Here is a 60,948-nt window from a genome sequence, read left to right as displayed (position 1 = left end):
GTGATATTTCTATTAAATCACACTAAAGCAGGCCAGAGACCCCTACCCAGAAGATCCTTACCATAATTAAGCAGAAACCCCCAACATATTTGTGATATATAAGTTCCTCTTCTTGTCAGAAAGCTTTTTATTAACAAAAACTTATGCAGAGGGCCTTGGGTTGGTAGTTCCTCTTTTTGTTAATGCCAGGTTTGCAGAAAAAAACTTGTGAAACCTCTGTCTAGTATAGAGGGTGGGTCAAAAAACACTTTCTGAGAACTCAAAGAAAAAGAAATACTGTTACATAAACCTCCAAGCCCCTCCTCCCACTGGGTACAAAGCTCAAACCAGTTTCTTCATGCAAGGGAGAATTTTTTAGCTGATAGCTCCTCTGGATCCTATAGTCAATAAACCTACTTTCTTGAAAATTCCTTGGTGTCCAGCCTCTTCTGTCCTACTTCAACACTGCTTCTCGTATACTCTGGTCAATACTTTTTCAAAGTGCAGGTTGTCACTCATTGAAGAGTAAATTCATGAGGTAGGGACCTGAATAAGGAAGGGGGGACAAAAAAGTACAGGTTAATTTACATATAGTAAGGATGAACAGAGTTCGCTGATTCTTCGTTGTAATGTAAAATGTATTTCTCACTATGGATCCAGATTTTTTAAAGGTATGAAAGCCCTTGCAGTAGCATAATGCCCGGTTCTAAATAACATTTATTAGATTGAATTAACACTTTAATTTTGTGTTTATTTTTGTTTCCTTGAACTGTCTCCTCCATTGTCGCCACTGGAAAGCAGAGACCACATTATTTTTTCTGATTTCTAGCAGAGCGCTTATTATGAAGTCGAAGTACTTTATGTCAAATGTCAAATGAAAGCCTGAATGGATGCGAATAAAGAGATAATACAGCTCAGTAAATATGGTTGAAAATGACTACTGTTCTCTTTCAGAAATTGTTCCTGTTCTACAGCGACATTCGGAAAATGTTAACAGTTTCCAAGAGCTCGGTTTCCCTGCCTGGGGGAGACAAGGAAAAGGGGAAGGATAAATATGTACTCTTGAAACACTGCTTGCCCTTAGTCAACATGGCGTCCCAATGACTTCAGGAGAGCGCGCCGAGAAAACAAAACAAAACAAAACAAAACAAAACAAAGCAAAACAAAACAAAACAAACAACAACAAAAAAAAAAACCACAAAAAATTGTTGACCTTAGTTAAAATGGCTTTGGTTTCATTCTATCGGAATGCGCATGCGTAGGCCTGGTCCCGCCCCCGTGATCCTTACGCGTGCGTCCTAGCGCAGAGGGACGGCGTGGGAGGAATAAATTTCTCTGTGATTGGTTGGTTCAGGATTTCAAACCCGAGCTGGCGGCGCGGCGCCCCTCTGCCGTTGGGTGAGGCGCGGAGGTAAGCTGGGGCGGGTCTGGCCCGGCGGAGTGGTCTCCGGGCACTGCGAGACTAGGTGCGTCTGGCGCTGGATTGTGGTAGGAGGGAGAGCGTCCGACTTGGTAAGCCTTGGTCACCTCAGGAACCGGGGGAAAGGTTGGCAACTGTAATCCTTCCACTGGCGCTTCCTTGCGGCGGGGGCTGGCAGGGTGGGGGACTTCTTTCTTGGCGCCGGGTTATGTGGCAAGTCGGAGACGTCTTTTTGAGATGTGGCTTGAACAGGTCAGGTCAGAGGTTCACTTTAAAAAAGTGTCTCTCGAATAACAGTGTGGGAGTGGTCGGGGTAACATCCCTTATCCTTTACGAAGGCACAAGTTGTTTCTACGGGAAAAGACGTGCTATGGAGAAGCCCGAGCAGTCTGAAGTGGAGCCCCACTACCTTGTGGGTAGTGTGTCTGGTTAGGCTGCCGGAGGCTGTGATATCTTGCCCTTCCTATCCTAATTCTTAGCTTCACTAACAGCGAGGCCTTACTTTTACACTTACACGTACTTTTTCTTAACAGTATCTCATTCGTAGTTGGAGAGTGGGTAGAAAAGTGGGGCGGGTGGAAAGATAAGCCTTGAAAAATGTCATTATCTTACTCTTTAATAAGTCGGGTAAATAAGCCTTTTGAGTTATTCAAAGTGTTTAGAGAAGGCCCCTTTCCTGTAGCTTAATCATTCAACAGGTGTTTAAGTGCAAAGTATAGGTAGAAGACAATCCTGTTTGACTTTAAAGGAGTGTGCAGTTTATTTGGGGCAATAGAACTTAAAAAGAAAACTGTGGTGAATCTGGTAGGCCTAGACAGTGTTGGGGAGTATCACCCATTAGTACAGCCCAATTAGAAAATATTTTGGCAGTATTAAGAACTATAAAAGGTTTTTACACTCCAATATAGTAATTGGAAATCTATTTTGAGCAACACAGTCACCTAAAGAAAAATACCATCCATAGGGATGTTCAATTCATGCATTCAGCAAATATTTATTAATCATTTACCAAGTGCTGGATACAGTTCTAGGCACCAGTGACTCAGCAATGGACAGAACAGCCAAAAATCTTTGCCTTCTTGGAATTTTAACTTTTGGGGAGACCACAGACAATAAACAAAATAAGTGGATAAGTGTATTAGATGGAGATAAGTGCCTTGGAGCAAAATAAAGCAAGAAAGTGTTGGGGGAAAGTCTGAAATTTTATTTAGGGTGGTTAGGAAAGCCTTCACTGAAAAACAAAATGAGATGTTAATAAAGACTTAATAGAGGTGAGAGAGTGACCACGCAAGAGATTCAGGCAGAGAGGTAACTGAAATCTGGAAATTATCTCAATATCTAAGGAAGTGAATGATTAAGTAGTTGTTTATTAACTCTTTTGAACTTGATAATAAAAAGGAAAGCACAAAATTATATGTAATCTGTGATTGCAGCTCTTTGATATATGAATGTATAATGAGCAAAGGATATATATGCATATACATATAGTTGTTTAGATTGATGAGGTTTTTTATTATTTTAAAGATAATATTTTTGAACATAGAATATTTACACTATTAAGCAGTGTTTTGTTTTTCATGGTGCTGGGGTTTGAACCCAGGGCCTTGTGCATGGTAGGCAAACACTCTACCTCTGAGCTATAATTCCAGGCAGTATTCTTATACATGCCAAATGAGTTTGTAGATAATAAATGAATTCATTTTGTCATTTGGGACTGAAATGGTTAGGGAAGGCTTTAGTGAATTTGTAAGACTTAAGTCTAAACCTTGAAGAGTGGAATACTTCCGAATGGGAAGAATTCACAGAAGAAGGAGAAGGATAACAAGAAAGTATTCTGACCTGTGATATGTTGAACTGGCAATTTTGTGAGAAATCATAATTCAGTTGTACCCTTATTTTAGTCTTCATTCATGTTGGATTGAGGGCATTCTGTTTGCTTTTTCTGCAGTTGATTTGCTCATAATAACATTTGGTTTCAATATAATATCCCTTCTGCTTGCCAGTTGGGTTGAGGCTTTCAATATAGTGAAGCAGAAACTGTACATTTGCGGGGGAAAGAATTGTTCTGAAATGCTTTTGTATGAAAAAAATCTTAGTATTGAGATTCTTTGGGTATGGTTTTTCCTTGGCAGCCCCAAATCTATATTGTTGGTTTCTTAGGAATCTCCAGATCAGCCATGTTTGTGATGTTTTTCATTGAAACATTTTGATGGAAAACTCAAGTGATCTTCTATTGGTGTGTCTTACAATATCTAATACCCTTGTTGGAGCTAAAAAAAACCCCCGATATGTAGGTCTTTTTATAATGTTGTTTGTAGGGGGAGGTAGAAGAATATAGAGAGTTTTCCCAGGATACCCTGCAGTAAGATCTGTGATAGTCTGTTATTCTGAAGGACTGTCTGTCTCTTGCCTGGGTGATTGAAATTAAATTGGGGTCTCAGAGCAATCATGGAAAGCTGAGACTCTTTCATAGTGTTGCCAAATTGCTCCCTTAGGGATGCTCACAGATTGGGAATCTGTAACACAGTGACTTCTCCACCTCTGGGGATTGCCATCAATAACAGCTGAGATTCTCCAGCACCTTTTTGTTTAAAGTGCTCCACAAACTGATTTCCTTGCTACACACAGGAATCATTTTAGCTTTCCCAAAAGGCAGCAGTCTCTGTTGTGGAAAGTGACAGCTGTTTTACTGCTTCAAAGTAATGCAACTAGATATGACTTTGTTTTTTGTTTCCTTTCACAATAGTGCATCTCCTAGCTATGGAGCTAAATAATAAAGGGGGAGGAAATAAACAAGAGGGTAAAAATGTGACCCAACAGGAAAATTAAGAGCATTCTCATTTGACACATTGAATAGGTTGAGTAAATTTTAGCTTTTCGAGTTACAATTTGGCTTAGATATCAAGAGTTAGTGGTGATGCAGAAAGATATTTTTGTCACCTATAAATAATTCCTGAGAGTCACTTCTGTAGAATGGTAATAAAAATATATGGTCCCTCAGCATATAAAGAGAAGAGGATTATGTTTTGCTAGTGCCATATTTGGATTACCTTAAGTAAACCTATCTTAGAGGAAAAAAATTAACTCTTCAGAAGCAACAAGCCTCCTTGAACAGCTTGTTTAGAAGCCTTGACCTGGTAAAATTTTACTATGTCCTTGATTCTTTTGGTCTGGGATTTAGCTATGGTCTTTGTTTTTATATGTGTCATTCTTTGTCTGACATGTTTTACTTTGCAGGGAGGTGTCTGGCAATGTCTGCAACATAGTTTGATATTTTTGTAACATCATTTCTTTGATGTGTTGAGGTGGAAAACATTTTTTAAAAAATTATTTTGTTCTTTTTAGATATCCATGACAGTAGAATATATTTTGGCATATTATACATACATAGAATATAACTTATTCTAATTAGGATCCTATTCTTGTGGTTGTACATGATGCAGAATAACCCTGGTCATGTATTCAAATACAAGACTAGGAAAATTATGTCTACTTAATTCTACTGTTCTTCCTATTCCCCTCCCAGAACATAGATTTTGGACTTACAGTGGGGTTTCATTGTGAGCTTAGCATTTATTAGTGTTTTAAGGTCTTTAAACCTAAGTTGTGTTTGTCTTAAATTGAAGTTAATTAGATTCACTTAAAATATGTATGTGAAGTGTCAGTTTTGGTGCCCAGATCACTTCAAATGTACCTAGTAAATACTGATTTTTTTCCCCTAAATATATAGCACTATACTAAAAAACAGTGTAAAATTCTGAATTTAGTGATATTCTTATGTGGAGATAGCCTAGAAAAAATTATTAGATTTGGGAATCACTGTTCTAGGACATAATTAACAGGCATCAGACTCAAAACAAAATACCCACCTCATACTTTCATATAAATATATACTTTATATTTTAATAGTAAAGTTCAATTTATGCATTATAACATTTTTATCTATATTAATTTATAATTTTATGTGAGATAAATAGGACAAATACTGTTGTTTTCACTTTATAGATTAGTCTCAGAATTTAAGCAATTTACCAAAGTTTATGCTTTTGATAGATAGAGGAGCTAAAGCTTTATCCCAGGATTTCTACTCTACTCCTATTTTTGTTTTAATGTATGTTATACAATAATGTTGAGGTAGAATGGAAATTCTTTTGACAGAGGTATCATGAGTGTGTGTGTATTCTCTGACTTCCATTTATCAATTATGTTTGTTGTGTGTAAGCATCATGTTAAATACTTGTGTGTGTAATACAGTAGTGTCAAATACAAGGTTTCAGTCTTCAAATTTAGAGTCTACGTGGGATACAAGACAGAAGCATATGATAAAATTAAATTGAAGTGCAAGGTATGTGTGTCTGAGTGGCAATTGAGCAAAGCAGTAGGGGAAAGACTGGTGGCGGGAATGTTACTTGAGGCAGTGAGATCAGTTGAAGTGAAGGATTACAACCTGCGAGTGGTGAGGGGGTGGGTATAATACATAAATAAGGGAAGAGGCTATAGGGGTTGATATGAGCTTATGGGAAAGGGAGGAACCAAAGGCATTTCTGAAGTTTGAAAGCTAGCTTCTGGGAGAATGATAAAAATAGGGAGGTCAAGCTTGGAAGTCTGTAGGATAGGATAACAATGTAATAGTTAAAGTGGAATATTTGTTAAGTTTGAGTGTTTGGAAGATTGAACTTTATGGGATGTCTGGTGTTGAGGGAAAAACAAAAATTGATAATCAGACTATTTGTAAAACTCTAAATATGTAGACTATGAAGATCTGACAGTTAAGGATTGCCTCTTTGTTGTTTATAATACAGCATTAGGAATTTAGTAAATAACTACCTCCTCAGTACTTTTCCTAGGCATCATTTAGTAGACTAATGTTTATTGCCCTTGTTGTATGTATACCAGTTACTGTGGTGAGATGTTCCCCATATAGATTTTCAATGTGTTGTATTATTTTCAGGAATCAGGTTTGTGTTTCTTTTCTTCCTTCCTGAATGGAACCCAGTGGTGCTCTACCACTAAGCTACCCCCAGGCGCTCCATTTTTTTCTTTAAAAAAATTTTTTTTTTAGTCTGATACAGTGTCTTGCTAAATTCCTGAGGCTGGTCTCCAACTTGCAATCCTCCTGCCTCAGCCTCCAGAGTCATGGGATTATAGGCATGCACCATTATGCCCATCCATGTTTGTGTTTTCAAGAGACTACCTCACTCCAGGGAGTATGCACAAAGAACCTAGAGAATAATGGACTAAAGAAACTTGAGAAAATGTGAGGATTTTTTTTTTTTTTTTAATTTTAAGAGACTTGCCTCAGTCTGTTCCTGCTTCTATAACAAAATATCTTAAGAGTAGATAATTTGTAAATAATAGAAATTTATTCCTCAAAAGCAAGGTACTAGTAGGTTCTTTTTCTGGTAAAGACTTGCTTTCTGCTTCCAAGACAGTGCTTTACTGTGTACTCACATGGCAGAAGGGTGAGTCAAACAAGTTCTTTTAAGCCTTTTTATAAGAGCACTAATTCCATTCACATTCTAATCATCTCTTAATACTATCACATGAATTTTGGAGGGACACAAACATTCAAATCAGAAGGGATTAAAAAAAATCATGTTATTATCATTTAAAACATTAAAAACTCAATTTTTAAGCCAGTTTTCAGTATGTTAGTTGCATCATGAAAATTTTCTTTTCTGTGTTCTTGGAAAGAAGTTTACTGTTTAAAAATTTTAGGATAATTGACAAGTATTGATGAAAGAAATCAGTACCCTATATTAAAACTAATGCTTAGAGTCTTCCATTTATACTGGGAGCCAAAGGCAATCATCATTTGAATTGACTACTGAATACCCTGCCCTGCTTCTGTCCAGTAGTACTTGGTCTTGTTTGCTTATTTTTGTTAAGTCTATGAACATCTTCATGACTTCCAGATCTCTTCCTGCCAGCTTTAATGCTATTCTTTTAGGTTTTTTTTTCTTATTTTAGAGAAAGATCTTTGTAATAAATTTGTTGGTTCGGTTGCTTAGCAGTTTGCTGTGATTATGTAGCTTAGAACAGATAACGTTGCCATTTGAAGATCTTGGTTTTCAGCCCTGATTCAGGTATATATTGCATCCAAGACTGGAATTCAAAGTCTTTTTTTTTTTTTTTTTTTTTTTTTTTGCTATTAGAGCAATTGTCACATGAGTATAAGTTAATACATCTGCAATGTTTAATAGAAAATACCTTATGTTTCTATTCCTTTGTCCTTTGTGGGTTGTTTTTCCTTTTTTTTACCCTTCTTTTTCTTGCCCTTATAACTTATGGCACAATCTCACAAAAATTACAAAATCTCTAAACATTAATAAAAAAAACTCTAAAAAATTTTATTTAGATACATGAAATAATAGCCTAGACTAGAATGTTAAGGGTTGGTTAGAGAAACATACGAGGAGTCTTTTAATATTATTTTTGAGGACATTTGTTTTTCAAATCATATTTGACTTATTTCATTTCTTGATAATTTTCATAACATCCAGTAAATGTCTGTCTTTCTTGACTGCAGAATGAAGATCTTATTTCCTCAAAATGTTCCCAGTTGAAGTCTATTTAGAACAGAACTGCCTGCAAGGACTGCATTTTTAATGTAATATCAGCAGGTCTTTCGGGGGAAATAAGAAGCTGAAATTCACTATATAGAACACAGTAACAAATGATTTTTCCTTTGCCCTTCTAACTGTGAAGGTGGTGTATTGTCTCTCTGATGCCAGAATGTGGTACAACATAATCCTTTGCCTATACTTAGTATAAATTTATTAGACATAGTCCCTGCACACAGTCTAGCAGAGAATCCTGTATTACAGAAATAATTCTTGTGCTGCTGAACTGGCAATTTCCCCACTTAATCACTCGTGTGACGTCATCTATGCCATTGGTAGAAAATGTGCTGACCAAGTCCTGTGTTTTGAAAGGCAGTTGCAACAGGGCATTAGCTAAAAATGTAATAAAAAAATAAACCTTTAAAGTTACATTCTGGGACTTCAACTTTCAGACGAAGTAAAGTAGCAAAACTGTTATATTAGTCAATAGGTTTGACTAAAGAACTATAGTTTGAACTTGGACATCTTATAATCAACTGAGCTACTTGCTCCTAATTTTCTCCTTCTCAGCACCAGAATGATTACAATGTTAGGGGAGTTAGGCATGAGAGGAGATGTTATCTTTAGAAGTCTGAAAAGATTTTCTAGTTTTCAGATGAGTCTTAAACATTCCAACTTTGTTTTTATAATAAAGATCACACAAAACATGGGTTGTTGGTTTGAGATACTTAAAATGGTAGCTGCAAATGTTAAGAGTCCAGATGTTGGTTACTGATAGCTGTACTGGATTGCTATTGCATCTTTTGTCAGGGGAAGAAGGCAGGACCCCTAATGTATATTTGATTTCTTGGCAGAAAGATGGATACTACAATGCTGAATTTGCGGAATCTGTTTGAGCAGCTTGTGCGCCGGGTGGAGATTCTCAGTGAAGGAAATGAACTCCGTAAGTCATTCTGAGCTGATCTGTGCAAAAAGGAAAAAAAAAAAAAAAAAACACTTCAAATTTGGTTTTCTACAAAACTGAAGTATGTTCCAGTCTTAAAGTTGCTCTTTATTGGATTATCTAAAAAGAAAGTGATAGTCACTTATCCATGATCAAAGGTTAATGGGCACTCGTTCCAAATGGGCACTAAAATTTTTTCTACGGTTGCTCTTTTTTTCGGGGGTGCAGGGATACTGGAGATTGAACCCAGGGGTGCTTTACCACTGAGCTATATCCCCAGCCCTTTTAAAATTTATTTTGAGGTGGGTCTCACTAAGTTGCTAGGCTGGCCTTGAACTTGTGGGCCTCTTGCCGTAGCTGCCTTAGTTGCTGGGATTACAGGTGTGTATCACCACACATGGTTTCATATTTGCTCTTAAATGGATTTTATCCAGACTTTTTTCATTATCAAGGTTCTCTTTCCACTGAATTGTTGGCATTAGTTGCAAATTTCATTTTTGTATGAACTGAGAAAAATTTGGATTTCCAAGGATGTTGCTTTTTTCCTTAGAGTTATTGTCTATATATTAAAAAAAAATTTTTTTAAATGTTAGACCTTTATTTTATTCATTTTATTTTTATGTGGAGCTGAGAATCGAACCCAGTGCCTCACACATGCTAGGCAAGTTCTCTACCACCGAGCCACAACCTCAGCCCCTTGTCTATATTTTTTTCCTGACCATTTTCTGTTCTATGAAACATTTTCAGTTGAGAAAAAAAAAGTCTTATCTTCTTTTTGAAGGAGAAACTTGTCACTTACTTTTACCTACTCTGTATGTTTAATGTATAGTAATAAAGGATTGAGATAGGGTGGAGACCTGGAAAGAAAAAGGTATTAACCAGGTATGAGGTACACACCTATAATCCCAGAGATCCAGGAGGCAGGAGGATAACAAGTTCAAGGCCAGCCTCAGTAACTTAGATCCTTCTCAAAATAAAAAGGGTTGGGGATAGAGCTCACTGGTAGAGTGACCCTGAGGTTCAATCCCAGTATTTCCAAAAAGACACAAAAAAGTAGGTGTTGATAGAGGGAATAGTCTGGGAAGTTAGTAAGCAAGAAAGGAAAATGGGGCTAATGGCTTTGGTGTATGTAATATAAGGTAATTATTCTCTGCCAGCTTCTTATTTTGTTGCCATCTTCTCCTCTTTCAGATTTTCAGTAATTGCCAGTTTAGTAAGTATTGCTCTCAAGTCAGCCTTACTGGTATGAAAGTAATGCAAGATCTGTGTCTTGAACTTTTCTTTATCTCCATAGTACTTAGTACGGCATCTTGCTTATTCCATGCAATATTTTATTTAAATTGATTGATGCTTTTAATAGCTCTTTTCCACTCACAGGCCTCTCAGAACAATATTCTATTTTCTCTCTCTAATAGCTGCTGCATGACCCTGTCATCTGGTATCAACTCAGTAACCACAATGGCATACTAATCAGGCTTCTCTTTTGAGGTCACATCATCTCAGAAGATGGATTACTTTGAAGTCTAGTGGAGCAGATATGAAATAAGAGATCTTAAAACCCAAGTTCATTCAGCAAATATTTTGTGAGAACCTATCACATCTTCTAGCATATGTTGAGTTGAGGGAAAGGGACAACTAAATGGCTTAATGGAGGAAAGTAGGGTTTGAATTGAACCTTAGATAAGTGGTAGGATCCTGACAGGCAGAGATGAATGAGGACATTTCAGGTCAGGCAATAGCCTTGGTGGAGGCAGGAGGATTTGAGGAGAATCAGAGTAAGGTGTGGTAGCATAATCAGATTTGTGCTTTAGTAAGATTTACCCTGGCAGAGGTATAGACTACATCAGAGGTGCAGGCTAGGGGACTGGTAGAAAGGAGACAGTTGCCATAGCTCAGGAAGGAAGCAATAAGAGAAATTCCAATCCTGATTGGGATGGTGTTTGGAAAGATGGAAACAAGGGAAAATGTGTAGAAGAGATTGTGATGATAAGACCTGTAGGAAGAGACAACAGTTAGGATGTGGGGTTAGAGGGAAGAATTTGAGGTTTAGTGTCTCGGAAACTAGTGCTGACTTTTAACTGTTATTTCTCTGTTTCTCTAGCTATAACAGGAATTTTAAATATCTTTATCTTTGTTTTGGGAGTGCTGTGAGGATTTGGGGATACATTGATGCACTAGTTGTGAAAATACTTTTGGAAGTGATCATGCCAAAACCAAACAAACAAGCAAATTTCCATTTTCCTATTTATTTCCGTTTTATAATAGAAGAAAATTTTGCACCACCCCCCCCAACCCCGGCTCCCCCGCTGCCGATTTATAACTTGCAGTGTTGGCTTTTGAGAAACTAAAGTAATTCAGTGTTTTCTAGGCTCTAAAATATTTGTGCAAACACCCCAGTATCTGTCCTGTTCTTAGATCCCAGGAATTCCCCCCATGCCCACATATGCCTTGACTCCTTATTTTTGCCTTTCTTCACAATTTCTTTCTTTCTTTTTTTTGTCCAATTTTTCTAAAAACTAAACCCAAGGTTATTGAAAACTAAGAATGAAAGTTAATATTCCAATAAATAACTTAATAGTCTACATATTTTATTATCTTTGTTTTCCCCAGTCTACATGTTTTTTTACCTTCTATTTTTATTTTGTTATAAGTTTCCTGAACATTTTTGATATCATTGGTGTATAAATTAAGAATAGGTATATCTTGGGGCTGGGGTTGTAGCTCAGTGGTAGAGCACATGCCTAGCAAGTGTGAGGCACTGGGTTCAATCCTCAACACTACATATAAATAAATAAAATAAAGGTATAATGTCCATCTATGATTTAAAAAATTTAAAAAAAAAGAATAGGTATATCTTAATATTTAGCAGGTGCCTACTATGTGCCAGTGACATAGTAGATTTGTGCTATACTATGTATAATAGTAATTATACATTATACATGATGAGGTAAATGTGATATGGTGCTTGTCATCAAGAAAATTATGGTGCTGGGCGCGGTGATGCATGCCTGTAATCCTAGTGGCTCAGGAGGCTGAGGCAGGAGGATCATGAGTTCAAAGCCAGCCTCAGCAACTTTGAGGTGCTGAGCAACTCAGTGAGACCCTGTCTCTAAATAAAATACAAAATAGGACTGGGGATGTGGCTCAGTGGTCGAGTGCCCCTGAGTTCAAAAAAAAAAAAAAAAAAATTATGGTATTTTAGTTTCAGAGACAGGAGTTTTTTTCTTTTTTTTGATTCCATGGTTTTTTTTTTGTTGTTGTTATTTTTTTTTAATCTTTCACATTAGAAGCATCCCAAGTCAGAAAATCCACAAGGCAATACATACCATTTTGGGTGGAGGAAAAATCTGAGATAGATCTGATTGTCTTTTTGTTTTTTGGTACCAGGGATAGAACCCAAGGGTGCTTAATCACTGAGCCACATACCCAGCCCTTTAAAAAATTTTTTTTATTTTGAGACATTGTCTTGCTAGGTTCCTTACAGCCTTGATAAGTTGTTGAGGCTGGCTTTGAACCTGCAGTTCTCCCATCTCAGCCTCCTGAGCTGTTGGGATTTCAGGCATATGCCACCGTACCTGACCTAGATCTGGTTGTTAAGAATTAACACTTTATGAGTGGACCTGATCACCCATAGATGACAGAGAGGAGGAAACAATAGATAAAGGGCAGATATGATCAAAGTATGTTATACACACAATAAGAGCTCATCACTATGAATCCCATTTTTTTGTACAATGAACATGGGTGAATAGCTGGGTGCTGTGGCCCAGGCCTGTAATCCCAGCAACTCTAGAACCCAAGGCAGAAGAATCTCAAGTTTGAGGCAACTTAGTGAAATCTTGTTACAAAATAAAAAATAACAAATAGCTCTGTGGGAGAGCCAGTGTAAGAGCCACCAGGTTCAACCCCCTGTATTGCTAAAAAAACAAACAAAAAACTAATAATGAGAGGGCAAGCCAGGGGAGTGTGCCAACCACAGGAAACTCAGGTGTTTTTTTTTTTCCTAATGAAATAGCAGATAGTACAAATGCTTTTGGGAAGTCTAGAACAACTTAATATGGAGCAAACTAGGAAAGGGTTCACAGAGCAGATGGGATTTGAAAATGGGTATACAAAGAAGAGTAGGCAGGGTATTCCATTTGGAGTACCAAAAGCTTGCTCATAGAGGACAAAAATAAATATGCGTTTTGTGGGTAGGGACAGACCGGGTTAGTGAGGTAGAATATTGTGTAGTGTAGGAGGTAAATTTGATTAGATTGGTAAGATGAACTTTGGATGCCTAGAGTTTAGATTTGATCTGAATAGCAATTCTTTATTCACTCATGCAACAAATATTTAAGTGCCTACTATGTGTTAGGCAGGGTGTAAGCACTGGAGATAAAAAAGCAGAAGAGAGACAAGGTCCCTGCTCTTACGAATGTCAAAAGGAAGCTGGGGGGCTGGGGAGATGGCTCAGTTGGTAGAGTGCTTGCCTTGCAAGCACAAGGCCCTGCGTTCGATCCCCAGCACCCAAAAAAAAAAAAAAAAAAAAAGGAAGCTGGGTGCAGTCGCACATGACTTTAATCCCAGTGACTTGGGAGGCTGAGGCAGAAAGATTGCAAGTTCCAGGCCAACCTCAGCAGCTTAGTGAATCTCAGCATTTTAGTGAGGCCCTGTCTCAAAAAATAAAATAGATTAGGGATGTAACTCAATGGTAAAGCACTCCTTTGTTCAATCCCCAGTACTTCCCTCTCCCCCAGAAAAGTCAGCAGAAGCCAGGTGAGTCATGTACACCTGTAATCCCAGCTACTTTGGAGGCTGAAGCAGGAAGATCACAAGTTTGAGGCCAATCTCAACAACTCAGACCTTTAAAAACAAAGAATCTTGGGCTGTTGCTCCGTGGTAGAGCACCTACATATTCAATTCTCAGTGCCACTAAAAAAAAGAAAGAGAGAGAGAGAGAGAAATATCCTAAAGAACAAACTAGCCAAAATGAGGTTGCATGGTGATTTTTCATTATCAAATTGATTTTCAGTTCTGTAAATATTTAATCGTATATATATATATATATATCACCATATTTAGAAATACTATGTAATGAAACACAGTGTAGAGCTAGAAAAAATTTGATTATGAGGTTAAAACGTTATTTCTTGAAATTGAAATATTATATACATCACAGAAATGCACTAATGTGAGTGTCACGATTGACAAATTGTCAGTCAACATGGCCAAGTAAGAAATTTTTGTTTAAAAATTGTTACTTGTGAATCTATAATGTTTAAATTTACAGAGAGATATATATATGACTTTTAAAAACCTGTAATATGTTTCTGACTGTTTGCTAAACCAGCATGTTATTTAAGACTATTTGCATGGTAAAAACTTAATTTTTAATCCTTGCTATTTACGTTGTGATAACTAGGTCATAAATCCTATTTTGCTAAAATTTGTTATTTGCCAAAACCTAAGGTTTCCTTAATGACTTGGTTTCTTTAGAATGATTTGGTATCCTAATTTGTAAGTTTTGAAATTCAGTCAAGTTATAAAAGGATGCTATATTGTTTTTATACTCTCAGGTTAAGTTTAAATAGGAAAAGTGCCCTTACTGCCTCAGAATCGGTTAGCTTTGTTTTAGTGTGACCTAGTTTCAACTGTAAACTATGTTAATTTGACCAGCAGTAGATATATACCTTGGAACCTTCCTCCATGATGTTGATGGAGAGTGATGCTTCTAGATAGATTGAGGTTAACTAGAAAATTGTAAGACAGGGACTGGGACTGTAGCTCAGTGGTAGAGTGCTTGCCTCACACATGTGAGGCACTGGGTTCAATCCTTAGCACCACATAAAAATAAATAAATAAGTTATAAATTTTTAAAAAAATGTAAAGCAAATACATCGTAGGACAGTCTTTACCAATACCAGGTGATAAGAATGAATGCCATGAGGGTTATCTTGCTTGAGTTGCTAACTTGGAAGTGATGCTGTCTTTGCAGACTTTTTTTTTTTTTTTTTTTTTTTAGTATTTATTTATTTATTTAATTTGGTGCTGAGAATCGAACCCAGTGCCTCACACACCCAGGCAAGTGCTCTGCCACTGAACCACCACCTCAGCCCTCCTTGCAGAAATTTGAGGATAGTCCACATTTTGCTCTTAGTGACTTTTTAAGAACTTTTTATGATCTTCTCTTCTGTTTTTCCAACTAGAATGTTTACATAACCTCCAGGCAGTGTTAAACAGCAAAAGCAAATTGGCTCTTTACTTTCAAATCAATATTTGTATAATTATATAGCTGAATGGAATCGCAGGCCTAGACATCTATAATATTAATCTACATCTACTGGAGCATATTACAGCAGTTACATTTGAATTTGCTGTTTAGTGTCTCTGATGCAGCAATGCGTGACTGTAAAGGAGACTGTTTTTGTTTTATAGCTGTAACTGTCCTGGTGTGTGACAGCTGCCCCAAAGGTATCCCCCTTTGATTGCCTTCTGTTCAGTGTTGGTGTTACATCTGGAGCCAGGTGAATAATGGGTTACATATTCTATAGCAGATGCCACTGGCTAAGCCAAAAGTAAGTGGCCTATTGAATTAGGAATTTTTCCCCACAAAGCTCTCATCTATAGTAATAAACATATCCAGGATCTGCTTCTGGTTATTTTCAGCTGCGTTTGCCCATAGTTCAGTTGGTTCCTTAATTACATATTTATAGTTAAGCTAACCATAGGACCCATTCATTTGAGCAGTAAATTCTGCTTGATACTTGAATTATTCAAGTTTTTACCTTTCCTCAGAATTCATCCAATTGGCAAAGGACTTTGAGGATTTCCGGAAGAAATGGCAGAGAACAGACCATGAGCTGGGGAAATACAAGGATCTTTTGATGAAAGCAGAGACTGAGCGTAGTGCTCTGGATGTTAAGCTAAAGCACGCACGAAATCAAGTGGATGTAGAGATTAAACGGAGACAGCGAGCTGAGGCTGACTGTGAAAAACTGGTGTGTATTGTTTTCTGTGCTTGAACAGTGGTGGTTCAGGGGAAGCAGTATTTTAAGAATGTTTTCACTTGCCAAAGATACCAAGTTTCCTCCATGTTAAAGAACTGAAAGTGACCTGTCCTTTGACATCTTCTTGTGATTGGAACTGAAATTGTAGCCTATGACTCATGAAATTAAAAATTTTTTTATCCCTTAGACTTGAAGCTATTACTCAATGACAGATTACAAATGAGCACTTAGAGTTAAAATTAGGGGGAATGCAGGGAAATTCTAGTGTTCTCGATCTGTCACAAGTTATCCCACATTGTTTGTTTTAAGTGCTACCCACTGTTCCTTTTGTGAATAGTGGTCCTTTGTCATTGATACAGGCAAGGAAATTTGAACTCTTTCCTTCTTCACTGCTGTCTAATTTAGGGTAAAGGGCTAGATGTAGTCAACCAGTTGAGCAATGTGACTGACATAAAACACTATCATTTTGATGTGCCAGGGTGGGTCATGGTGCAAAGGAAAGCCTTTTCTTGGAGGGCCTAATCCATCTTAGTTCAGTGTTAGATGCCTCAGTAAACTCAAATTGTCTGGTTCCAGTGCATTATAGCTTTGTATCCGTTTTAATGCATTTTGCTCCACCATTTAGAAAAGTGGGTGACTGCTTTGATCCTTAGAAGAAGTCAATAGTTGTCCTGATAAAATGACACAAAAGTGTTTTTGCTATTTTGGGACTCTTCATTTTGCATTACTTTCCTCTTGGATTAGCAGTTTGATCGGAAAGTCTTATAGCAGAAACCCCACTATTCTAGATGGAGTTCATTTTAATAGTCAGAAATCAGAGCCACAATCTGGGCTTGATGTGAATTAATATGCTATTGGTGTAGCTGCCTTCCTGAAGGCCCATTTGCATAATGCTGTATTTTAATGTCTTCTGGTCTGCCTATTCCATAAATTTGAGGTGAAGCCTTCTTCCCTGGCTAGATATGATGTTTTACCCTGCTTTGGTCTGTAGGAACGACAGATTCAGCTGATTCGAGAGATGCTCATGTGTGACACATCTGGTAGCATTCAACTAAGCGAGGAGCAAAAATCAGCTTTGGCTTTTCTCAACAGAGGCCAACCATCCAGTGGCAATGCTGGGAACAAAAGGTGGGGGAACTGCATCTGTTGTTATCTGATCACAAGCAACCCAGCTGTCAGAAGTTCCTGTTATCTGAACTCTTAAATATACTGCTTCTGAAATGTGTGCTGAAGAAAGCAGAAAAAGACTGGGGGAAGGGTGGTAGGTAATAAAGGTACAAGGATCTGTTTCTTTTCTTTCTTTCTTTTCCTTTTTTTTTTTTTTTTTTAAATCTCTCCTTAGGATGTTGTTTCACCAGGGGTAAAATTTTGATGTTAGTGCTAAATTGCACATCAATAACTAATCCTGCACATTGCTAAGAAACCTAAAGGTGAAAGTGGCAGTTCAGCAATACTTTCAGTGTTTACTCTCCAGAGAACTCTTGTGGCTTTTCTGGTTTAGAAAGGCTGCTATGAGCCCAATACTAGCCAATAATTTTGTTTCACAGTATCACTATTTAAAATAGTCTTAGCCAAGTTTCAAATTGAACATCCCAATACAATAAGTAGGGAAAGGTCAGCATTCTTAGAGCTGTTTGTTTTGTTGCTTGGTTGTTTTATGGGGAATCTTTATAACTAAGAAGATATACGGACTTAATTTCTTAAAAAGCCAATGCTTGGTAGTATTGTCTTGTAGAAAGCAGCCACAATTGCCATCAAATGAAACTTCAACTCTTTTGCCTTGTGATTTTTTTTTTTTTTTTAGTAACCTATAGTATAGACTCAGCAGGGAATAGCAGCACCCATAGCCCTGGCTATAATTTTCACCTGCTGTTATAAACCCTCTGCTGAAAAAGCAACTATGATACACCTGTATTTATGCACGCATTCCCCATGAAAACATAAAAAGCAGCCATCAAAGCTAGGGTTCGAACTTGTATTTGTCTCCTTAGAGAAGAAATGCAATGAACTTGCTCATGTTACCTGACCAGTGGGACTTGTTCTGAATGTTGGTGGGTTTACTTTCCACAGTCTTGTATGTCTAACACTGTATTGTTCTGTTTCTCTAGACTGTCAACCATTGATGAATCTGGTTCCATTTTATCAGATATCAGCTTTGACAAAACTGATGAATCACTGGTAATAAACATTTAATCTCAGATGATAATTATTTACTTTTCTTAACCTTGCTCCCAGAGGAACATCTCTCCTGGACACCCTTTATTACTGCTTTATTAATTGATATGTTATAGATTCTGAGCTAGCAATTTACAAGTTGTAAGAGACTGTCTTACCTATATATTTAGTTTCTAGAAGTGAAAATGTAGAATTCAAAATTTGGCATGAGTTTGAGTTTATTTAAAGGATCTCTGTGAGCTGCATGTACTATGATATCTTGACTTATTAAACCCCTAGGTAACAATAAAAACTTTACAAGGCTGTATCTAGGCAGGGTTTATATGCTGCTCTTGGAGCTAACACATTGGTGTCTTCTTTCTTTTCTTTTTTTGTATACTGGGGATTGAATCCAGGGGTGTTCTACCACTGAGCTATGTCCCTACCCTTTTATTCATTTATTTATTTTTTAATTTTGAGACAGGCTCACTAAGAAGTTGTCTGTGCTGGCCACTTAGAATCCTTCACCTTCAGCCTCTTTGGTAACTGGGATTACAGGCGTATGCCACTGCACCCAAATGACGTGTGCCTTATTTCTGAATTAGTTTTCTAGAGGAAAGCTAACCATACTTTGCAATTAGAAGGAAACCAAGGTTGGTGACACATCTGCAGTCCCAGCTACATGGGAGGCTGAAGCAGAAAGGTCCCAAGTTTGAGGCCAACCTCACCAATTTAGTGAGAACTTGCCTTAAAATAAAATAAAAAGATAGAGGTATGACCCAGTGGTAAGAGTCCTCTAGGTTCAATCCCTAGTACTGTCCCCACCCACCGCTAAAAAGATTGAAGCCGAAGTGCTAGAACTTCAGCCAGAAGAATGTGATGAGAATTTCTAGATATCATATAGTGCTTTGATCAATGGATAACATGTTTAACTCTTTGTTACTCTGCTTTTATGAGGCAGCATTCTTCTCTTACTTTTTGATGGTGTTTCTGCATAAAAAATCATCTCCTAATATTCTATTCTTTGTTATTTAGGAGACTGGTAGTTCATTGATTGGTGTATCTTTTTTGTTACTGGCAGAAACTTAGCAAACCAAAGAATAAATCAGATGAAGTTATTAACTGTTGGTTTTCTGCCTTAGCAAAATAGTGACAAATACCTGTTACATGGCTAGGAGTTTTCTCTCCAAATTCAGTGTTTGATGAGAGGTGAAAAATGACCATTTTGTGGATGTAAATACTAGACAACCCCTTCTTGAAAAAAGGAATGATATATATACAATAGGTCCTGGCTATAAAATAAAAACAATAGCAGCTGATTTTTGAGCTAGATCTGTGTTATGCTATTTCTTATAACTGAAACGAATCAAACAACCAGAAGCTAAATTACTTGAGTATGAATTGAGGAAGTTGAATTTATTTAGCCTAGATACTATTTGCTATATGTGACTGTTTTAGACACTATGCTTTCAGGGACAATCAGGAATAAGGAAATCTGGTAGAAAACTTAAAGGAGGGCTGGGATTGTGGCTCTGTGGTAAGAGCCTAGCACATGTGAGGTACTGGGTTTGATCCCCAGCACCACACAAAAAAACTAAAAAACAAAGGTACTGTGTCCATCTACAACTAAAAATATTAAAAAAAAAAAAAAAAACTTAAACAAATGCACATGGTTAGAATAAGGTATTGAAACTAGACCACAGTAAAACAATTCTTCAGGGTAAACTTCTTTTTGTTGCAAGGTGGGGTGGGGGAGCTAAGGAAGAGGGATTACTGAGAGAGGTAAAACTAAACTCGAACTTTTTAAGTAACAGGATTATACAAAACATCTGATGAGACAGTAGCAATACCTTAAGGCAAAGAATCATACCTAATATCATCAGTATACTGCCTAGCATTCTGTAAGTTCTAAAACTAATTACAAAAATAATGAGAAATAAAGGACCAGACACTGGAAATAATCACGACAGAAGTTGATTCTTTAAACTTTTCTTGCCTCTGTGGTATTGATTCCTGATTTTATTAAAACAGCTTCCATTGTTAATAGACAACATGTTAATGTACTATATAGCTCTATAGCTACAACACTGGAGATCTTCCCTTCCCTCTCTACTCCAAATATAAGTTAGGCAAGAAGCCTTGAAAGTTCTGTAAATTTATTTGCATGGCTTTAGGAGAGCTCTAACCAAAGAAATAAATTAATACAGTGTAATTGTCAACAGGATTGGGATTCTTCTATGGTGAAGAATTTCAAACTGAAGAAGAGGGAAAAAAGGGTAGGTATTTTTTTGTTTTGTTTTGTTTTGTTTAATGAAGTAAAACTGAAGAGTTTTCTCTAGAAATTTTGCCTTGGTACTGCATTCCCGAAACTTACTCTAGTCATTGTGAGACACATATTATTGATGAATTCATCCTGTAGGGCTGGTATTGATAGTCTTCAAGGAAATGAGTCAGGACAGGATTCTGTCCTATTCACTGGTCTGGGCTGCATCTCATACAGTAGAAATGGAAATACTTAAGTTTGTTTTGAGTTGTCATAAGAATTTTTATGCGAGACTTTTGTGCTCTAATATAAGCTTTGGATGAAATGTGTGTATAATGGGATATAGAGATCTATCTGTGTGTGCTTGTTTAGGGTACCTAATATGTTTCCAAAGACTTCATGTACTTAGATAGGATTACAGCTGTACTTTTTCTGGCACTATCATCTAAATTTCTCCAAAGCTTGTTCCTTTTTTCTAGGGCACTGAGGGCATTTTTGTATTTGTACAAAAATGTACAATTTGTATTTGAATTGGGCAGTGAGAGAGAGAACATTGTTATTTACTGTAGCCCGAGGCCTTAGGACTTACATCCATTTGTTTGATAGAATAATTTTATCTTCTGTGCTTCAGATGTATGTGGCCCTAAAGTTTTTGGTCTTTGCCCCGTCTCTAGCGCTCCAATAGCCGACAGTTTGTTGATGGACCTCCTGGTCCTGTAAAGAAAACTCGTTCCATTGGCTCCACAGTAGACCAGGTAAGAAGAGTAAAGAACTGTGGTCTAGGGGCTGGGGTTGTGGCTCAGTGATAGAGTGCTTGCCTAGCTTGTGTGAGGCACTGGGTTTGATTCTCAGCACCACATATAAACAAATGAATAAATAAAGGGTCCATCAACATCTAAAAATGTACTAAAAAAGAGAGAGAGAACTGTGGTCTTGAACATAACCACAGATTAGCCCTGAGCACTGAAACACTGTAGTCAACATTACATTGTTATTTTGAGAGGTACTTGATGAGAGTTTTTCTATGTGATAAGATCCTTATCCTCCATATGAGTGTAATTACTCTGATTAAGTAAATAATTGTCAACTGTAAGTTTGATTCTTTGTTGCTTGCATATATGTGGATACATACATACACACACACTTATTCTTCTGACTGATATTTTTATTATTATTATTTTTTTTTTTTTTTGGGTGCTGGGGATCAAACCCAGGGCCTTGTGCTTACAAGGCAAGCACTCTACTGACTGAGCTATCTCCCCAGCCCCTGATATTTATATTTTGATGTATGAAATTTCAACTTCAGTGGAGAGAAAGTTAGAATCTTTATGTATTCCTATTATTTTTGTTGCAGGGGAATGAATCCATAGTTGCAAAAACTACAGTAACTGTTCCCAATGATGGTGGGCCCATTGAAGCTGTGTCCACTATTGAAACTGTGCCATATTTGATGAGGAGCCGAAGGAAAACAGGTCTGTTGGTTTGTGACTAAATTGCCTACTAAAACCACTGGTAACTGCCAGACATGGTGGTGCACACCTGTAATCCCAGCAACTTGAGAAGCTGAGGCAGGAGTATTCCAAGTTAAAGCCCACCTCAGCAACTTAAAAACAATTTAAAGAAAAGGCTGGGATTGTAGCTCAGTGGTAGAGTGCTGTTGGGTTCAATCCCCAATACCTCACCCTTACCCCAAATCTCTAAAACAACTGGTAAAAATTTGAGAGAGTTGGTTTCTTTTTTATTTTTTTATTAGTTCATTTTGGTTACGCATAATATTAGGATTCATTTTGTTATAATTATATAAGCATGGAATATAATTTTCTCTAATTCAGTCCCAGCACTTCTCCTTTTCCTTCCCTCCTCCTTCCTCCTGTTCCCATACCTCTGTACTCTACTGATCTTGAGAGAGTAGATTGCTTAGAACCCCCTGAGACAGGGGTTGGTTGTAGTGGGTAGTTTCTCTTCACTGTCTACTGAGGATCAAAGATATGTTTGTGTCATGCTTTACTTTCAGGTTGCTAGCTTCGTCTATGCCACTAGTATGTAATTTAGTTTTTCTTGAAACTTTTATTTTTGTTTTTTTGCATAGCTGTTGGGATTCCCTTTTGGTTATGGTTACAGATTACTGTTTATCATTTAAATTAAAAATGAGGCTAAAATTCAAAAGGAACAAAATTCTTAAGACAAAGCTTAAAGTTGCTTGTTTTCTAGGTACTTTACAACCTTGGAACAGTGACTCCACCCTGAACAGTAGACCGCTGGAGCCAAGAACTGAGAATGATAGTTCAGGCACACCACAGAGTAATGGAGGGATGCGCCTGCATGACTTTGTCTCTAAGACGGTAGATCTGTGATTGCTTCATTTTCTTTCAGGCATTCAGTATTTTAATGGAAAAAGTAATATGTACTGGAATAAGTGTAAACACTTTAGTGTTATAAAGTTAAATGTCAAATTCCTTTCCTCTTTCCAATCTCAATCTCCAGGGTTATGGAGGTTTGTATTAAAGAAAACATATCTCCTGGTTATGGAGGTTTGTATTAAAGAAAACAACTTGTCAGAAATAATTGTACTTTATAGTAATACATGCTTAAATTTTGCATTTGAATATGGCATCTTTTCTGTTTGAGGGATTGAACCCAGGGGTGCTTTACCACTGAGCTGTATCCCCAGTTCTTTTTATTTTGGGGGACAGGTTCTTACTAAATTACTTAGGGCTTCACTAAATTGCTGAGACTGGCCTCCAACTTGCAATCTCCTGTCTTAGCCTCCTGAGTCTGAGGTTACAGTCATGTGCCATCATACTCAGCAGGTTTTCAAAATGTTTTAACTTTATACCATTTGGTGTAAAAATCCAAGCAAACCAACCAAGGCTCAGAGGAGTTAATGGACTTGTTTGAGCCACATACAGTGGCAGATTTAGCACCCAGGTTTTCTGACAACTTGTCAAGAGATAAGTTCTTTCCACTACTATACATGCTGTCTTCCAGGTGGATAGCTTCAGGCAAGTTACTTAACCTCCTTTTGCCTCTGTTTGCTTATCTTAAAATGAAGAAAACAAACCTGCTTTATTGGATTTTTTTTAATTACATAAAAAATGTGTATAAGGACCTTGGAGGGTTGTTTGGTATATACTAAGTGTTCAATAGATATTGGTTGATGATGATGATAACTTTGTAATTTATACTGCTCTGTTCTTTTTGTTCTATTTTATCTTCAGGTTATTAAACCTGAATCCTGTGTTCCGTGTGGGAAACGGATAAAATTTGGCAAGCTGTCTCTGAAGTGTCGAGACTGTCGTGTGGTTTCTCATCCAGAATGTCGGGACCGCTGTCCTCTTCCCTGCATTCCTACTCTGATAGGAACACCTGTCAAGATTGGAGAGGTATGACTTGTGACTTCTTTAGCCTTTCAAAGACTTAATGTCAAATACATTTCCATTCATGAACAATGGATAAGAAATTGTAAAATGTTAGCTTGTAGCAAAGTCCTTATTTGGGTTTGTCTGTTTAATAACCTTTCTAAAACAAACTCCTCTTCCCTCCCCTCTACTACTCTTCCTTTACTCCCTCTCCTTTTTTCTTCCCTTCCCTTCCTTACTTTCTGCTTCCCTTCCATTCTATCCTATTCTGGAAAATTTCAGATATAAACAAAAGTATACAGATTAGTGCTGGGTGCAGTGGCATATGCCTGTTATCCCAGTGACTCGGACCTGAGGCAGGAGGATCACAAGTTCAAGGCCAGCCTCAGCAACTTAGGCTCTAACAACTTAGCAAAAAACCTGTCTCAAAATTAAAAAATAAATAAATAAAAAGGACCAGGAAAGTAGCTCAGTGGTAAATTGCTCCTGGGTTCATTCCCCAGTACTAACAAATAAAAAATAAAAAGGTATGCAGATTAATATAACTACTGGTTCCTATCATTTATCTTCCATGATTATTAACTCAGTTCCATTTTTCATTTTTTAACTTTTTGGTGCTCGGGATTGAACCCAGAGGTGCTTAACCAGTGAACCACATCCCCAGTCCTTTTTTCTATTTTATTTAGAGACATGGTCTCACTGAGTTGCTTAGGACCTTGCTAAGTTGCTGAGGCTTTGAATTTGCAATCCTCCTGCCTCAGCCTCCCAAGCCATTGGGATTATAGGCATGTGCCACTGTGCCCAGCAACTCAAGTCCATGCTTTTCTTATTTGTTCGTTTTAGTTGTAGGTGGCCACAATACCTTTATTTTATTTTTACATGCTGCTGAGGATTGAATCCAGGGCCTCACACATGCTAGGCGAGCACTCCACCACTGAGCCACAACCCCAGCCCTTAAGTCCATTCTTGATTTATCAATTCTCTTATCACCTCCTCCCAGCTTTTACCAGTAAATTATTTAGAAATCAATTAAGAAATTACTGATTGTATAACAATATTAGTAAGAATTAAAACAAAATAACTATAATGCTACCCACTCCCTGAAAGTCAAATGTTATTTTTTTCTTATCTTAGTAGTTCTTATCAGTGCATAAAAATTTTTTATGTATTTTCTATAATCATGGAGTTCTCTCCTATACAATGGTTTATGTCATGATCAACTGTGAAGTATGTTAAATAATTTTTTTGCTGAGAATAATTAAAATATAAAAAGATTTTCTTTTTCAAAATAATAAGACCATACTATAATCTCAATATTGCCCCTGAGAAGAGTAGGCAGTCATAGCTGGTGGTCTTACTACTTGTTCATGTAGGAGTATGGTATATATGATCATAAATCATTCTTAGTGTGGAGGCAGAAAAAATAACTGAGAATCTGTTTTAATATTTGTTTTTGAGAAAAGGAATTTAATAGCTGACATGTGTCCCAGCTTCAGCATTAGTTTAGAAATGGTTCTTAATGCGTAGTTCTCTGTCTAAATGGTGTAAATAATAATCGGAAGCTGTTTTCCAGGGAATGCTGGCTGATTTTGTGTCCCAAACTTCTCCAATGATCCCCTCCATTATTGTCCACTGTGTAAATGAAATTGAGCAGAGAGGTCTAACTGAGGTAAGAGTGAACCCTAGGACAGGGTGAATTTGTTGTTTGTGTTAATAATTAGGAGGTTCTTACATAAGATTTTCATCTTAATAATAGACAGGATTGTATAGGATCTCAGGCTGTGATCGGACAGTAAAAGAGCTGAAAGAGAAATTCCTCAGAGTGAAAACCGTACCCCTTCTCAGCAAAGTGGATGATATCCATGCCATCTGTAGCCTTCTAAAAGACTTCCTTCGAAACCTCAAAGAACCCCTTCTAACCTTTAGGCTAAACAAAGCCTTTATGGAAGCAGCAGGTAATTGCAGATCTTAATACTTGAATGTGAGTTCCACCAGAACTAGAATTTTTTACTTTTTTTTACTGCTTTATCCTCGATCTAGGACAGTGCCTGATCCTAGTGGGTACTCATACAGTTTGAATAACTAAGTACATATCCCCTATGACTGTCCCTTCTTCCTTTCTAAACTGTGTAGAGTATTAATAGTTTTTTTGGGTTGTTGTTTGTTTTGCCTTTGTCATTTTTATTTTTTGTTCAAGTTTCAGATTGTCCTTTAGAAGTTGGAACCACCTTTTGATTCCTTTTCCTCACATCCCACATCTAATCCATTGTTAAATCTTGTCAGCAATGTTGTAAATATATCTTAAAGTTGATACATGTCAGGAGTGGTAGTAGAAGTGCTCCTATGCCTTTTGCCATACTCTTCCCCTGCAATATGATAAGAACCTGCTAATTGATTGTTCTGTTTCTACTCTTGTCTGATATGGTATGATCGTTATTAAACATGAGCTAGAGTAGTCCTTTTTAAAATTTAAGTTAGATGATATCCCTTCTGTCCTCATTCTCCTCCATTGACTTCCCATCACTTAGTCCATAGTCTTTAACATAGCCCAAAAGACCCTCCATTGTTTGGCTCTTAGTTGTGTCCAACACCATTTTGGATGGTTGAATTTTTGCACTTCTTATGTACCAAGTTTACTCCCCACCTTGAGTCCATCGCATTTGTTGTTGTTTCAGCCTTGACCACTTCCCAGATAATTGTGTGGTTTGCTGCTTTGTTTCTTTCAGTTTTCTCTTCAAATATATTGTGTTTAAAGTAACAGGTCCCATTACTTTCTAACTTCTTGCCTGACATCTTTACTATATGTATCACAATCTGAAATGTATTTGCTCTTTGACTATCTCCTCCATTAGAATGTATCTTCCAGGAGGTAAGGACTTTGTTTGCTTTATCCTTAACACTTAGAGGATAACCTGGTACATACATAGTAGGCCCTTAAATATGTCTTATGAGTGAGAACCTTCTTGGTAATTGTTATCACTGCAGTTTTAGGTCTGTTTTCCTAGCATGGCTTGCCAGCTACTTTCCCTAACTACAAGGGTGATTTTTAAAATGCTCTGACTTCTAATATTGAGCTGTTGGCCAGTGTCCTGCTTGTTAATGAAACAAGAGTCTGATGGAGTCATGAACTTAATCAGAAGTTTCAGAAGCTTACTGTATAGATGAGACTTTGTGGTCGATAACCTGGATGCCCGCTGTCAAGGGAAAGAAGTCTAGACCTCTTGTGCTTTCTTTTCATTTATAGAAATCACAGATGAAGACAACAGCATAGCTGCCATGTACCAGGCTGTTGGTGAACTACCCCAGGCCAACAGGGACACATTAGCCTTCCTCATGATTCATTTGCAGAGGTTAGTACGGCAGAAACTTGTTCTGGGAATTAGGGAATTTTCCAAGGAGATTATAATGTGGGTTGGGTGCTAGGGAGTGTGAGAGGTGAATTGTTTTCTTATAGAATTTATATTTTGGTCTGCATTTAAGTGGGAGAGCAAGACATCTAACATAATACTCTTTTAATTAGAGTGGCTCAGAGTCCAAACACTAAAATGGATGTTGCCAATCTGGCTAAAGTCTTTGGTCCTACAATTGTTGCCCATGCTGTGCCCAATCCTGACCCAGTGACAATGTTACAGGACATCAAGCGTCAACCCAAGGTAGACACAGGTGTATGTGACTACAGATGTGTGTTTATGTGTGTATGTTCATATAAAATGTATGAACTTGTGCAATATGATACATGAGAGGATAATGAGAAATAAGCCCTACGCTTCTGGAAGTTTGCAAATATATTTGGTAACTTCTAGGTGGTAGAGCGCCTGCTTTCACTGCCCCTGGAATACTGGAGTCAGTTTATGATGGTGGAGCAAGAGAACATTGATCCCCTGCATGTTATTGAAAACTCAAATGCCTTTTCAACACCACAGACACCAGATATTAAAGGTCAGGCCTCAATTTATGTTACATTAATGACTTGCTTCTCTTTAGTTTTGGTCATGTGCTCTCTTCCCTTTCTTTTGCTATAACTGTTTGAAATTCATAGTCAAAAAAATTAAATTTGGACTGGGGTCGTGGCTTGTGGTAGAGGACTTGCCTAGCATGTGTGAGGCACTGGGTTCAATTCTCAGCACCACAAATAAGTTAATTAAGTAAAGGTCCATTGACAGCTAAAAAAATTTTTTTAAATTAAATTTATATTAAAAATTCTAACATTAAAGGAAAATTTGTACCATCTTTTTTTTTTTGGTTTACTTATCCATGTATTCCTATCTGTATATAATTCTTATTGTTGTAAGTGAGAATTGAACCAGGGGTGCTTAACCATTGAGCAACATCCCCAACATTTTTGTTATATTTTATCTAAAGACAGGATCTCCCTGAGTTGCTCAGTACCTTTCTAAATTGCTGAGGCTGGCTTTGAACTTGGGATTCTCCTGCCTCAGCCTCCTAAGCTGTTGGTATTACAGGCGTGTGCCACCACACTTGCTTTGGGTATATATTTTAAGATACATATAATAGCTTAGAGACAATTGTTCCTATACACATATCATATTGTGAGAATTTTCTGAGCACATTGTGAGTACTATATGCTTTTATTCTTTTTTTGGGGGGTGGGGGTCCTAAGGATTTAACCCAGGAGTGGTTTACCAGTCAGCACATTCCTAGCCCTTTTTAATTTTGAGACAGGGTCTCATGAAGTTTCTGAGGGCCTCTCTATGTTACTGAGGCTGGCCAACAACTTAAATGTTATGGTAGGGACTGACGTTATTTTCATGGCTAGAAATAATGTTTGTTGCAACTAACATTATATACATATACCCTAATGATAAATTCCCATGAATGGGAATCACTGAGTTAAAAGTTTTGATAACATATTTATGTTTCTTGATATATTTTACCAACTTGATTTCTTTTTCTTTTTTTTTGTACCACGGATTGAACCCAGGGGTGCTTAACCACTGAGCCACATCTCCACCCATTTTTTATATTTTATTAGAGACAGGGTCTCACTGAGTTGCTTACGGCCTCACTGAGGTGCTGAGGCTGGCTTTGAACTCTTGAACCTCCTGCCTCAGCCTCTTGAGTCACTGGAATTACAGGCATTACAACCGCTGCAACCTGGCTCTCACCTTGATTTCTTAAAGACTTTTACCAGTTTGTTCCATCAACAGTTTTGTATGAAAAGGGGTGATTTCATTCCAACCTCAGTGGCATTGAATATCTATTTTTTTCATTATTGCAAGTTTCTTTTAAGAAAGCATATTGTGGGCTGGGGTTGTAGCTCAGTGGTAGAGCACTTGCCTAGCACATATAAAAAGAAAGCATATTGTTTTTTCTAGTATAAGTAAAAACCAAATGTTCAGATGTTTGATGTGTGAAGTTTGGAGTTTGAGATTGGTCTAAATCAGCAGTGAATGCCAGCTATTTACCGAATAGTTGCCTGTATAGTTCAAAAGATACACCTACATATTACAAAAATGATGACAAAAATGATCTGTGGGACTTTGCTTGGTGCCTAACCTTAGCTCTTAAGTGCTTCAGAAGGTAGTCAGCTTAAAACTGGTCATCTTCAAGGGTGCTTTCTCCCCCCCCCCCCCCCCCCCCTATGTAAAAAATATGTCTGAACTCTTTGAAGTGAGCTTACTGGGGCCCGTGACTACTCCTGAGCACCAGCTTCTCAAGACTCCTTCATCCAGCTCCCTATCCCAGAGAGTCCGCTCTACCCTCACCAAGAACACTCCCAGGTATGCAGAATTAGCCTTAATAAATTAAAGATTACTCCTTCTTTAGACTTCTCTTCTGGCATATCAAAGTTTATTGAAAGAAAAATCAAACCAGATCTTAAGCTAGCATCTAGACTTTAAAAGTAAACTTAGAGCCATAGGACCCCTTCTTAAGAAAGGGTCTGAAGGTAATTATTAATTAATTTCCCTCTCTCAGGTGACTAAGAGTACCTTACAAAATAGTTGTCTAGAGTTTCCTATTTTTAGTCGATTATTTAACACCATGGTTGGTTGTTCACTTTTTTATATAGAATACTTTTTCTTTCTCTCTCTCTTTTTTTTTTTTTTTTATGTTGTATGTATGTATAGATTTGGGAGCAAAAGCAAGTCTGCCACCAACCTAGGACGACAAGGCAACTTTTTTGCTTCTCCAATGCTCAAGTGAAGTCACGTCTGCCTGTTACTTCCCAGCATTTACCAACTGCAGGAAAAGGGCACACCTGTATTCTCTGCTCTGCAGCCTCCTGTACTCATTACTACTTTTAGCATTCTCCAGGCTTTTAATCAAGTTTAATTGTGCATGAGGGTTTTATTAAAACTATATATATCTCCCTGTTCTCCTCCTCCAGTAACACTATCAGCACCTTGTGCTGGTTGTTGGGAGCTTTCAGACGGTAGATCCTTACAGGGCTAAGGGGAAATATGGAATTTATATGGAAATATGGAAATAGGAAATTATGTTTTGGAGGCAGGGGGCATCACTTTGACCTAAAGCCAAACAGTGCTCATGAAATGACTTTTCTCTCGTGTTATTTGACTGATTTCCATGAGACAATGATAGAAACCTTACCTCTTTGATAAGGGTAGGAAGTGGGGGACAGGGTAAATAAAAGATTAGTCAAAGAATTTAGGATGGTTCTTCTCAGAACCTAGGATTTCCCTTTTCCCCTTATGAATTAAAGTGTAGCATGGTACCTTTCATAAAAATGATAGGTTGAGGACAAAAACTAGTTGTGGGAGTATGTATAACTTTAATTTGGATTGATTAGGTCTTAATAGGTTGAAGTGACACAACCTTGTAAATGTTATACTTCTATTTATCTCTGATGGGCTACTTGCTAGACTTTGGGTTTGACTGGGTCATAACCAGTTTTGTTGTTTTAAAGTTGAATTCATTCTGATGCCTGACCCTCCCACCTCTTGTCCAGTAGATTCCTATTTCTAAAGGTTAGTATGCTGTTTGTCATCTCAGCTAACAATTAAGAAGAGGCTGTAGGGAAGACTGTCAATATTTCATGTGGCCAGAAAAACCACAGTCATTTTTGTCTTTTGCACTTTGGATACTGAAATTTTCCCATGGACATAGCCACATCTAGATAAATGTGAGCTTTTACTTCTATTAGAATTATTCCCAACTCTATATAAAATTTTTTCATCCATAGAATGTTTTTGACTCATATTACCGCTTGTCTGTAAGACACATATTTGAAAAAAAGTAAATAGCTTTTTCAAAATAAACCATGAGATTGGTTTTCTTGTCCTGGATATTAACCTTCAATGCCTTTTCAAAATTGTCTTTCCTCAAGATGTGTTGAGCCTGTTGTTCATCTCCATTCCCACCTCTGGATCCACCCCAACCCGACCACCTCCAGAAGTTTTTTTTTTTTTATTTTCATTCAGTCTTTGTCCAAACCAAAGTCCTGTATTTATCCTATGACTTTTTATGCTTACATTTGAAGAGGGTATTTTAAACAAAAAACAAACTTTTAAAACCTGTCTTTAGGGACCAGAATGGTGCAAATTAAAAAAAAAAAAAAAAAAAAAAATGCCACTGGTTGGCTGGCTGCCTAGAACATCCTTCACTGCTGGAAGTGACTCTGGAGTGAGCTGGGATGATTAACTGAGGGCACCTGCACTTGGAACTCTGAAGCTGGTGAACAGAATGTATCTGAGATTGAATGTAAACAGTTGCAGGCTTAATATGTAACTGTGGAGAGAGGAGGCAACCTACTGGCTTTTTTCCCAGGAGGGGGTGGCTCTCACAGCAGGACCTATCTGCCTCAGCAAATTGACAGAGGATTGGTCCCATTTCCCCATACTCCCCTTCACACACATGCCTGCTAGGCTTTTTTTTTTTTTTTTTTTTTTTTAACTTTTTTCTAGATACTACCCTCTTTTCTTATGTCTTTGCAAACCTCAAGTTGGCCTGGCTCCATATTTGCTGTTCTGCAGTATCTCCCCAAGGTACATTTGCAGTCACTAATGTAGAGGAAGTAAATGGATTGTGTAACATTAGTGAAGGCAAGACTACCCTGTGCAGGAGTTGATGGCCCATTAATGAAAAAGGAAATGGTCCTGTGTGTCAAATGTTGGCAGCTAGTTGCTCAGTTTTTGGACTAGGCCAAGAGACCTTAACCATGAATATAATTCTGGTATTAGCAAAGGGGACTATATACCCACTTTCAACTTTAATAGGACTTCATATGGAACAACTTGACTTTGAGGGTTTTCTTAATTAAATTATGTTTTCTTGAGCTGAGATCTGTGGAAAGGGTCCAGTTCTTTGGGGTGGCTGTCTCCCCATCTCTTTGTCTTAATGCTTTCTGATGCTGCTTCTTACTCCATCTTGAGGCAGTTTAACTTTATTATTTACTTGCTAAAAACGGGAATCTTTTTATTTTTTTTTATTTATTTTTTTCTTTTTTGCAGTGCTGGGGATTGAACCCAGGGCCTTGTGCTTGCAAGGCAAGCACTCTACCAACTGAGCTATCTCCCAGCCCTGAGCTATCTCCCCAGCCTGGGAGTCTTTTTAAATCACAGCATTTACCTCCATTCTCCTCAATCTGTAAGACTCCTCAGTTTGATGTTTATTTAACTGGGCAAGCATTACATGATTGATTCAGCAGCAACAATTTGCATTTATTACTGGGTACTTAATGATTTTTCATTCCTTAAAGTGAATTTGTTGCTTGTAGAGACAGAAGGCAAGAAGGCTTTTGAGTTTGGATCTGAGGAATCAGTCATTTTTGGCTATGAAGTGAACCTATGGCAGTGAAAGGGATCTTGCATTCTTAAATTCATGTCTAAATTATTGAGTGGCACAAAATGACATGGATTGATGAGTAGCTCAGGGAGCAAAGAAAGTCTTGCTGTTTTTGTTTTCTTATGGCAGGGTCTTCTTGTCCACCTCTAACTTCAGATAGATGACACATATACAGTTGGCCCCATTATTCTCAGTGGATACATTGTGAGACCCCCAAGTGGTGCCTGAAAGCGTGGACAGCCCCAGCCACCACACACACATGCTTTTTCCTTTTTGTATATGCCTATGATAAATTTTAATTATAAATTAGGCACAATAAAGGATTACAACAAAACAAAACAATATACTGTATATAAAAGCTATGTGAATATAGTCTCAAAATAGAATTTTTGAGACTGAGAATATAGATCAGTGGTAGAGCACTTGCCTACTTATGTTGGTCGTTGTTGGAAGCTTTTAGATATGAAATCTTTGCAGGGGTTGAAGTGATAATACAGGCACAAGGCCCTGGGATTCCACCCCACCCCCATACAAATAGAATTTTTGTTTTCATGTTTGTCAGCATATGGGTTCTGTACACTACTGGCTTTGGTCATAGGGCCTGTTGCATTGTCACATAATAATCTGTCCTATATTGTATACCTGATGCTTCTTTGGCAACTTTTGATCAATGTAGATTATGGGCATTTTCTTCCAGAAGAGTCCGGTTTTCATCAGAATTGAAGGCTTGCTATGGTGACCTTTCTCCTTAAATTAACTTTAGTTCTTCTAGAAATGTGGCAGCAACAACTTCTTTGGCAGACACAGCCTCGCCAGTATATATATATATATAATATATATATATGTATATATTTTTTTTCCTTGTGATACTGGAGATTGAACCCAGGGCCTCATGCATTGTAGTCAAGTGTTCTACCACTGCGCTACATTCTCAGCCCTCTAGTAATTTTTTAAATATTTTTCAGTCCAAACCTATTGCCAGAGTCTACATGACCATCACTTACTTGCAGTAAATAACTGAATATCATTAGTTTTGGGGGATCTCTTGCTGCAGTGTTCCAATAGCAATGCTTTCTGGTGCAACACATCTTGAGTTGGAACATTTTCTGTTCATGTCTTCTACCCATAAATCAAATGCCTTCTCCATATTTTTTGTTTGTTTCAGTGCTGGAGAGCAAAGCCAGGGCTTTACATGTGGGGCAGCATTCTCCTTCTTAACTAAGTACTTTTTACATACCTTTGTGGTTTGGGGATGTAACAACAAAACTAGCACAAATTTCTTTTTTCCCTTCACAATATCACAGATTTATTCTTACTATAGGTCTTAGCAACCCAGCATAATTTTTTTCTTTTGTCAAGAACTTTCCCTTTTTTCATTTAAAGGGAGCATTTTATGACTTCTCTATAGTATGTCCAGATTGCCAGCATCACAACTCTTGTATTTTGTGGCCATTATTAAGTCTAATGGGTTACTTGAACACAGGCATGTGATACCATGTGATATGATGATACCATTGATACCCATTGATACCAGTGATACTCATTGTGATACCATGAGTTTATCTGATAAATAAGTGATACTAAAAGGCAAATGCTGTATATAGTGTGAATATACTAGACGAAGCAATGATTCACATCCAAGCAGGACAGAGCAAATGGCACAAATGTTTCATCATGTTTACTCAGGATGGTTCACAATTTAACACTTAAGACTGTTTATTTCTAGAATTTTCCATGTGATATTTTTGGACAGTGATTTGACTTCAGGTAACTGAAAAATTTGAAAGTGAAACCACAGACGGGGTGGGGGAAATACTCTCTCTATACATATATACAAATCCACATACATTATTATATATGTGTATATAACACCTATATTACACATATTACAGTATATGACTTCCTATTGGAAAAACATTTGGGAGACATTGCTATACCTGATGTGTGGAGTGGTTTTCTTAATTGTGCATTAATTTTACTAAGTTTGAACATGAGCAGGGAAAGAGTATGTGGAATCCAGGTTTAAGGAGTAAGAGTAGCACAGAGTTCAGTGTTCAAGTCAGTACACCTCACCATAGATTTTAAATCAATATGTTTTGATATGGTCTTGGTGATAACTCAGATTTCAGACTTGCTACAAAAAAACTTTTAGGCATGCAGAGTTTGGGCATGTTAGCCTTGTGCTTTTAGTGTAAACAGGACTTGGAGAACAGCCACTTAACCTAAGAACTTAGTAATTTTTTTTAATATGCTTCCTGTAACTGGTATATTTTGTAAATAAGTGAAGATGCCAGGCCAAGAGGTTCCTAACTTGTGTAATTTATTAGACACTGGTTCTCAGAGCTGTATTTGTTGATGGTTTCTATTCATGAAGTCAGGTGGAAAATAGCTTGACGTCACCAGGAATAACCTTGTAGGTGAGAACTTAGTCCTCTAACAGTCATGTGGGATGGATGGGGAAGGAGACCACTTTTCAGGGACTCATAGTTGGAGGCAGGAATTTTTCTTTTTATCTGTCTCTCCCTCTGTAACTCTTGCCAGGCTTCATTTAGCTTCATTGTTTTTTTATACAGCAGTATCCTCATACTCACACAGTTGGGTACCATCTGTGTGCTAGGCTCAGACACATATAAATGGATATTTAGACTTCTAATAAGCACTTGCCAGTTACAATCTCTGGTCATCACTGAAGATGGAATTAGGAACTGATTCCCATAAAAATCTCTAGGAAATTTAATACGGTGATTTATCATATTCAGAGTGCCATCATTTATTGCCTACTGGATCTCACCACACCTATGTGAGGTGGGCAGGACAGGCGATATTTTCCCAGTTGGCAAATTCAGATGTGATTTGATCCAGAGTCCACAAACTCATGTATAGTTTACCTGGGGTTAGAACCGGGGTATACACCTCTTATTCTAGAGGTCAGCATTGGTGCTTTCTCTTCAGACTTCTTTAGCATTCTGGAGCCTGTTAATGTGTTATTGGGCATTAAATGCTAGTAATGTTGCTTAGGGCCCGTGTTACTTATCCTATTCAAGGGTGTTTATTTGCAAAGTGATCAAATATTAAATGAACAAGACTGTAGCAGAAGATCATTTAGGAATTCTCCCCATTATTGTAAGAAATTTTATGTCACACACAACCTAGGGCCAAGATTCCACTAAGGGCTATATGTGGATATAGTTTGTACTCTCACAGGTGGCCCAGGAAGAGCAGGGAGGCTCAGGCTGCTAGGGAGAGAACTTGGGACAGAATTTGCAAATGGGGTTACTTGCCTGGCAGAATGGAGGATCTGGAGTTGGTGTCCTGAACTATTTGCTGTGTGAAAGGATGAGCTGGTATGAGTCCTTGAGGTTGTTCCTGGTGGTAGTCTGTTCTTAGGCCACCCATGAGTGGCGTGTGGATCCTGAAGCTCAAAGCCAGGGACTGGCAAGTCTCTGAGCCAAGCCATCAGCTTGCTTCGAGGAACGTGTCAGCGGATTAGCTTGATTGGCTTTCCCCCTGAGTGGCATTAGCTCTCACCCCGTCTCATGTTTACCATCTGGCTTTGAGTAAGAAGTCTTCAAGTGATCTCTCTTCAGCAACCTGTTCTATGCAGGGCTTTCTGAGGGTTGTTTAGCTTTCTCCCTCATCAACTCTAGACCCAGTGCTCTCCAAGAAGAGGTATCAGTCTGTTTTGGTCCACACACATGCATACCTGGGATCAGAAGGATACTTTAGACCTGGGGCAGTGGGGGGGTGGGGGTGGGGGTCAGTTTAAAAAGGAATGAGTCTGTGGTTAATGGCCTAAAGTCTTTTTGTTGTCAAAACTAACAAGTGACTTCTCTCCTTAAGGTGAGCATTTAAAATGGAGTTGATCCTACCACGGAGAAAACTACCTGTGAAATGATACAGTCCAGATTTTAGTAGCAAGAAAGATACAAAGGGGCTAGGATTTTTCTTCCTTATTGGAAAACAAAGCTTAGGGCAGAGGTGCCCCTCCTCCCAGGGAACTGGCTGGTCTCTCCTCCTGGTTAATATACATTGACTGGGGGCTAAACGCCTGATGCTTCTGGACAGTGTCCAGCCCCTCGGCAGAGCATCACACACTGTGGAGATACAGCTGCTGGCATTAAAGGGCTAAGCCCTTTCCAGCTGCTTTGCTTTAACAGGAACCGCCTGCAGTCGGCAGCTTAACGGAGCTGTCCTTAGCCTGATTAGAAGGAATGACTAATCTCTGCATCTTCTCATGACAGGGCTGTGGGGAAGATAACCTGGTGGGGTGGAAAGTGGTTGGATAATGGTGTTGGAGTGCTAGGCTATTATCTCCTCAAAATTGTGGTCCCAGATTAGGGTGGTTTTGTTTTTGTTTTGCCTGTGAAAATGGAGTTCCCTTCAGTGGACTCCCGTGGCACTGAGGGGAGAGGAGTTATTTACTATGAGGCATACATAGCCTGGGTATCTAAAACTGGTATAGCAACAGATGTGCAGAGTTAAGAGGCCCTCCAATATGGTCTCCACTTTGGCTTTCCATTCCTCTTTCTACTAAATCCTTATTTAAAGAGTCAGGCTTTAAAGGGACAATGACCATCTCAATGATTACAAGATGTGCTTTAAAAAAATGGTATTGATGATATCTCTGAGACTTGGGATATCTTATAAACAGTGTTTCTTATAAACGTACAGTGTGCTTTCTTAGTTGTTCATAAGATAGTGGTGCGTCCTCTTATAAATCAATTTTATTTGGTTGAAAGTGTTAGCTGTTCATGCGGAGAATGACTGTTGGTTGGACCAAACACAGCAGGTAACTTGCTACTTTGTTGTGCTCAAAGAGACATTAAAAACAGGGATGTCAGGGTAAAGCATGTGCAAAGGCCCTGGGTTCAGTCCACAGCACCACAAAACAAATAAAAAAGCAATGTGTTTGCTTAGGCCTAAGAGAATTGTTATAGGAAAAGCAAAAAAACTAAGGCTCATTCAAGATAAGCAATTTGTAGAAAAGGATCAAACTCTGTACCAGTCTTGGCTCCCATAGCCATTACAAGGGAGGGAAGATGACATTATGGGTCAGCATTGGTGGAGATCAGAATACTTTAACAGAAGAGGCTAGAAGTGTTAAATATTGTTTGGCAGGGGGGCGGGTGTTCATTGTTTACCAAATCCAGAATATCGAGGAGACCTTTCCTCCCTTTTGGAACCTACAAAAAAATGAAGCCTGTTTTACAGGATAGATATTAAAAGTTAGGGAACCTGTTGTCTTAAAATTGGAATTAGATTAAAAAATGTTTAAGACGGTCTTCCTGTCCAGGGTAGTGACAGGTCTTCAAATAATTTTGGAAGAAATGTTCCGTAGCTGAAGGAAATAGCTCGTTTTGGAGAACGCTCGTCGAGCATGCACAAGGGGTGCGGTTTGAATCCCCCGCCTCTCAGAGTGGGGGAGAAAGGTTCAGTGCCAGGGTAGATGTGGCAGGGGAGTGTATGGAGCTCAGAGGAAGGAGGGAGCTGCAGGATGAGACCTCAAAGGGCATGACATAAAGCTGGAATTCAGTATGAAATCCCCAGCCAGAGGATGCCCCACCCCTCCTGTGCTCCATAATCAACACCCCTGATGCTGCCTTGGCTCTTCGGTGACTGAAGGCTGGGGCCCTGGCCTGCTGGGCCTTTGTATCATCTGTCCATGGGAGTAGGTGTGAGTTACTGGTCCCTATCTCCTGCCTCTGGCCTCCTCCCAGTCCTGGCAGTCCTGCCCTTTCATCTGCCTTAATCAGGGCTCTGAAACGTTTGTCATTGTCCGTTGTTCTACCCATTAACTGTAGCCTAGTAATTAGTGCCATTGGATTCCTGTAACCCCCCTTCACTGTCCGTGCCTAGCCTCCCCAGCTTTTGCTAAATATGTGACTATGCCTTAGTGTATCTCCCTGAGAAATGATTACATGTCTTGGCTGGCTGACCCCCTGCCACAGCTACATAGAGTGGCCACAGCTTGGCCAGATGCTTCTCGTGATTAGCTCTTAAACCTCTTCTTCCCTATTTTCCTCTGACATTGCAGGGGCTGGCACTAAGCTTCAGGTTTAAAATCTCGTAATATTAAGCTCTTTTCTCTTTGGGCCTTCTGCCTGTACTTCCTGTGTTGCTCCAGGTCATAGGGAACAGTAGTGTGGGACCGGAGGGACTGGGGATATCTCCTCTCCTGACCCAGTGGAGCCTCCCATCAAAATCCCAATTGACTTATTCCACATTACTTGACCTCATTAAAGATCATGATGATTTTGGTCTGTGCTACCTTCAAGCTTCAGCTCTGATGTGGCTCCCTTTTGTTTACTTATCTTTCCAGTGAATTCCAAATCTTCAATCCCCGCTTTTAAAAAAAAATCTATTTACTACTTATCTAGCTTCCTTTCCCTCACTCCCTGAAAACTACTCCAAACCACTCTCCGCAGTCTGATCACTCTAGTGCTCCACTTTCTGTTCTGAGAAGACATTTATTTTTCTTGGTTTGATTCTTGACTCCTCTTTCCCCTGGGATTCTACCTCACCTGAGCCTCATGAGAGAAACAGCCTTACTCAGGTAGACTGAAATAGAATCTACTATGATGGTGTTGGTAAAATTAGCTAGCAGTGACTGAGATCTGCCTATGTCAACATGTGCTAAACATGTCTCATATTGCTCTTCTAGCAGCCTTTAAGTATTCCCATTTTCCAGATGAGGAAAGTGAGGCTCAGGATCCTTAAGTAAATTATTCAAGTCACAGAGCTCATGAGTGCCTGAGCCTGCATTAAAACGCTTCTAGCCTCTTGACTACACTGATGTGGCCTTTTAAAACCTTCGTGTACAGAATCCTGTTAGGTCAAAGTCATTTTATTTGGAAACTGAAAATCTCTGGATCATTGTGTTGATCCTCCTTTTTCCTCGGTCCTAGGGACGATATGTATCCAGATCCTGGCCCCTTCCGGGTTTTTCCCCTTTGCAGTTTGGTCCAGATTAGGCCTGTCTGTCACCTTTATACCTGGAGGTAGCTGGTTAAAGACCAGCAGTGGGGGCTGCAGCAGCCAGGGGCTTCTGTCAGCCAATTGGAAGCAGCGGCCTAGGCGCCGAGCTTACATCATCTGCTCCTCTAAGAGCATCATCAACATAAAAGGCTAATTGGATTAATCACCAGGCACCCCGTTCCTGAGTCCCCCTCCCTTTCAGGAGAATGTATGAATTGCAATTGCAGATGGCTCCACTGATTGAAGGCAGTGCTCAGCAGGGAGAAGGGCCAGATCAGATTACACACCATTAATTAAAAACTTCCCCCACAAGCGGAGAAGGCAAAGCACCCAAGGGCTTCCTGGTTGGGTCTCAGGCCTCCCTAGGCCCCCACCCCCAACCCTGGCCTGCTGCTGTGTTGGTGAATCCTGCTTCTCCAGCTGGAATCGCAGAGGCCAGCCCTTCTCTCATCCAAACAGATGGCCTGCTGTCCTATAAAGGACTCCTGAGAAGGAGAAGCTAACCTTTGGTTACTTCTGCATCTAACCTTCAGTGCTCTTCAGCTTCTAACCTAATTCCTCACTTCTCAGGAAGCTTATCTCCTGCTCTAGTCTATCCTGACAGAGAAGAATGCTGAAGAACTATCAGTGAAAGCAATCCCCAGCTTTCCCTTCAGGCAACCATTCTTACCCTTTGGTCTTGTAAGTTCTGGGACAGGGTGGGAAGGCTGGAATGGTGGGTGGAGACTCAAACTCTTGGCTGTGTGCCTCTTCCCAGCCCCTGCATCGAAGCAGAGCTTCTCAGATGCTGTCATTTTGGCTCATTTGGAGTTGTAACTCCAGAATTTTCCTCCTCTTATCAATTACTGCCTCCTTTCCTTCCCCATCTTCCCAGACTCAGTCATTCATTCATCAAACTTTTATTGAGCACACCATGTGTGCTTGGCTCGGGGACGCAGAGGTAATTGTCAAGGAGCCTAAGAGCCTACCGCGAGAACCACCCCCCATCCCTCCTCGTGTAATTCCTCTCCGTTCCTGTGCTGCAGTTTGTAGTAGCCCCTGTAGCGCTGTTTGGAAAATTCTAAGCTGGGAGCTAGGGAGAACTTAGGGGTCTATGCAACTGAGCCAGGTGACCTTTGGCAAGTCAATCTATCCTCGGTACACACACACATATATATGTGTTGCACACACACATACATATACACTGTCCTGCTCCTACAAGGGCACAAGAAGCCTGGCTCTGAGAGATCATGAGGACGATGAAGTAGAACCCAGCTGGAGAGATCAACACAGTACTGTGCACTGACAATAGTAACAGAACACTGAGCAAAGCTGGGCCATGGTCCTCAGGGACTCAGCTATTGCACTGGTTACAGGCTGGGCCTGTTATTCTGCCCTCAGAAGAATTTAGCCCCTCCCCCATTCCTAGCCCTTGAGAGACAATCATGGTAAAAGACCTATCTTTTTATGGATTTGGTTGCTACATCTCAGGATACCATGGTGATAGGCGCCATAGAGATGAGAAGAGCTGACATTTATTGGCTTGTGTCTTCATTCAGGGTTCCTCCCCAGTCCTCCACACCCACAAAGCTCCCAGGTCAGCAGGTCCAAGAGAGAAGGGGGCAGGCCCTAATAAGTAGAGCCAATGAAAAAGTGAAAATCTGCTCTTTCCCTCCTCTCAATCATCTCCCTCTCCCTTCTTCCCTCCTCCCTGTGATTATCACTGCAATTGTATTCAAACCCAGTAATTACAGTAAAGCAATAATAATCGTCATTTATTGGGGTTGTTTTTCTAGCATTTTAACTTTCAAAAGCATTTGCTAACTTCTTATTTGCTTTATAGCAGACCATGGGGAGGATTTGTGCCCATTTTACAGCTGGAGACGCTGAGAACCAGATTGTACCCCAAGTCATGGGCTGAGTAAATTTCAGCAACCTTTAAATTTTGACAAACCAATTCAGCCTCCAGTAGTCTTTCAGAGACACTGGACACCTTCCTGTGTTTCCGCAGTCCCTAGACTTATTCGATAGCTTTTTTAGGAATCCTGGGTACTGAGAATGAGACTGGAGAGGCTTCCTTCTGGCCCAGATCCTGAACCGAGGGCAGGAATGGGGGCTTCCCCTCTCAGGATAAGCAAACTCCTAGGAGAACCTGCTCTGAGGCTGGTCTGACCCAGAGCTCCCTTCTTATATCCTACCCCTTTGCCAGCCCAAGGAAGATTCCTCAGTGTGACAACTCTTCTCAAGGGTGGGGACCTTCTAGAGCATTTGGAGAAATGAGGAATGAAAATCTTTTGGAAGGGTAATCTCTGTCCTCAGCAAGCCTCCAGTCTGATAGGGAAGCCACAGCCCCAAACCACACTCAGGACAGAGAAATTCCTCTGAGGAGCTCAGGGGCTGTGCCAAGGGCCTCATTCTTCTCAGAAGCCTATCCTCTCCTCCCCAAAGGCTCCCTGGGTGGGTGAAGTTAGAACTCCCTAAGTTCCTCTGGTCAGAGTCTGGACAGAATGGCTCTCTGGGCTCCAATTCCCTTTCCTTAAGACAGGGATCTGGGGGCTGGGGAGATAGCTCAGTCGGTAGAGTGCTTGCATTGCAAACACAAGGCCCTAGGTTGATCCCCAGCACCCAAAAAAAAAAAAAAAAAAAAAAAAGACAGGGATCTGGAGACTCCAGAGTCCCACTGAGATCCAGCTGCGTGAGAGAAGGGGAAACCATCATAAAGTCCTCTCCCTCCAAGATGGGGAAGGCCTAGGGAAGGGCACTGGAAGATTTGCTTCCAGATTCTTTATAAATGTGATGCACACCTGTAAATCCCAGCTATTCAGAAGGCTGAGGAGGGAGGATTGCAAGTTCAAGAGGCCAGCCTGGGCAGCATAGTGAGATCCCATCTTGAAAAAGAAAGAAAGAAATGTAAGGCTAGAGGATAGTAATTGACAACACCCCCCGACACACCCCTGGCCCACCCTGTTAGGAGGAGACCAAGCCTTCTGATTCCCTTTAAAATATGCCCACCATCAGGAACGCTTGATGTCGGGTATAGGAGACAGCTACTCTACTGCACGGCGCCTTTCTGAAGCCTGAAGGACCAAGGGCTTTGCCGTCTCACATACTCACTTCAGCATCCCCTGAACTGGACTGGGATTCTTTCTTCTGGGGCTCCACCCCTACTTTCTCCACCTCTGTGGTGCCATGAGAATGGCCAGTCGCTGGGCCAGGGTCTTAGCGTCAGGGAACAGGATAAAGGTTGTAGATCAGCGAAGCCAGGACAGCCCCTGTCAGGGGTCCCACCCAGAATATCTAAGACAGAAGTAGTACCTATCAGTGAGCTATCAGGATCATAGGGCAACTCTAGGACCTTGCCTACTTTCCTAGTGGCCTACCAGGAATTCTGCCTACAAGAATAAATTGAGAACCACAAATCCTGCCTCCTGAGCCCAGGATTGAGGAGACCCTTGCTTCCAAGGAGACAGACCCAGGCTTATGCAGCCATGGTTAGGGGTGGTGACCGGTCTCCTCATCCACTCCTGCCTCTTTCCTCTCACTCCCCCGTTTTAGCCAAGTTCTGGCTATTGCTGTTTCTGTCTCTGCTGGTGTGTCTATTTCTGTTTGTCTTTTTCTTTATTCAAGTTTGAAAATTGGTCCAGCTGGAGAAAGTAAAGAAGGAAACAGAACATAAAACATGGGCCAAGACTGCAGCTCCTGCTCTGGTCCATTTCTTGCTAGTTCACTGGGTACTTCAGGCTATGAGATCTGGAAAGACAGGAAGTACAAACAAAATACTCACCCTGGCCCTCCAAGTTCAGGAAAACCTTCACACCCACATCTAAATGACCTGATGGGCCTTGTCTCAGTCTCTGTGGACCCCTGTTGGTCCCTCCATCTCTGTGGCCTCTGTTCAGGCCTTCTCTCCTTTCCCCGTGGCTCCCAGCAGAGGGTCTTACCCAGTGGACTGTGAACTTCCCAATGATGACAGCAGGACCAAATGAACGGGCTGGGTTCATGGAGCAGCCAGTGAAGTAGACCTGGGGAGCAAGTGCCCAGTCAGGGTGTGAGGGGGCTTGAGGCAGCTTGGGAAAGGACAGTTCCCTGCCCCACCCCAGCCTCACTTCACAGTGCTATATCCTGGGCTTGTAATATTAGACATTGCCTTGGTCCCAAGGCATGAAGAGCTCAAGGAGAAATACTTCCTGGCCTTCAGGGCCCTGTAACTTCCCCAGAGAAGGACCCAGTGTGTGCATGTCCCTTACCCCAATGAGGTGGCCCAATGCCACAGAGGTCCCAATCATGGCGGCCGGGGACCCCAGTGCCTGACGGTTGTCCGTGGAAGCAAAGATACAGAGCACTAGCTGCAGGGTCAGAATCACCTCCACTGCTACCGCTTGGCCAGTCGAGGAGTTGTTGTAGACCTTGGCAGAGGGGATTATGCTGAGTGGACCTGGGTTCTACCCACAGGACAGTGACCCCCTGGGCCTTGAGTTCTCAGTTATAGGGGGTGACACCTCACAGCATCCAGCTCTAGGAGCTAAGGAGATCTGTGCAGTTCATATAATCCCTGGACACTTGCTCCCTGCAGAGGTGAATGGCACCTCTCCCACCCCACCAGTTGGTTGGGGCCAATGGTTCAGGATGGGGCACAGGAGTTCAGGAGTGGGAGGAAGGGGACGGCTTGAGATGCTGGGGATGCATGTTTTAGAGTAGTATGGGAGTAGACCAGTGGGTAGGAGTGGAAGGAGAAGATCTGGGGACGTAGGTGGAACAAAGGTGATTGGGAGAATGGGGTGTGGGGAGTGAGGCAGGCTTCAGGGTGCTGGGCAGGGAGGAACCTGGGGAAAATGGAGGGGCAAAGGACACAGGCTGGAGTGTGGGGAGGAAAATGAATGTGTATAGGAGCCGCTTGGTCTACCCACAGGCTCAACTCTCCCTTGGCTACACTAACCTTAGATATCTGGTCCTTCCCTTTTGTGTGACTTCTTCCTTCTGTTCCTCACACCGCAATCCCATTCTGTCTAGATGAAGACCAAAGTCTGATTTCTCTGGGTCCCAGGGCCCAGCTCAGAGCCAGTTGTGAGCATGTGGCCTAATTTTTCCTTTTCTGTTCCTTCTGCTCAGGTCTAGCCCTCCTACTTTACTAACTATTTCAACTTTTTCCTTCTGGCCCTGTGGGTACCCTCTGCCCAAGCACTCACCACATGCTCCTCCTTGCACCTACCATGTTGATTCCAAGTGTCCCTCGGATGTCCCCTGGAGTGACCCCATACAGCAGAGCAGCCCCCACAGTGGCCCCTGCAAGCTGGGCAGCTACATAGGCCACAGCCCTGGGCAGAGAAATGTGGGAGCCCACAAGGAAGGCCAGTGTCACAGCAGGATTGGCATGGGCCCCACTGGCCTTCCAGGTGACCTGCACAGCTGTGGCTGTGGCCAGGTTGAAGGTGATGGCGATTTGCAGCACCGAGGGAAGCGCAGAGGGCCATCTCAAGACTGAGCCCACACCGAAGAACACATACAGCCCGGTGGCCAGGAACTCAGCAAACAGTGCTCGACTAACAGCTGTCCAAAGCCTGCACACCAGCATGTGTGCCCTGTTGCACACCCCTGGATCCATGCTCTGGCGTCTGTGCCCTGGTGTCACCTCCTTTTCTTGAGAGGCCTCTCTTCTATTCCTCGTCTCTGTTCTCCTCTCTCCCCTGGTTTCTTGTCTCTGCCTGACTCTGGCTATCTCACTCTGCAGAGACTTCAGCACCCCACCTGCAGCTCTCCACCACACTGCTGTCCCAAGGACTGAGCTGGTCAGACTGGCAGGGAGCCTGCAGGTGGAATTGTCTAGGTGTGTGGAAAGTGCCAGGGTGGAATGAGGGGAGGTGCTCACGTGCCTTCTCCACCCTGAGCTCACCTGATGGGAGGGGCAGCAGATAAGGAGAAGTCCCAGGGTGCTGAGCTGGAACCTCTCAGGAGGTTTTTCAATCTAGGACCCACCTGACTTGCACTGCCACAGAGGTCTCTCACCTAAGGGCTGCAGGTGCAAGAGCAACTGTAGTTAGGTTAGCTTAGAGGAAGATCACTCAGATCCCAAGTCCAAGGCCTGTTTCAGGGGTTCCTGTGCATTCCCAGGAGCTTCTGCTCTCCTATCCTCTCTGCCTGCAAATGGACTGAGTCTATTCTGCACCCCATAAACCAAGTTGTGAAATTGAGCTCTCTCCTCCATTCCCACCTAAAACTTCATTTACAGAATACAGATGTCAACAGAGTCAACTTTACTGAGGGTGTGGACCTGGAGGTGCAAAAGGGAATGATGAAGGTGGGGTTTATTCCATAGCTATTCAAGCTGCACCAGGCGCCACACACACATAGCAGTGGGCACCTCCACTGGCCACCAGTGGGAATTTCCACTGGCCCTTCACACACTTCTGCTGCTCTCTGCCTCCCCCACCCCCTTACCTCCCTCTCAGGACCCAAAACATTCCTCTCTTTTCTCATACCGAGCAGGTTAACCTTTTTGTGGCTATACGGACCCTAAGTTCACCCACACCTAGGCTCTCCCCTTTTATCCACAGCATATCAAGGCAAACAAAAGTGCTCCTCTCTAAGAAGAATCTGTGAAGGACTGTTGAAGGAGTACCCACACCTGCCCTGCCCTTGCCTCTGACTGTATCTACCAGCCCACAGAGATCACCTGGTTGTCCTCTGATTTTTGTCTCAAAATCATTTCCTCACCACCCACCTCCATGCACCCCCTTTGTCTCCAACTCAGCTGGTGGCATCTGGGAAGCATCCTCGACTTTCCCTCCCTCCTTTCCCCACTCACTAAAAGAATCAAGTCCTGCTGATTTTGAATCCTACAATGACTCTGGCTGTGCCCTCCTCTTGCAGCGGGCAGCCTTTAGTCAGTCTTCTGCTCCTTTGCTTTGCTCCAATCAATTCTCCACACTGCAGCCCTAGTGATCTTTCCAAAATGCAAATCTGATCCTGCTGCTCCTCTGCTGAAATCCCTGCAAAGCCTCCCATCCCTTTGGAAGCTCCATGCCTGGCTACTGAGGTCCTCTGGGATCCTGCTTCTCCTGCTCCCCATGTCCCTCTTTCTTGCCTTGTCCTTTACCCTCTGGCGCCACCAGATGAACACCTGCTCCTGCTCCTGGGAGGATGCTCCTGCTTTTTCACTCTCTTTGCTTGGGTGACTCCTACATATCTCTAAGGCTCAGTTTCCATGTCACTTGCCCCTTTTCTGGGTGAGGACCTTCTGTGTGTTCCCACCATGCCTAGACAATTTTATATACTACAATCACCATAGGGTGTTGTGTTAACGTTGCCCTCCCCGCAACCTCCAACCATGTGGTGAGCCCTTAGGGGGCAGGAACCCAAGTTTTTTCATCCCTATATGTAGTGTCTTGCAGAAATCGGCTATAGTAGGTCCTCAATAAACATTTGTTGAATGATTGAATGAATGAAAATTTTTTGGCCTCCTGCAGGCAGATGACTTTCATGTCTGTTTCATTTCAGCATATTGTTCCCACAGCCTTACACCTGTCCTCCCTGGGACTGAGGTCCTCTGATAACAAGGAAAAACTCGCAACTCTAGACCACAGGCTCTGCCTTCCTCCTCTCCTCAGTCCCAGTGAAATCCCTCACCCATCCTCTTCTGCTCTTCCAGGTATCCTGGCTTCACCCTCCCTGCCCCAGAGGACTCCTTGGCATCTTGCCCTGAGCAGGCTCTTGCCAGGGCCCTACCTGCAGCTCCCACCTTGCAGTTCCATCCTCAGTCTACTCCACACTTCTCTGCCCCCTCATTTGCTTCTGGGCACTGCTGGAGAGACTGGTCAATTACTGCCACAGTTTAAGGTCTCTGGCCTCAGCAGGGGCTATAGCTCTGCTCAGCAATCCTTCCACCATCCCTAGTTGAATCTCCTTTCCATTCTTCAATCCTCCCTGACTCTTCAAATACCAGCTCACTCTGACTTTCCTGCAGCAGAGTGCCAACCTGTGCCTCCCATCCTACCTAGAAAGTCAGGCTGCCACACCAACTTCTTCCATTCTCACTCAGTCACAGGCTCACCTGCAGCTGCCCTGGGTCCCCATGGCTTTGAAAAAGAGGTGGCCCTTCTCCTTTATCCAAGTCGGGGGCTCCTTGTGTCAACTCCCTTTAAGTGACTGGGGCCTGCTCTTGGCCATTCTCCTCTGTGGCTTTCACTCCTTTCTTTCCCTTAACTTCTTACCTGTAATGTGCCTGGGTACCCCTGGGGCAGAGGAAAATTGTGGCTTGGAGTCAAGTTTCCAGTCACTTGCATACTACACTAACCCCCACCCCGTACTGAAACTGCTCTGGCTAGGCCACCGTGCCACCTCTTCTGCCCTCTTCCCCTTTGACTCACTGTGGCACAGGCACTTCTGATCACCTCTCACTCTTGAAGCCTCTGGGGTTGGTTTATGAGGCACAGCCATCTACAGCTTCTTCCTATCTCTGCCTCTGGCTGGCTCCTCTTCTGCTCACCTTTATACTCAGGTCTTTGCTCCTGGATCACTGATTTTTTCACTCTCTGTGCGATGGTGCCTGGAAGCTTCATGTGGGTAGGTGACTTTCATACTCTCCATAGACTGTGACCTCAACATGGCCTCCAGCCCCAACCTTTCTCCTGAACTCCAGGTCCATGTGGCCTCCCCATTGCACCTTCCAGCTGATTCCTGCTTCCCCATCTCCAAGTGGCTCTGCCATTCACTCAGATGGTCAGACCAAAACCAGGGATCAGCCAGACACTTCCTCTTCCTTCAGCCCATTCCCAATGAGAGGCCAGGCTCCTGTTGGTTCTTCCTCCCATCTGATACCTCTTCTTATTCCTATTTGCCACTGACTCAGTTTAGTTTTTGTTTGTTTGTTTTTTAAATCTCTGGGTTATTGCATTAAACTCCTTCCTGGGCTCTTGGACTACAGTCCATGCCTCTCCACACCACTCACCTCTATGTCCAGAGATTATTTCAAACTGTCATACAGGCCACATCACTCCTCAACTAAAACACATTTAATGGCCCCCCATTGCCTCAGGTTTAAGTCTGACTCCATCTTTAACATGGAAGGGAGGACCCCCTTTCATCATGCATCCTACCCCTTTACTGAGGCCAAACATAGTTTCCTAAAATGAGCTTTGAAACCCTATGCACACTATGTTTGGAATGCCTTTCCTCCTTGTCTCTCCTTTAAGACTTTGCTTAAGGGCAGTTCCTCTTTGAAGTCTGTCCTGGTTACCCCCACCCAGCCCCTGAGCAAAATCAGGGTAAGCTTCATAGAGAAATCAGGCTTGAGCAGAGCCAGGGATTCGGGGTGCTCTCTGCTTCCTAAGTGCCTCTCCTGTTCTAGTGCAGAATTCCACCCCTGCCTGGCACAGAGGAGTCATTCAACAAAGACCCAAGAAAGGAAGGGGTATGGATGAGGGGCACTATGGTGTCCCAGGGTAACTCAAGAGCCCATCTCCCATTCAGTCCCCTCAAACAGGGCCGTGGAGTGCTTGGTAGACACTTACCAGTCCCCCACATCTGTCCTAGCCTCCGTTTCTATACCTGTAAAGCAGGCACCAAACAGCAGAGATACTGTTGAAAGCTTTTTTGGTTTGTTTGTTTTGTTGTTTTTTTTTTGGGTGGTGCTGGGGATTGAACCCAGGGCCTTGTGCATGCTAGGCAAGCAGTCTCCAACAGAGCTATATCCCCAGCCCCTGTTGAGAGTTTTTGATAAGACAAGTAAAAGCATTTTGCAGCCCAGCCCAGTGGTGCATGACTGTAGTTCTAGCAACCTAGGAGGCTGAGACAGGAGGATCGTGTTAAGCTCATGAGTTCAAGACCAACTTGGGAAACAGCATGACCCTATCTCAAAATAAACAGATAAAATAAAAATAAAACAAAAAATCATTTTGCAATTGCCATGTGCACTGCACTGCTGACCAATCGTTTAGCTTCTGTGACTTCAGTACCCTCACTAATATGGGGATGATAATTCCCTGGTCCCCATGTGTTGGTAGGAGTAAATGAGCTGACATCTAGGAAAGTGTCTTCCAGTCACAAAATGTCTCTCCAGTAAGACAGCTGTAGTAAAGAAGGGCTGGGGTAAAGAAGGGTCCTGGTTGCTGTGGCAGGTCCAGGACAGTCTGGAGTCCATGCTTTGGGCCCTGGAGGCTAAGAATGTTAGGTGCAGTGGTAGCCCTTTTCCCCAGCTGACGTGCAGTAGAGCCTCTTTGGACCATGACTGGCCTGGGTCAAGTCCTATACCTGCTGAGGGCAGGTGGGCCTCCATTCTTAGGGGCCTGCTCCAGCTCTGACTTTACCTGCCTTTGCCAGCACCTCCTGGACCCTGCCAGTTCTGGGCCCTAGTGTCAAGCTTTGAATTCACTCATGCTCAGACACCTTTTGCCAAGGCCCTACACCAGGCTGCCTGCAGTTGCCTATTAATACATGATCTCTGATCCAGATCCTCTCAGGGTTTGGAGAAGGTAAGGAGATCAGGAGAGAGGGGAGGAGAGAGAATAAAGACATGACAGGAAGGGAAGTGTTCAAGGTGACTTCTTGTGCAGCATCTCACTAATTACCTACAAAACATTTAAAGTTAGGGAGGTCTCATATCCTCACCTGCACTTGATAAAGGAGGTTGCGGAGCCTGAGAGGCATTGAGAGATCTGATTCTGCCATCAATCCCTCCTCCTGTCCATTCATCTAAATAACCAGGCTCTGTCCATTCCCCACCTTTATGCTCAGTCCTCTTCCATATCTCCATCATATCACCATGTTCACCTTCCACTGGTGAAAACTGGTAGCCCCTGGGGGGAGGAGTGGGGGAGAAGGAGGTGGGGGGAAGCCTTTTAGGGAAAATATAGACTCTTCTTGGATCCATTTTCAGGTGGCACAGATGGTGAGAGAAAGGACTGAGTATGTGTGTGCTTGGATATGACTACACATGTGTGTGCCTCTCTGAGGACACATGAAGTCAGATTCATAGGCTGGTCCACAAGTGGCCCTGAGAGTGAAAGCTGGGCTATGGCTCTGTACGTCAGGAATGACCTTGTCTGTGCTGAGCGAAGGGGCACACACATAGAAGAGGCAGCCCCTTAAGTACTACTGAAGGTCTGTGTGGGACTCAGGGAACCAGAGATGTGAGGTTTAGCATGTGTGTACTCCTGGGTTTTTGTCAGCCCACAGACCCAGTGGCTTATGGCAGATCAGACACAAGGAGCACAGCATCCCCTGCTGGCCACTAACAGCTCGCAGCTCTGTTGGCCCACCAACAGGGTCAGTGTTACCTACTGGAAGCTCAAGACCTATAACTCCCTCTGACTGGGTGCCCCACCCACCCTCAAGGGTATATCCCCATAGGTCTACTGTTCATTATCACACTGCCCTTTAGGGCTGGTGAGAGAAAGGAACATGAATTGCTGGGCTGGAGAAAGGGGCCAGCCTTCCAGTTAGCCCTATGCCTGTATCTGAGTCTTCTGGATACTAAAGGGGAAGAGTTCCTCTCTCTTCTGCATCTCCTCCTGGGTAGTGGGGTGGGGTGGACTGGGGATACGCTGCTTCCTGGTGGTCCCGGTGCCCTCCACCCTGCATCCCTTCCTCATCTGCCTAGAGCCCAGCCCAAAGACTTGGGAAAGAGGAAATGCAGGTTTGAATTTGGTGGACGAGGTTGCCCCCTGCTGGCAAGATCTTGCACTTGCAGCCTGGCTTCCTGGGTCTGGGGCAGCTGGCAGGAGGTAGGTAGGGAGTTGAGGGTGGGGTGATGGGGTAGGAAGACCCTACAGTTCTCACACACTCGGCCTCTTGGTGTTTATCATAAGCCAATGGGGGCAGTTAGGAGTGCCTGTGGTCCCTGTTCACAGTTGCCTAGAACCCAGTTTGGAGGAGCACTGGGTGGTCTGTGCCTCACCAGCCAGGGTCTGTAGCTCCTCCCATCCCTACTAATACATCTCCTGGCCCTGTTGGCCCCTCCTCTTCTGAGGCAAAACTAAAGATCAAGGGGAGCGGTTCCCATACCAGAGAAGCAGGAGCACAGGTTCAGACACTGGCAGGAGGGCAGAGGCGTGTGTGTTGCTGGTTTCTTTCCACACTACTACATGAGTACCCGCCGAGATGCCTGGCCCTGTTTGCAGCAGAGTCTCATCTCCACCCATTGTCTCATTTTCTCCTCAAAACAACCCATGAGTTAGGTAAAAGCATTTCTATTTTACCAATGAGGTAATTAGAGCTCCAAGAGCTTATGTTTCCCAAAGTTGTGCAACAAGATTTGAACTCAGGTTATCTGCCACCAAGCTGGCCTTCTTAACTGTGATGCTGGGCTGTGTCTTAAACCGCTCATTTGTGTGACTTCCACCCTTCTCCTCACAAAGAACCAGTCAGTCCTAGGCATCTTACTCCCGTACCTGATCAGATTCCTATAACTGCCCGTGAGGGAAGCATTTTTATCTCCATTTCTCAGGTTAAGAGATGGAGGCTCAGAGAGGTTAAGGAGGATTCCTGAGTAATGTCAGTGTCCACAGGACAAGAACAGGTAAGGACAGAGGGGAGGATGGTGGGAACACTGACGATGGTGGCAGGAGAGAGACCTGGAAAAGGGCTGGGCTAGGAGTGGCTTCTGGTATGTCATGGGGAATGGAGCAGCTCCTCTGAGACAGGAACCCAACAGTCACCTTTTTGAAATAGCAAGGTGCAGAGAAAGAGATCAGAGCTGTTCCTCCTTTGTATGACAGAACTGGCTGGTCACCTCCTTAGCATCTCGAGGGTCTGTGGTTGGTTTACTTCTCTTTCACCCTGACTGGCACACCCTAGCACTTGTGCTAGGCCCTCCTCAAGTGGCAGGGACTTGACATAACTGAGGAATGAGAAGTGAGTGGGAGAGGGGTGAAGGGGGTGCCTTCAATTACCCCTTGTTCCTGGTCTATTTCTTTTCTTCCTTTTTTTTTTTTTTTTGTACTGGGGATAGAACTCAAGGGCACTTGACCACTGAGCCAGATCCCCAGCCCTTTTTTCTGTTTTATTTAGAGACAGGGTCTTATTGAATTGGTTAGGGCCTTGCTAAGTTGTGGAGGCTGGCTTTGAACCTGCAATCTTCCTGCCTCAGCCTCCTGAGTCACTGGGATTACAGGCATGTGCCACCGCATCCAGCCTCTAATTCTATTTCTATATTTGATCTCTTCTCTTCACTCTCTCCCCACCACTTCCCCATTTCTCTGGTCCTCTAGTCATTCCCTGGCCTCAGCTTTCCCTTCTTTCCACAGAGGACTTGTCTTAGGGTCTCTTTGTGCCCCACTGAGATCAAGGGGGAGGGCATGGAATGACAAAGAGGAAAGGTGTGGGGCCAAGATATCCCAAGAGGCCTCTGGGGAAAGATGGAGGCAAAACATGAAGATCAGTGGTTTATTAGGAAGCCCCCAACCCAAACACCAGCAGTCCCACCCCATGCATCCTTGACCAGAAATAAATAAGGTAGCATTCAACAAATCAGTTTGCTAAGAAGCTCTGGGGGAGTGTCCACCTCTCCACGCCTAAGGCCTGGCTCTGGCTCTTGAGGGACTGCAGGTGTGGGGAGCAGATAGCAGCCTCCACTTTCTGGCCTGACCCTGGGGCAGCCAGCGAGCTTGGCACTGTGCTTACAATCTCTGAGGTCTGACCTCCCAGCAGCACAATCTGCTCTGTCCCAAAGAGACCCTGTTCCCACCAGACCCCAGCTACTGACCCCCACCCGAGCATTTCATCATGGGGTCCTGCTCCCATCTCTAACTGTGCAGCCCAGGAAGCCAGCACCTTCTCCCCAGTCAAGAGGACCAGCTGTGTGAGAAGAAAGTTGTGTCATCATAGCTTTCTTCTGTTTTCTTCTGTGGTTCAGGGGCTGCCCCTGTCTGACACTGGTCAGTGGGCAGTCAGCTCTATGCTCTTCTTCCGCTCCCGATGTTCCTCCCAGTCCTCCTCGGGCTCATAGGTGCCTTTGATGACTGCTATACGATCACTGAGGCTCAGGGAGGTGGGGAAGAGCAGGTAGAAGTAGAGGATGGCAGCTAGGATGGCTCCCACGATGGGCCCCACCCAGAAGACCTAGTGGAGACAGGTAGAGGTCAGAGGCTGAGTCCCATGCCTCAGGGACCATGACCTTCCCCACCAGAGGACAGACCCATGGGTCCTGAGAAGAGACAGACATACAGACTTCCAGATGTCTGGAGGGAAAGATCTCACACTTCAAAGAAAGATACACTGACACCCCATTCCCCAATGACAGAGACATGGATCACAGACGTACAGACTCTCCAAGGAGGCAGATAGATCCCCACAGGAACAGATCTTTTCCAGCCCCACCCCAAAGAGACACAAGTGAACCTTCAGAGGGGACAGAAATAGATCCTCAGACAGAGTTGGGCAGAACTATCCCCTCCACATAAAAACAGCCCCTGAAGAAGTAGCCACAAGCTCTCAAAGGAGGTGACAAACAGACTGTCCAGAGGGACAGACCCACAGGAATCTCTCCCTCAACAGGCACAGATAAATAAAACATCAGAGAGGACAGATACACAGATTCCCAGAGGGGAGACAAAATTCTCAGAGGAAATCAACACAGATCTCTTCTGTACCTCTAGAGAAAGTACAGCTCTCCTTCTCCAAAGGGACAGACATTCACACCCCCACACACACCCTGGCCCCTTGTCTCCAGGGGCTCAGTCCATATAAATCCAACCCTGCCTTTCTTCTCGCCACATCCCATTCCCTTCTGTGTCCCGTCCCCTTCTCTCCAGCCACAGATCCCACGCCCACCCCCAAGCTCTGGGCCCACAGCATCCAGAAAATCCGGTCAGCTCTCCACTGCCTCTGCCAGGTTTCCAGGCCCTCATTGCCAGGGAGCCAGAGGAGGGCCCAGACTCACCCAGTGTGAGGGGCTGAACCGATTCATGACCACTGCCGGGCCAAAAGAGCGGGCTGGGTTCATGGAGCAGCCGGTGAAGTAGATCTGGATAGATGGGGGCAGCGGTGAGGAGGGCAGGGTCCTCATTCACTCCCATAGAGTCCAGACTCCCCCCCGGGTCACAAAGCAGTCCAAGTCTTCTAGAGCTGGTGACTCTTTGCGGGGATCTTAGCTGTTGGCTTAACTGTGGACCCTATCCATGCCCTCTTCTCTGTCCTCTGCTTGGGCTTGATGTCCTGTTCCCACCACACTTCCCCTTGCTCCTATTTTTTCTCAGTCCAGAAAAAATCTGGTGGATCAAGTCTGGGGCCCAGTAGGGCCAGTCCAGCTGCATGAAGACTAGGCCCTAAGCTCTACTTGAGGGCTCACCAGTCTGGAGGGGATGCCATACTGAGTCACCAGTATTTATTCTGAGTGTCTTCCCCGAGTGGCACCCCAGTCAAAATGTCAGCTCCACTCACCCCCACAAGGTGGCCCAGCGTGACAGACAGGCCAATGGACAGAGCTGGGGAGCCCACAGGGCTGGTGCGGCGGGAGTCGGTGGAGGAGAAGATGCAGAGTGCCAGTTGGAAGGTGAGAATGAGCTCCACCACCACGGCCTGGCCTGGCGATGTGTTGTTGTTGATCTGTGGGGTGGGGGTAGGGGTGCTAGGTTAGGTAGGACTCCTGCTGCCTTCAGGTTCTGGGGCTGGGACTGGAGGAACAGAGCTTTCAGCCTCCAAAGACACCTGGAGCCTGAGTACCAGGAAACCAAGCCCAGTACCTGGCCTCAGAGAGGCCATTCATTGAAGAGACTGTGTACTTCACAGTATGCAGAAGCTTGAAGCTCAGGCCTGTGGCCAGAAGGCAGAGTGTCAGGGGAGCTTTTCCTGGACTCAGTCCTGTCAACGGCTCTGCCCAACCCCAGCCCCCACAAGCTGGCATTTACCCTCCCTCCTGTGGGCAGCTGCCCAGTTTGCCTACTGCAAACTGCCCCTGGCCTCCTACCAGTGCCTGACCCGCTGTTGGTGCCAACCTCAAACCCGTCTCTCCAGTGTGGCTGACTCACAGGTTGACAATGGCCACGAAAATCCTCCTCTGTGTTTGATTAATGAACCCAGTTTACATGGGACAGGGGGCCTGAAACTGGGGCTGTAGAAGCAGGGAGGCAGCAGGGGTGAGGAAAAGGAGAACCAATATTTAAGAGACCACTATGCATTGGAGGAGGGTCATGTCCATGGTTCCTAAATGTAAACCCCATGACACCTGTTATGATGTGACCATCCTGGTGTAATGGCTGAGGAAAAAGAAGCACAGAGAAGCCAGGGTCACCCAAACCCAGGATTACAACCCATTTCTCTCTGGTGGTTACATTAAAACTGCTCTGCTGAGGGGCTGACAAGAGGTGAGAAACCCAAGGGGAAGGAGAGAACTCAGAGGTGAGAGGAATAAACGCAGAGAGGAGAAGCAATAGGCTCCTGGAAGAAGGCCAGGTAGAAGCAACATGAGGGGACAGGGCAGAAGAGATGAATGTGAACCAGCGTGCTGGGGTCCCTCCAGAGAGTCATCTTTCAGGCCTTCCTGGCAAGAGTGTGCACTATCTCCCTCTGGTTGTACCCATTTTCAAGAGAGGGCACGGACCTGGTCCTGAGTACACACCGGGTTCCCTGTCCACCCTTCCCCAACCTCCTGGCCACTCACCGCGTTGACGGCCAGGTTGCCCCGGGCATTAGTCGGTACCAGCCCATAGAGGATGCCTGCCCCAGCGATGGCACCCACCAGCTGGGCTGCCACGTAGAAGACAGCCCGGAGCAGTGAAATCTGGTTGCCTACTAAGAGGGCCAGGGTGATGGCAGGGTTGATGTGGCCCCCGCTCACGGGCCCCAGGGCCTGGGCCATAGTGCCTATGGCCAGACCAAAGGCCATCGAGATCTGCAGAATGGAGGGCAGCGCCGATGGCCACTTGAGGGCTGAGCCGAGACCGAAGAAGACGAAGATGAGGGTGGCCAGGAACTCGGCGAACACAGCCTTGAGGAAGGCCACGGAGCACACCTCCTTCTTCATGGTGGCCTTGGGGCCCCGGTGGCAACAGCCGCGACAGGGGGAGGCCGTCGGGGCAGCGGCGGCGGCGGGGGCAGGGGTCTGGCTGCGAGGCGCCGTGCGCTCTGCGGCGCCCACTCCGTGGCTGGCTGCCTGGCGCGGGCCGGGCAGGGGCGCGCTATATAGAGGGCGGGCGCCCCGCAGCGGGACTAGCGCGGGGGGGGCAGTGGGCGGCTCCCGCGCTCGGGGGCAAGGGCAGCGCGCAGGGCTCAGACCTGGCGGCCGCCGCCCGTTCGCCACTGCCCCGGACCCCGCGCGCCCCGGACCCCGCGCCTGCCCCCACGCCGGGGCAGCGGCGGACCCGCCCGGGCCACGTGACCCAGGCCGCGGTGTAGACGGGCCGCGCGGCGGAGTACCCGCGCATGGTGTGCTCAGAAAAGCTCCCGTGCTCTCCTCCGCGCGGTGCGACCCGGGCTCCCTGGGAGACTTGGCGAGGTCTGGACTCCGGAGTCGGACCAGCGCTCTGGAAGTCTACCTCGGCTGGGCCTTCACCTCCGTCCGTGGTCTTCGCCTTTTCTTCTCTTCAGGCCTTTGGTCGGGCTTCCCCTTTTCCTCCAGCGATTCGGGCATCCTGACCCGGCCTCACCCACAGCTGGGCCGGAGTGATGCGATTCCCTGAGGACAGCGCCTCTTAGCTCCCTGTCAGCGGGTGGTGGAGGCGGTGCGGTCGTCGTGGGCCTCTCCCAGGCCCGGCCCGGCCCCGGCTGGAGCGGGGGCGTTGGGATCAGAGGCACTGTGCCAGTCTGTCCCGGCGATTAGCAATCCTCGACGCCGCGTGCCCTGGCAGTACGGACTAGGCAGCAGACTCCCCGAGGTGCCCTCTGTGGCTGCTTTCCCAGAGCACAGTCCTCTTGGGGATCCTGCAAGTCACTGCAGGAGGTGGGGACGAAGAATTACCCTTGTTGATAAGACAGGAGTGGGGGCAATTCGGGTTTGTTTGGGGTCAGGGAAAAGGTCCTGGGACTCCGGAGGCTCAAAGGAGAGGGCAGAGGCACCACTGAAGTCCCATGAAGATCTTGGCCTCTCTTGCCTCCCTGTCACAAGTCTCTCTGTACGGGTTCAGTTTTTCCTTTTCTTCCTCCTCCTACTCTTGCTGTCTTTAGTGTCCTTCTTTAAGCACTCACTAGGTCTTGATTTCTCTCTGCTGCTTATCCCTGTCAGTCTTTCTCTGAACCACATTTGCTAATGTTCTTGGTTTTTTTTTTTTTTTTTTTGCCTCTCTTCATCTCCTTCCTCTGTCTCTTCCCTGCTCATTTTCTCAGTCTGTCACTCCTCAGTCTTTCTCCCTCTCCTGTTTCAGTCTCTCAGTCTGTCTTTAAATTCTCCCCCTCCCTCTTTCTCACACTGCCCTATTCTTTGTTTTATCTTTCCTTCTTTTACAATCTAAGTCTGTCACTATTCATTTTTCTCCTTTCCTCTGCCTCTTAATTTCTGTGTCTCCTTCGTTTTTGTCTTTACCTCATTCTTGGACTGGCAACACTTTCTTCTAGTTCTCCCCACCCCGCAGTTCCTAGCCCCTCTCACCCCTCTGTCTTCCTATCCCCAGGCTTGGCATGTGGGGAATGAGGCTGGAGGGCTCTTCAGAGCAAGTACCCACCCTCAGGATCCTGGGAAAGGAACTACACCCCCACCCCCACCATATATGCTTTGAGAAGCACTTAGCACAGTACCTGGCACAGAGGAAGACTCAGTACAGATTTCTCCTGCTGTGGGCATTATTTTAAAAGCCCCCTGAGGGTTTGAACCCTAGGGTGCAGCAGAGGGAGAGAACAGGTGCCTCCTGTCAGTTTGTCCAGCAGAGGCGAAGGGGAGGAACACACAGGAAAGCTGAAGACCTGGTATCAGACTCCATAGCAGCAAAGAGGCCAAAGAAAACAGGAGCCAAAGAAATCCCGCTATTGTTCCTACTCTGCTGTAGCATTTCCTGCTGGAGCAGCTCCTCCCCTACATCTTTCTTAAGGCAGGAGGGCTGTCTGTCCTTTCTCACATGTGTCCCAGGGTCCTGACCCAAACAGGACATGGCAGCTATATACAAGATTTTCTTCAGGGCTTGGGGCTTAGATTGACCCTGGCGTCAGTCTCTACTGCTGAATTTGCCTTCAGTCTAACCTTCCACCTTTTTTCTCATATTTTCTTCCCAACACTGTCTTTATGAATTCACAGTTCTCAAACGCCCACATCTTGGAGCCGGCAAAACTCAAAAGTGCTCACAGGAGACTGAACTAGTGGGGGAAACTTCTACCTGAGGATTTGAACTTGGTCCTTTTCAGCTAATGAAAGACAAGAAGTTGTTTTTACCATTTTATTGATTCAGAATATAGTCTATAAAATTATACATTATCATTGACCTCTACTGTGTGATTTAATTCCAAGCTACTTTGTGAAGAAACCTAGACTCAGAGGTTACTTACCCAGGATCACGCAGTGACCTGAGATGGGAACCACAGGTTGCCACACAGACTTTGTCACCAGGAGTGGACCTGGTGAGTCTAAGGGAGGTCAAGTTTACTCACGAGAGGCAGCTGATTCTGTTTCTTAGACCTGTACCTGAGGTCCTTCCATCTCTCTAACATCAGGGTCACTCTATCCCCAAGTTGTTACAAGAAACTACTGGAGCTCTTATGTCCTGAAATTGAGTTTGTGCTGAGTACTTTAGGTCCTGTCCTGCCAGCCCCAGAGGAATGTGTCCCCCCCCTGTGGCAGGTCTCATTACTGTGGCAGGGGGCACTGACTGGAATCTCTCAGGGAAAGCCCCTTTCCCTCCTGTCCTTTGGATTCCTTGGGAGAAACTAAAAGCTGGGTGGAAATGGTAGGGAACCTAACCTGTCGTCTGGCACCTGGACTGTATTGACCATGTCCAAGTTGTGGAAGAAACAGCACTTATTGACAAGTGAGCATTTATTGAGTGCTTCCTGTAAGCAGAGAGCACTGTGTTAGATAAGACCCATAGGCAAGATAGGAGAGTACCAACTAAGAACTGGAAGGAGGCCTATCCACAAAGGGTTTACAATCTAGAGGGGAGGCATTACATATATATATATATATATATATATACACACACACACACACACACACACACACACAGAATCACAGCTTAAAGATTAAAAAAAAAAAAATCCAAGCAACTTTTGCTGGCACAAAATCATTTGACACAAAATGGAAATGTGGGAATGGATGCTGCTGGGACCCAGTGGTCAGCCGCCTCCTCCTCTCAACTTAGAGCTTTCTCTGTCCCTAACTGGAAGTCTGTCCATCTACTGCCTGGCCTCTGTTTACTTTGGGTGTAGCTGATCTCCACCTTCCTGACTGGGTACTCTTCAAGGGCAGAAACTAGCTTCATGTTCTTTGTCATTTCCTCCCTACCCTGCTACCACTCTCTCCAAGGGTCTGTGTCTACCACAAGACTGTGGACTGGACAGGCCTAGCTGAATGTTCTAGTTTCTGCCAGGGCTCCCAGGAGGACCCTAGGACTAGCCAAAGTGAAAAGATCATGGGACTTTGTATAATAATACCAGAGTTCAAGCCTTGACTCCACTGTATTCTAACTATGTGACTTTAGGCAGGTCTCAACCTCAGATTCTGAATCTATAAGATGGGGGGAACAGTATTTACTCTGCTTATGTCACAGGATTGGGAGGTAATTACAGAGATTCTAAGGGGAGTGCTTTGAAAATAGTTAAAGATTGCATGGGGCTGGGGACCTTGTCCTTCCAGAACCTGTCTGAAGTTTTGGGATTAGATGAACTAATGCATGTGAGTCGGCCAGCATAGTGTTTGCTGAACAGAGATGCTTAGTAACTGTCAATGTCCCTTCCACTCTTATCACATAGAATCCTGCTTTGACCTTTGACCTTAATATTATGGGGCTACAAGTGGTGGGGACCTCACATTTAGTTTTTGGGGAGATGAAATGCGGGAAGTGGCACAGAGAAATTCTTGGCACCTTCTAGAGGGTTTTGGTGGGGTGAAGCAGGGTGGGGATAAGGTACCTCACTGCCTTTGAACTTCCAGAGTAAGGACACAAGCTGCCAGGAGGACAGTTCCAGAGGTCAGTGTGGTCTCTGACTCTACCCCTCCCCCAGCAGTGAGGGCAAGTTGCTGTCACCAGCTGTGGGGGTTTGGGAGGGTCCTTTCCACAGCATCTATGACACAGGGCAGTCTTTTTCTGACTGCAATGAGAGCTCTGGTCAAGGAAGACAAGAAAGAGCCTAGAAGAGAAGGGGCGCATCTGTGAAGGGACTGGAGGGGGCGTGATAGACTCCCTGCCTGGTGCCCAGAGGGAGCTTGGTACAGTGTGGGACAGACACAGACAAAAGCCTTGAAAGCTTGGGGGCGACAGAGAACATGGAAAGGGGGCTGTATGTGTGATTCCCTGGGTTAGTTATGCAGCAGACTGGAGAGGGAGGCGGGAGGGAGGGGACGGATGGGCTGGACAGTGGCAGGAAGGAAGTGGGACAGCTGCCAGTCTGTGCTCAGGGTAAGGAGAAGTTCAGAGGCTAGACCAGGATGGAGCCAGCCCCATCTTCTTCTGCCTGGACCTTGGGGCTCCTACACCTCTCTTCTCTTTTGCT

The 60,948-nt window shown here is 43.2% G+C and overlaps 4 protein-coding genes across 9 annotated transcripts in view; 1 reads left to right on the top strand and 3 right to left on the bottom strand.

The window, feature by feature from the left end:
• Positions 1-1,310: 1,310 nt before the first annotated feature.
• Positions 1,311-31,216, top strand: Racgap1 (Rac GTPase activating protein 1). Of its 4 annotated transcripts, none has more exons than XM_047548911.1 (17): positions 1,311-1,390; positions 8,817-8,905; positions 15,683-15,885; positions 16,886-17,022; positions 18,003-18,072; positions 20,271-20,324; positions 20,986-21,066; positions 21,666-21,783; positions 22,523-22,653; positions 23,530-23,694; positions 25,244-25,339; positions 25,427-25,625; positions 26,915-27,020; positions 27,191-27,323; positions 27,474-27,609; positions 29,303-29,411; positions 29,760-31,216. In XM_047548911.1, the coding sequence occupies exons 2-17, from the start codon at positions 8,821-8,823 to the stop codon at positions 29,833-29,835; spliced, it is 1,899 nt and encodes a 632-aa protein (XP_047404867.1). In that variant the 5' UTR covers positions 1,311-1,390; positions 8,817-8,820; the 3' UTR covers positions 29,836-31,216. The 4 variants fall into 4 exon arrangements, with proteins under 4 accessions (XP_047404867.1, XP_047404866.1, XP_047404868.1 ...); XM_047548910.1 differs by having other exon boundaries at positions 1,343-1,491; XM_047548912.1 differs by having other exon boundaries at positions 1,359-1,491; positions 8,821-8,905.
• Positions 31,217-42,069: 10,853 nt separating this feature from the next.
• Positions 42,070-52,339, bottom strand: Aqp6 (aquaporin 6). Its single transcript, XM_047548914.1, is given in 6 exon segments — positions 42,070-42,578; positions 42,581-42,629; positions 42,631-42,684; positions 43,329-43,409; positions 43,635-43,793; positions 44,597-52,339. Coding segments are annotated over 6 exon segments (825 nt in total). The 5' UTR covers positions 44,990-52,339; the 3' UTR covers positions 42,070-42,489.
• Positions 52,340-52,750: 411 nt separating this feature from the next.
• On the bottom strand, positions 52,751-57,615 carry Aqp5 (aquaporin 5). Of its 2 annotated transcripts, XM_047551686.1 has the most exons (4): positions 55,979-57,604; positions 54,760-54,924; positions 54,260-54,343; positions 52,751-53,439 (listed from the first exon to the last, which is right to left on the bottom strand). In XM_047551686.1, the coding sequence occupies exons 1-4, from the start codon at positions 56,339-56,341 to the stop codon at positions 53,257-53,259; spliced, it is 795 nt and encodes a 264-aa protein (XP_047407642.1). In that variant the 5' UTR covers positions 56,342-57,604; the 3' UTR covers positions 52,751-53,256. The 2 variants fall into 2 exon arrangements, with proteins under 2 accessions (XP_047407642.1, XP_047407643.1); XM_047551687.1 differs by lacking the exon at positions 54,260-54,343 and having other exon boundaries at positions 55,979-57,615.
• Positions 57,616-58,690: 1,075 nt separating this feature from the next.
• Aqp2 (aquaporin 2) overlaps positions 58,691-60,948 on the bottom strand; it is an 8,488-nt gene continuing 6,230 nt past the window's right edge. For both annotated transcript variants that reach the window (XM_047551417.1, XM_047551418.1), the window contains exon 4: positions 58,691-60,948. This exon is cut by the window's right edge. The gene's annotated coding sequence lies outside the window, so the exon portion shown is untranslated.

Source organism: Sciurus carolinensis, chromosome 4, assembly GCF_902686445.1.
Source record: "Sciurus carolinensis chromosome 4, mSciCar1.2, whole genome shotgun sequence".
In the NCBI taxonomy this organism is placed as follows: domain Eukaryota; kingdom Metazoa; phylum Chordata; class Mammalia; order Rodentia; family Sciuridae; genus Sciurus; species Sciurus carolinensis.
Note: the sequence above shows the minus strand (reverse complement) of the source record. Positions and strands in the feature narration are given on the sequence as shown.

Bases quoted from the DNA above. Each gene is read 5' to 3' on its own strand.
- Racgap1 (XM_047548911.1), top strand. From the start codon at position 8,821: ATGGATACTACAATGCTGAATTTGCGGAATCTGTTTGAGCAGCTTGTG. The intron at 25,626-26,914 runs GTAATTGCAGAT...TTTCATTTATAG, and splicing joins AGCCTTTATGGAAGCAGCAG to AAATCACAGATGAAGACAAC. The intron at 27,610-29,302 runs GTCAGGCCTCAA...AACTCTTTGAAG, and splicing joins ACAGACACCAGATATTAAAG to TGAGCTTACTGGGGCCCGTG.
- Aqp5 (XM_047551686.1), bottom strand. From the start codon at position 56,341: ATGAAGAAGGAGGTGTGCTCCGTGGCCTTCCTCAAGGCTGTGTTCGCC. The intron at 54,925-55,978 runs GTGAGTGGCCAG...CCCACCCCACAG, and splicing joins GCAACCTGGCCGTCAACGCG to ATCAACAACAACACATCGCC. The intron at 54,344-54,759 runs GTGAGTGGAGCT...CCATCTATCCAG, and splicing joins CGCTGGGCCACCTTGTGGGG to ATCTACTTCACCGGCTGCTC.